This window comes from Arachis stenosperma, chromosome 3 (genome assembly GCF_014773155.1).
Source record: "Arachis stenosperma cultivar V10309 chromosome 3, arast.V10309.gnm1.PFL2, whole genome shotgun sequence".
Lineage (NCBI taxonomy): Eukaryota > Viridiplantae > Streptophyta > Magnoliopsida > Fabales > Fabaceae > Arachis > Arachis stenosperma.
The window spans coordinates 69,458,846-69,530,934 of NC_080379.1; the positions used below are offsets into that span (position 1 = coordinate 69,458,846).

A 72,089-nucleotide genomic window follows, 5' to 3' on the forward strand; every position below is an offset into this window, starting at 1 on the left:
ATTAAACCTGGAGCTCAGAAAAATTATAAGTTGAAATAATAATAAATCCTAAATCCTTTAAGAGGAATCCTAATCCTAAATCCTAAGAGAGAGGAGAGAGCCTTTCTCACTAAAAACTACATCTAAATTATGAAAAGTGAATTATGAATGCATAATTATGAATGGATGCATTCCCCCACTTTATAGCTTTTAATCTGTATTCTCTGGGCCAAAAACTGGGTCAAAAACATCCCAAAAATCACTGATTATGAAATCTGGTCCGTACAGGTCGCGGCAGAGTAACACGGAGGCGTCATCCACGCATTTGCGTGGAATGAGATTCGCAGATGCGATGCATCCGCGTGGAGCGCGCATTCGCGTCGCCTATCTGTACGGCCACTATGACAAATTATATATCAAATCGAAGCCCCGGACGTTAGCTTTCCAACGTAAGTAGAACCGCATCATTTGGACCTCTGTAGCTCAAGTTATGATCATTTTAGTGCGAGAGGGTCAGACTGACAGCTTTTCAGTTCCTTCAACTTCTTGTATTCCTTCCACTTTTGCATGCTTCATTTCCATCCTCTAAGCCATTCCTGCCCTGTAATCTCTGAAATCACTTAACACACATTTCAAGGCATCTAATGGTAATAAGAGAGGATTAAATAAAAGAAAATAAAAGCCAAAGAAGCATGTCTTCAATCATAGCACAGAATCAGGAAGAAAAATATAAAACATGCAAATCATATGAATAAGTGGGTAAAGAGTTGATAAAAACCACTCAATTGAGCACAAGATAAACCATAAAATAGTGGTTTATCACAACTTATATGATGTAAAAGATTGATAATTCTAATTATTGAACTTTAGAATTGGGTTTAAATATGATATTCACAAATAATATGTTCTCAAAGTGTCACCTCTATAATGTCTACACTTGCTTAGTGTTCTTGCTACATTTTATCTCCATAGGCATGAACTGGTCAATGCAAAACTATTGGCCTACTAAATTAGTAAGTATATTGGTATTATATTACTTAGGAAATCTATTTGCATACTTATCTTAATTTTTAAATAGACTATGATTAAGTGAAGTTATAAAATGAAGTGAGGGAATCTAATGTCACATTCACCATTAATGGATAATATGGCTAACACCTGTGTCACTGAAAACACAATGCACTTTTATATACTTTGCTACCATTTAAGTTTCTATATTTTTTTTTTGTTTCAGGAGTTGGGTTCACCTCAGTGTTACTAGGAAGAGTGTCAGGAGGAGTCTCAGGGATCCTCTTACTCAGTTGACCAACTTGTACCTCCAAGTTTCTAATGGAGGACCTTGTTTCATTAATGAAACTTTGAGTGGTCTTAGAGAGGTTGGAAACCATAGTGACTAAGTCAGAGAAGTTCTATTTAGAGGTTTTCATATTCCCTTGAGAAGATAGGAATGGTGGTCTGTTATTGAACCTATTCTGGTTCCTACCATCTTGATTGTTATTGAAACCTTGCCGAGATTTCTATTGATCCTTCCATGAAAGGTTAGGATGATTCCTCCAATAATGGTTGTAGGTGTTTTCATAGGGTTCACCCATGTAATTCACCTCTTCCATGGTGGGTTTATCAGGGTCATAAGCTTCTGTTTTAGAAGAAGCTTCCTGAGTGCTGCCAGCTGCAGCTTGCATCCCAGTCAGATGCTGAGAGATCATGTTGACTTGTTGGGTTAAGATCCTATTCTGAGCCAATATGACCAGAGTATCAACTTTATGAACTTCTTTCCTCTGAGAAATCCCATGGTTTACAGGATTCCTCTCAGAAGTGTACATGAATTGGTTGTTTGCAACCATCTCAATGAGTTCTTTAGCTTCTGCAGGTGTTTTCTTCAAGTTGAGTGATCCACCTGCAGAGCTGTCCAATGAAATTTTGGACAATTCAAATAGACCATCATAGAACACGCCTATGATAGACCATTCTGAGAGCATGCCAGGAAGACATCTCCTGATCAATTGCTTGTATCTTTCCTAAGCTTTATAGAGGGATTCACCTTCTCTTTGTCTGAAGGTTTGAACTTCCACTCTAATTTTACTCATCCTTTGAAGGGGAAAGAACTTAGGCAGAAAAGCATTAACCAGCTTTTTCTAGGATTCTAAGCTCTCTTTTGATTGGCCATCCAACCATAGCTTAGTTTTGTCTCTTGCAGCAAAGGGAAAGAGCATAAGCTTGTAGACTTTAGGATTAACTCCATTAGTCTTTATAGTATCACAGATCTGTAAGAACTTAGCTAAAAACTGATGTGGATCTTCCATTGGAAGTCCATAAAACTTATAGTTCTGCTGAAGAAAAGAGACTAACTGAGGCTTAAACTCAAATTGTTAGCTCCAATGGCAGGTACAGAGATACTTCTGCCATAAAAGTCAGAGGTAGGTATGGTGAAGTCACCAAGAACTTTTCTTGCTTTCTCTTGGGGTTCGGCCATGTCTCCTAGTTCTTGTTCAAAACTTTCTGAAAGGTCTCTTCCGGAGTGTTGTGCTTTAGCTTGTTGTAAACGCCTCCTTAGAGTTTTCTCAGGTTCAAGATTAGGAGTCAAGAGGGGTCTTTATCCCTATTTCTGGTCATAAACAAGAAAAGAATAAAGAGAGAAAAGAAGAAAGCTTTTTATGCTACTTGGACCAAAGAGCTTCGAGTGAGATGTGAAGAAGGAAGAAGAAGATAGAAAAGTGAAGATGGAAGTTGAGAGAAGGAGAGTAATTCGAATAAATAGAAATAAGAAGAGAAGAATTAAAATAGAAAAGATAAATAAGAATTAAAATATCTTTTTATTTTTATTTTATTTATTAATTAGTTTTCGAAAATAAGGTTAATTAATTTAAAAAGATTTAAAATTTAAATGTTAAATTTTCAAAAATAGAAAGAGGAGAGAGAAGAGGAGAGTTTTCGAAAATTAAGAGAGAGAAGAGTTAGTTAGGAAGTTATGAAAAAGAAGAGAGAAAAGAGAAGTAATTAATTAAGAAAATATTTCAATTTAAAATAAGATGAGAGATAATATAAGAAAAGATTTGAAATTAAAATTTGAAATTAGAAAAAGATAAGAAAAGTTAAGATGAAAAAGTTAAAAAGATTTGAAAAATATTTAATTTTAAAATGTGAGATTAGAAAAGATAAGATAAGAAACAAAAAAAGATTTGAAAAAGATTTTAAAAAGATAAGATTTGAAATTTGATTTTGAAAAAGATTAAATTTTGAAATTTGAATTTTGAAAAAAATAAGATTTTTGAAAATTGGTAACTAAGATAAGATAAGATAAAAATTTAAAATTTAAATTTTGAAATCTGAATTTTTAATTTATATTTTTGAAAATTAAGTTAAGAAAAAAATAGAAAAGATATTTTTTATTTTTTGAATTTAATAAAGAGAGAAAAACAAGTAAAAGACACAAAACTTAAAATTTTTAGATCTAGCAACCCTAATTTTCAAAAATTCTGGAGGGAAATACAAAGGGATACTAAACTTAAAAATTTTAAGATTAAAATACAAAAAAGACTCAAGAACACTTTGAAGACTAACAAGAACACAAAGAACAAGACTCAAGAACTTTAAAGAACACACGAACATAAAAGAACACCAAACTTAAAGATTTGACACAAGATTTAACCAAAGAAAAATTATTTTTGAAAAATTTTGAAAAGAAGATACCAAAAAATCAAAAATTGCTATAAGAACAAAGACAAAGACTCAAAGAAATGAAAATTTACCCAAGAACATGAACGAAAAGACTCAAACCAAGAACAAAGATTAAACAAAGAAAAGAAAAATATTTTTAAAAAGCTTTTCGATTTTTTTTTGAAAATTGAAGAAGAAAATAAAAATAAAAGACTCAAATAAAATAAAATAAAATAAATTATCTGATCTAGGGAGCCACACAATCCATCAGTTTGTCCAAACTCAACAATCCCCGGCAACAGCACCAAAAACTTCATGCACGAATCCCCACACTTTCGTATAGTTATACCAGCAAGTGCACTAGGTCGTCCAAGTAATACCTGAGTGAGTCAGGGTCGATCCCACGAGGATTGTGGTTTGAAGCAAGCTATGGTTATCTTGCAGGTCTTAGTCAGGCAGATCAGAAGGTTGTTTGAAGTTGTAAGAGGAATAATGTATAAATTAAAATTAGTAAAAGGAATATGGTTAGGGATTGGAGTTGCTTTGTCTTTCTGAATTAACTCTGGCATTACTGTCTTCTTTGCTTGTGAGCGATCTCTTCAATGGCAGGTTGTAAATGATTAACGCCTTTATTGAGAGGTCGTCAATACTCCTCCGGATCTGAACCCCAGGGTTAGTGTGGATGCATCTCTGCTTGAGTGTGAAGCATGTACAATCCATTCTCCTTAATGATCCTACTCAAAATGCCACAGACAAGGTTGGATCTTCTGGATTAGAGAATGCTGCATCTTTGGGTTCTAGCCTCTACCACAAAGACCCTAATCTCCTCGTAAATCGGCTGAACTGGTATTTCAAGAAGTCCCCAACGAAGTCGTAGATTAGCTGTCTCAGAGATGTATGATTCAAGCTGGCAGTTAGTGCTTTCCACTGAAGTATTCACACGAACCCCAGTAGACACAGGTGTTTGTCAGGAACGTTCGTCTTCGTATGATGAACAGAGTTGATTGTCACTGATCATCCTATTCACCATGTTGGAGTACGAATATACATCTTAGAATTAATCAAACATGGATCGATAAAGAAACAGTAATACTTTTATTAATTTATAGGACTCAGCAGGACTCCTCCCCTCAACCTAAGAGGTTTAGAAACTCATATTGAAGAGAAAATATAATGTAAAACTCGAATATGGTGTGTAGTATGCATTCTGTTCTAATGATTATGTAAAATACACTTTAAATACTAAACAGATGACTATTAAGGGTAAAACAGTCTATTTAGTGCTAAAATTCACTTCTGAGGCCCACTTAGTGAGTGTTTGGGCTGAGCTTTGATGAGATCCACATGCTATGAGGCTCCTAGGGCATTGATTGAGATATATGTGACCGGGTAAGATGCAGTGGTGTTATCCACTTGCTCCGGATATGAGTTGAGACTCTGAGTAAGATGTAGTAGTGTTATCCACTTGCTCCGGGTTAGTGATTGTGACGCATGGGTTGATGAAGGGATGATGAATGAGTTTTGAATGAGATATGATAAGAATGAGTATGATAATGAAAGGCGAGGATGAATGATGATGAATATGTCTATGGTTTCTCTCTAGTTGTAAGGGTGACATGGCACCTATTTTCTCTAATGTTGATAGGACACGTAATCCCTCTAATGGTGACAGGGCACTCTCCCTCTAATGGTCAGCCGATCTGCTGAGATATTTGTGCGAAACAGAGAAACAATGCTTGCGTTAGTTAGCAGACATGTCGGGTTGGCTGTATAACTGACAAATGAGCTCATTAGCCATAGGGCAGACATGCATCATGTGCATTTGTGTGATTTATTTGAGTATGCTTTGTTTTGGCTTGCCTAATTGTTTAACTATAATTAATTACTACTTGTCCTATCTGCAGTAACTGCTACCTATACTTATGTTTTCTTTGATTGTATTGTATGTGTTTGCAACCGCAAAATCCCTCATGCTGATGGTAGTTCTACCGGTGTTTTAGAGGTTTAGGGGAGACGAAAAGTGAAGAATTAGGTTAAAAATAGATTTTGGAACTTGAACACCTTAGGTAACTTACCAAAACAATGGTTTAAAATACTTCCTTAAGTTTAATTCTGAGTGTTGAAGTTCTAAGAATGTCTTTGCCTTTTCCGGGACCTTATACATTATGTACGTGGGCACCTTTATCATACTGAGAATCTCCAGTTCTCATTCCATACATATATTGAATGTAGGACGCGAGGCACCACACTGAGCATTCTGGAGACTCTTGGAAGCGACGAACTATCTTGGGATTCGATGTTTGTATTTTTTTTATGTTTATATATATAAATAGATTCTCCACCTTGTATTTTATATTTTGTCCCTCCTAGAGGTTAACTTGGAGAAACAGGAATTATGTTTATCTTTCGGTTTATTTTTGAGTACCACACTGAGCATTCTGGAGACTCTTGGAAGCGACGAACTATCTTGGGATTCGATGTTTGTATTTTGTTTATATTTATATATATAAATAGATTCTCCACCTTTTATTTTATATGTTGTCCCTCCTATATATATATTCTAACCGACTTTTGCTTCGCAGGTCGAGTTTAGATCTTGCTTATGTATCTATCTTTTGAAACTCTGTTTATATATTTGTCTCTATGATTTTCTGTATAAGCCTTCTATCCAATCGCCTTTCGAGTGTGAGGCGTTTTCAATCTAGTTTTGATCATCCTTTCTTCCAAGGCTCCTAGTTAAAATGTTCTTTATATATATCTATATATGTATTTTCCTTTTTAGAGGTCATAATACTTCACCACCTCTGATTTATGTCCTAGGCGTAAAGCTCTATGTGGTAGGGTGTTACGCAAGTCAGAATCCAAATTGAAAAAAAGAGCTGCCATTTTTATTTGTCCTGCTTTATGTGACCCCTACTTTAAGTTCGCTGAGTGGCATTAACGGAGAAAAATTGTCGGTAAAGATTTTTTTCAATAAAATCGCGTTACAAGTATAGTTCTAAACCGACAATTAAACCACAATCAACATTTAAATTATTTGTCACTTAAGCAAACCAATAAAAATAATCGAAGTATTCATACCCCGGTCATCTCTCAAAGAAATTGCAGAGAAGTGTACTTATTATTGGTTATTGGAAAACAATTTTGGGGTTTTCGAATTAAGAGACAAGAAAGTAAAATGGCAAGAAAATAAAGTAATAACTAAGAAAACTCTTAGCAAGAAAAGAGAATTAGAAGTCCTATCCTTGTTATGGTCGTCAATTGTGATGGTAAATGTAAATTGCCTTCACATAGTTAACCTCTAACCAATGAAGGAAAGTCAAGTGCATACAATCAACTTGAGTTCACAAGTCCTAGTCAACTCATAGGGAGAGACTAGATTTAGTGAAGTTCAAGCTAACTGACAATCTTCAATTACCAATCAACAAAAGAATTTTGATAACTCAAGAGTCTCTAATTAATCAATCCAAGTCAAGAACATAAAAATCTATTTTAAAATCCAACCAAGCATTTTATCAAACACTTGGAAGGCACAAAATAAAATCATAGAAAAGTAATAAGAAATAATAAAATCTAAGATTAACAAATGCAAGGAATCAATAACCAACAATTAAAGAAGAAGCAATAAACATGAAATACCTCAAATTGCACTAAAAGGGAATTGAATCTAACAAGAAGATTCATAAACCAAATTAGAAAAATAAAGAAATCAACAAGAGAAGATAAACTAAGATACTAGAACAATAAAAGGTAGAAGAAAACTAAACTAAAGCAAGATAAAATTCTGAAACTGAGAAGAAATAAGACTAAAAATCCTAAAACTTAGAGAGAGCCTCTCTCTTTAGAATTCTACATCTAAACCCTAACGTGTGAATGAATGAAAAGTGAATGAATTAATCTTTCAGCTCCACTCTGCAGCCTCTTGTCCAAGTTTTCGGGCCTGAAATTGGATCAAAAACAGCCCAGAAATCGCCCCCAGCATTTTCTCGTAACTGAGGCACGTGATGCTTGTCACGCGTACGCGTTGTTGAACTATGTGCAAGGTCATGCATAGGCGTCAGCCACGCGTTCGCGTCATTTGTCTGCTGCACCAGTCACGCATACGCGTGGCGTATGCGTCACCACCAGCTTATCAAATTTTCAATTTCTTATGTTTCTTCCACTTTTGCATGCTTCCTTTCCATCCTCTATACCATTCCAGCCCTATAAACCCTGAAAACACTTAACAAACATATCACGGCATCGAATGGTAATAAGAGATGATTAAAAATTAGTAATTTAAGGCTTAGGAAGCACGTTTTCAATCATAGCACAAAATTAGGAAAGAAACTTAAAAACATGCAAATTATATAAATAAGTGTAAGAATAGTTGATAAAATCTACTCAATTCAATACAAAATAAACTATAAAATAGTGGTTTATTAGGCACCAAGGGAAGTCTCCTCCAGCTACCTCAAAACAGAGCATACCTCGGCCGTCCTTATCCCATCTCGGGCTAAAACTTGAAGGTGGTTTTTTATAGAAGCATCGTCCATGCTAATGAAACTATGGGGAAGGACGTGCTTCTCACAAAAAGCCACAGTATCAAAGCCCTATTCATACACACTTCCTGACTCGGAAGTCTTATGTTTCTTAGACTTCAGCTCGAAAAAAGGGGGGCACGAGGGGAATTGTTTGGTTACCAAAGTCAGTAGGAGGAGTAGGATCAGGAAATGTCTTAACTGATGAAGAAGGATCTGAGTCCGACTTGGAAAGAAAGGGGAGGTCACCCGATTTACCGACCTCTTTCAGTTGAATAACTCGGGCAACAACAATCTTTTTGGCTTGACGGAGAGATTTTAGGGCATCTGACCCATTAGTCATCCTTGTTGCAAATCCAAACATCAAAATTGGATTACATAAACATACAAAATACCAATAAAAAAGTATTTACAAAATGCAAAGAAGTACTACCTAACTTGGTACGGACATAGCTCGATTACCCGGTCCCAACACTCCTGGAAAAGGGCAACTACGCATTCTTCTACCTCATCTAAGTCGTCAATATTGTACAACTATGGGGAACTCCTCCAAGTACAATCTAAAAAGGGCTTCATCCCTCTCATTAAGAAAGAAAGGTCAAACACCCTCAACAGATCGAATTTTAAAGAAATAATTTTTGAAATCATGAAAAGAATCATAAAAAATGGCAAGACCTTCCTTCCTTGAACAACTCGGAAGGAGATCCAGCCTTGTTTCTTAGAACTAAATGGTTTGGTAAGTTGGAAAAGATAAAAAAAGCTTTGGAGGATAAGGGAAGGTCGAGTTCTCGACAGATTAGCTGGTAAATTTTCAGAAAGCCCCAAGAGTTGGGATGGATCTAAGAAAGGTCAACTTTGCAAAGACCAAGAATTTCAGATTCAAAATCAGAAAAAAGAAGGTTCACCCCCAAGCTTGTAAAAAAGAACCCATACATGTATATGAAATGACGTTCCGACTTATCAAGATGGGAAAAATATATTCTCTCCTCAGAATCAGCAACTACCATCTAATATTTATTTTCATCTTTTCGATCTCTACACAACGTATGTTGTCTACAAAAGGTCTCAACATATTTATTATCAATAACAAGAACAACAGAAAGTATAGTAATATCTACTCAATTTAGGTCGGACAGGACTTTAGACGATATGTTGAGAATTACTGAACGAGACATAAAGCTATACCTACAATACAATAAAAGAAAATCATCACAACAAGTCGAAAATGCAGGCACAGCAACACAAGCATTTAGACAAGTCTATAAGAGGTTGGATCATCCCCAACAAGGTAAAAGAACTCCATAGTTCTTAAACCCTCTTGCAAACTAAGCAGGAAAATCACATTGCAAAAGAAGAAAATTGTGCTGTTTTTAAAAAGCAAAACAGCACCATTTTGGGACAACATAGAGCAAAATCCCACATTCAAACACACAAATTTGTAGCAACAAGGAACAATTTTTCAAAACTTAAGAGAAAGAATGCAGAATCACCAAACAACTATGAAGGAACATTGACACGAAACTATTGCCATTTTTTCACACAACCATCAAAATTGACAGTGCCAAAAACACATTATCCAACAAACATACAAGGATACAGAAAATAAAGCGAAAGAGGAAAGACCAACCTTGACTAAATGAGAAAATGACGGTACGCACATAGTGGCAAAACACACGAACATTCCAAGCAACTTCAAAGCACGAACAAAAAATTCTAAATAGAAATTCAAGATAGAAAAATCTTTAAAAAAATGGGGTACGAAGAACTTTGAGAGAGAATGAAAAACGAAAAGACTTAGAAGAAGAAGCAAAAAAGAAAAAAGAAAAAAGGGTTCAGTATTTATAAGACCTAAGGGGCAAAAAGGTAAGTTCACCCACCTTCATTTATGACGTGCACATTTACCAAAGTAATCGTAGAGAAACGTGTAAATGACGAAAAGACGCAATGCTTCAGGTTCATAAAAAACACGTCAAGTACTCGACTTAACCCCTAGAAAAGAGGTGCTCGACGTGATGAACCCACACCATAAAAGGTCAAGTCTAACCTACAAATGCTTAAGTCTGACCTAATGGAGTTCGGTGTCAAGCAGGGGGCACTGTTCATACCCTAATCCAAAAACACAGTTAAGCCCAAAATGAATAAAGCCCAATTAAGATATACCTACCTGACCTCATAGTGGTCGGACATGGTGACATGGGTCTAGCCCTACTTATCTAAATAAGTAACTGACTCCTAAGATATTTCCTAATAACTTAGAAGGGAGATCTCAACAACTCCCCTAACAAAAGGGAACGGTTATATATCATCAAAAGGTGAAACTACTCTAAAAGGTGGTTATTGAATCTACTATAAATACACTGACACCCTCAGATATATTCAGAACCCATTCTACTAAAAAACCTGCTTAAACCCTTGCTAACTTAAGTATCGGAATCCCTTACAGGTCCTACCCACCTCCCCACCTCTTCACGAGGAACTCAGACGGCGGCACATTCGCATCAACAGAAGTCGGATGCTACCTGAAAAGAAGTCTATACCTCACATTCAGGCCCAAAAAACAACCCAATTTCAGGTAACCCTTAGAATAGAAACCTAAATCGAATCCATTCAAGATCTGATTCACCAATTTTTCGGTCGAACCAATTAGTTCGGTCCAAATTTGATAAATATTTTAGGTGTTACGAAATGTGTATTAAGTTATCTGGAAGTCATTGTATTTTAAATATGAAGAAAAATTTAAAAATATATTAATTTCCAATTTTTTTAAATTCAAGACAAACAAATCTTTTCATCAAATTATTCTATTTTTTAAAAGTTACTTTATTTCTTTCCAAAATATATTAGAAATGAATTTATATTTTATTTAACAGAGATGGCTTGCCGTTATTTGGCATTAGAATTTGTAGTTTTGTACACACTTACTTAGACAACATAGTGTAAAAAAAAAATGGGGATGCACTAGTAAGTAATAACTATTATTGCCCATTGAAAACCTTTTTTATTTTTCTTTTAATGTGAGTGTTTATATGTATAAGCTCTTAAATTTTTGTTCATACAAAGTTTCTCTTTTGCCCTTCTAATATACAAGCACTTAATAACCCTTAAAAAATATCGTTTATTGTCTGTCCCTATTCCAGAAGATCAATTTCTTCCTCTATATATATATATATGCCTTGCCTCACAAAATGTAGAGTGCTTGAGAGTGATGCCATAGGTCAAGGAACCAACCTCGCATCAAAAACCATTGAATCATTGATAGTAGACAAAGGATTGAAGCTTTCGTGTTTCATAAACTATGAGTGCTAAGACAGGCTCTCAGTTTTTTTTTTTTTTTTTTCAGTAGGTAGCAGAAGAAATAAACTTCAAATTTAGTTTTATCTTAAAACAATAAAATATGTCTATTTAAATTTATTTACTTCATATTTTAAACTGACAAATAATATTTTATGTTAGAACAAATTACGGAGAATGCATCATGCAGGTGTGTTAAAAATATCATTATTGAGATATTACGTAAGAAAGGGACTACGACTCCTACTTTTCACGATTACTTACATTTAAGGCGATTTATGAATTAATGTATTAAACAACGAGATATGACGTGCGAAGTTTTCAGATATTTATTCCAAAAATAACATTTAACAATCCTGTTACATATTAAAATAAAAATAATATTATATAACTAATAAATATTATTATTTTTAATTAATATTTAATTAATAATAATTTGTATTTATATTTATACAAATTTTATATGCAATAAATATATAATTTATATTTATATTTATCAAAATTTTATATATACATATAAATTAATACAGTTTATATTTATATTTTTTAAAATTTATATACATAAATTAATAAAATTTATTTATTAAAAATAATTTAATATTTATACTAACTAAAAGAATTTTTCTTAAAATAATACAACTGCTCGAATAAAATTGTGAGGCTCATCAAGTTACAATATAAAGACGGGAAAAGATATGGTTTAGTAGGCAGAGAGTAGCGTGATATGCGATTGGAGTTTGGAGATTACTCACCTAAAGCTTAAAAATAAAATAAGAACCACAAATTGATTAAAAAATTAAAATAAAATAAAATTATGAAGCCCAAGGTTATTCCCGGTGCATGAGGTCACTGGTCAATAAAAAAATGGAAAAGTCTAGGGGCCAGCAATTTTATTGCATTTTGGCCAGCATGTAACCAGCAGATAAATGTGAGCCATTGGATGAAATCTCATACCAATCTCATACCATCAAATCATCATTGATGGCTAGTTGATGACTACCAATCACAAATATTGCTGGCCCCCTAGCATTACTCTAAAAAAATATCGAAAGGTTGGGACCAACCAAAATGAAGACGTGTATGGCCAGGATTGTATTATTTTGTCTAACTCAGTCCAATTTCGAGCAACCCGATGAGGCAAATCTACGGCCACTTTCTTCTCAACGGCTATTTTATAAAGACAAAATCTAACGGTTCTCAATGCTTTGGCGGTTGCCGCCCTACAGTTAGTATTTCCACGGTGCCAAAAAATAACATGTATGGTAACCGACCAAAATGGTTGTCGGTAATTTACGAGTAATCGCGACATTATTGTTTTTTTAATAGTAATTACAAATTAAATATTTGCAATCATGACGTTATATTATAGGTAATTCTATCTTCTCCTTTAAAAGGAAAACATATTGAATATTCTCATACATTGTTTAGATGAATTATGTCCTAATCAATAATAATTGAGTGATGTATTTGACAATATGAATATTTTTGTTGAGCGTCTCAGAATGAATTGTTTGTATATGAATAAATAATAATTTTACATATAATATAATAACTGAAGGAAGTATATACCAAATGTTGAGGGAAAAAAACCTACAAAGATAGCCGTTGAGGGCATTGATCTTCATCTTGCTTTATATATAAAAAGGTGTACGAGCATCGACCCTTTGCACGCTAACAAATTAATGAAGGGGAAGAAGACCCATCTCTTTTGAAAAGCAGGGTCACTTTGATCCATTATATTATAGTTCTAACTTATGATCCTTCTTCATCTTGTTACGTTTCATTGATAATTAAGTTAGTTAAAGTCTTGTTCTGCTGATCTGCTTATTTCATAAGATCACAATCAAGCTAATCTATTATATATCATCTTAGAGATTGTATCTTGTTCATTTCTTTAACTTCAATTACACCTTTGTTCATAATATTTGTATAAAATTTTCTTCACAGGCAGGCAGCTACTGAGCTGTTTTATTTTTTGTATTGCACTAATCAACAATCCACATATATATTTTCTTTGTTTAATTTAATGGAAGCTTTCTGCCAACAATCATCATCAATACTTTCTCCAAACAAGAACAAGCAGATGAGAATAATCAAAACCGCCAGCAGCAGCAACAAGAGAATCGGAGGAGGAAGAGTAGGTAATCACGTTACTCCTCTTGACAATACATATGCGTATGCTGCTGCAGCTGCTGGTCTCTTGAATCATCCGTCACGCGCCAACTCTTTAGTTCATTATCAACATCAACAACAACAACCACCGCTCCTTCCTCTGCCAAATGCTTCATCAATTCATAATCAACATCAACATCACCAGCCTTTGCTTTCTAGAAGCCAGAGCCTCATGATCTCATCTCCAATGAAATCCAACAAAGCATCAACGAAGAAGAGATCCTCCTCTGAACATGATAATAGTAGCCACCGCCGGGGACCCGACCCAAAGGACCTTCCCAAACATCTTCCTATCTCAAAAGTGTTTATGATGGGAGGGAATAGTAATAAGGGGAACATGGAAGACATGATTATGTCTCCGCCGCCGAGCAGCTTGCCGCTGCCAAAGTTTTCTCTGAGGACCAAACTCAGTTGCAACGCCGAAGCCGCCGGTGTTGACGACGGAGCAACAAACAATCTCCGCAGACTTCTACGCCTCCGATGAGGTTGTTCATTCCCGTTATCGTTTATGCTTCGTTTGAAGCGCGTTACGTTACTACTATCATTATGGTAGTCTAATGTTAAGATTATAATATAATTATATGTGTGAAAAAAGATCGGCGAGGGTAGATTGCCGATTGTAGAGACCGATGAATGTCTCTTGTTTTCATCTGGTTTTAACTTTTCCTTTTTCTTTTCTGTGGTGGGGTGGTGTTCGCTTTGCTGAATTTTGTGTGTACCACTATGGTTTTTTTGAATGGGGTGCACACATACAAGCGTCGTTGTTCAGTGTTTATGTATAAGCCACCATTTGTTGTGAATGAGAATAGTTATCATGACAAGATGAATTTATATCAGATTTATGGTGGAAAGGAAGACATCGCAAGTTCTTACCCACACCTAAAAAGAGAAAAAAATAAATAAAGAAGAAGAAAATACCGACCTACGAGTAAAAGCTAAAATGTTTCGCGGTGGCCAGGAGAATAGGAAGAAAACTAGGAGGTACTGTTAAAAGAGAGTTAAATTCATCTTATTGTACCATGCAGATAATTTTTTAGGTTAGCATATCTATGGAGAAAACCGAGGCAAAAATCATAGAAACGTGACTTAGAAAATCAGTGTTACGAGAGTTATGACTTCATTACCGTAGAAGAAAATTGAGGTGGTGAGAGAAATTTCCTAAAGCTCGTAATCAGCAACTAATACCACTTTTTGTGAATAATAATCTTGGCTAAAAGAGAACTTTCAGATTGTTTTACTGTCATCAGGCTAAAATCTAGTACAACATAATGTTTTCATATTTTGGGAATCAACAATATGAAAGAGTGAATAGAATCATTATGTATATGTTAAAAAAGAATAATACATAATCCGCTCCCTCGTTAGAGTGCCGTAGTTAAACTTCAAAAACCAAATACCGCACTCCGTGCTTTCAAATTTCTCAACAAGACAACTACCTAACAAAATTTATCTACAAGTTGTGTATTGAGATTCTCAGGCACCAAGACCACCAAACTTTCAGAATTCGAATCAAAACGGAACTGTGTAAGGCAATGCATATATTTCAACCTCTGGTACGTATTGAGCCCGAGGCCACAAAGATGTGCTTGAACACCTCATGGCACCAGAAATAGGTTTTACTCTTTTGGTATCAGACCTTCCATCCTTAAGTTCCGAACCAAACAGCCAGTCTTCATCAGAAGATAATCCATCAACAGTTAATGGAGGAGGAACCCAATTCTGAAATAGGGCATCATAAACAGATAGCACCGGCATATCTGATTTTGGAGCAGCTCCGTTGTGTGAACTCTGCAATTTTCCTTTCAGCGTAAAATAAGAATTTCCAGCACATGTATCTCTCTCTGCACTAGTGAAACATCTTACTTGATGATGGCTTTCATTGGCATTTTGAACAGAAGAATACACAGTTACAGCACTTCTGGAAGTAGAGCCAAATTGATCATCTTGTTTCTGTTCTTCAGGTTTTTTCAGTGCAAGTCTTAATTTTATGCCTGTTGCTGGTTTAACAAACAGTCAAACCAGTTAAACATTGGGGTCAGGACAATATGATTAATAAATATAAGCAACTTTATAGTTTTCTTACTCACCTCCATTTTGACTAGATGGTGATACACTCCTTTTCCTTTTGTTGCCGCTTTGGATACTGTCCGAGCTGCAAGGTTCTAACCAAGAGACGGGTTGGTCATGTTCCACGGTTATGTCACTCTTGTTCTGCTGTTCATTTTCGGAGTCATCTAGCTTTTGCACGCAGACCCCCTTACTTCTCTCTGTCGTGCTTTCCCCTGCTGCTTCAATGTGCTTCTGGTCTTTAGCATCACTGAAATTGGAGGTTTTTCCTTTCCTCTCTCTCCTTTCTTTCCTTTTTTCCTTCTTTTCCTTCTTTTCCCTTCTCCTTTCTTTCTTGAGATCTTTCTTGACCTTAGCATCCTCTCTCTGGATCTTTATATCACCAGAGTAATATTTTCAAATAGATGATATGAAAGACCAAAGAAGCTAACAAGCTAATACAAGCATGTTCACAGTTTGGCCAGCACAAGATTTATGCATCCACATTGTTTTGGAACAATAGCTACAAATGTTGGAACAACTATCCACCAATAGTATAGTACTTCACAAAGAAAGGGTTTAACTAAAATTGATTATAACCAATGTTAAAAGGCAATTTACCCCAAGAATAAACAATTTCCCATTACAAGAAACAAATTCACGTTATAAAAATCTTGAGGGTGACAAAGTATTCGATAATAACTACTAGTGCAAAAGTTTGAGACATCATTGCAGAGTGCAAACCATCTTATATGGTATCATATGCTTGTAAAACGTTTCTTAGCAAAAGGGATACAATGATCTGGAAAGCATGATATAAACTAACCCTGGTTTTAATAACAAGGCATAAAGAACTACCACAATATTAGATATTCAAACAACCATTTTTATATTGATTTAACTAGAACTAGAAAGAATTTGCACTTTCTTGAAAATATTTTTCAAAATGAGAAACCTGAACAACCATGCAGGGTAGAATCTGTGAATAATACTATCCTGGGCATTAATTTACACGGTCATAAAACGCTTATATTTTCAAGCTGAAAAAAACCCATAAGAATTCTTGTTGGATTAACAATTGCAAAGACCTAAAAGTCTAGAATCATTGCACATTAATATTTCAGAACCCGAAGTACCAATTTCAAACCCTAGACGAATTACCAGCAAAGCTCAAAGAACGTGAATTCTTCTGTTATCGGGTGAATCAAAAGGGTTCTCAAACAACTTTTAAACCTATGCTTATCAGGAATTAGCGCGGTTAAGTAATTCCTAGAAATAAACATGAACACAGAAAGATCCAGTTCATCAAGAATCCAACAAGTCATAACACGACAGGGTCTATGCAGAAACAGAGGCCTTGTGCCTATTCACATATTTCAGTTGAGCACAAACGGAAATACAAAACCGCTCAACGAACCTTAATTGATTCGATCAAGGCCTCGCTACATGACCCATTGCTCGTATACCCTGTAGGTCTGAAGGGAAAGCATCGCGACATCTTCGATTAAACGAAAAGTTTCCTCAAATCGCAAACAAAATCAACAGAGAAAGCAAGCGATTCTGATGGATCGACACCAAATAGTAGCAGCTAGTACGATTGGGAAAAGTTTACAAAAAATCGAAGATAAAACCAGAACTAGGGTTTCGCCAGATCTGAAATCCCAAATCTTAAAGCGACTAAATGGATGCGTAACATAATCGTGAGGCCAAGGGTTGTATTTATAGTGGCAGCATACGCGTAACGTAATGACCACGTCGACTTGCTGTTTGTTTCCTATTTTTATTATTTATTAATAGGCCCAGCCCAAATAGCTTATTGTCGCTCATACTGAAGCCCGAAGTAGTTTGGGCCTGGCCCTGTATCATTGTAATAAAAATTTGAAAACCCTAAACCCTGAAGAATCTGTACTGAGGATTTCTTGTGTAGCAAAATTCCAAGAATAGCGACCATGCGACGTGTCGTTAATCGAGCCATATTTCTAGGCAGAGCCTTAAGGAGCAACTCCACCGTCTACGGTGGCTTTACCGGTGGTTCCACTGTTTGCCAGGTGGCTCCCTACGACATGTGCTCGAGTTCCAACTCTAAGTGGCTGTCTCAGAATTTCGTTGATCGCTTGAGCCTCTCAAATCCCTACTTAGCTCACAGTGTTAGGTTCGGTTCTGCAGCTGCCACGTCTCTCGCTCAAGATGTGCAATCGAATGCTTCGCTTCGCTCAGAAGAGGGTTTCAAGTCCAAAGACGTGGTTCTGTTTCAGTATGAGGCCTGTCCTTTCTGCAACAAAGTTAAAGGTGAGTTCCATTTTCATCATCAATAACATCCTCTTTGATCTGCATGTATAATTATATTTTGTTTTAGTCCTTGTTCATTGAATTTGAAATTTCTTGTGTTTGTTTTGTTAGCGTTTCTGGACTACTATGATATTCCATATAAAGTGGTGGAAGTAAATCCAATGAACAAGAAGGAGATCAAATGGTCTGATTACAAGAAGGTGCCTATTTTGACAGTTGATGGTCAACAAATGGTTGATTCTTCAGGTTCATGCCATTCCTGTTTAGTACTTTCATTTGTTTGTGTGTGTAAGTGTATTCATAATTCATATGTTGTAACCAACATTGTGATTGTGAATTCCCAATTTTATGTATGGCAGAGATAATTGATAAGTTGGTGAAACGGATACGTCCCGATTATGATTTAGATGCAGCTGAAGAGAAGAAGTGGCGCGAGTATGTTTGTTATTTATCTAGTCTATTCTTTTGGTTTAGTTCTTGGTTTCTTACTACTGCCTCTACTTGTTTTCCATACCTCTATCGGGTATTGATTGCCCGGCTTTTAGCCTCTGATGCGTAACACTAACATTATATTCCGACTTGTTGTGTAGGTGGGTGGACAATCACTTGGTTCATGTATTGTCACCCAACATATATCGAACTGTTTCCGAGGCTCTTGAATCATTTGAGTATATCACCACTCAAGGTATGATTTCACTTCTAGACTCTGTTGCAGACGGGCACTCTTACGAATCTAGAAGATTATTAATATAGAAGCTTAAATTATGTTCTGTTGTAATGGTTTTAATTGTACTTTGTAGGGGCACAACAATCAAATGAACTAGTAGTTTATCTGTTTTATAATTATCACAATTTTTTACACTAATCTAAATTCAAAATATTGCAACACTTCCAAGCATATTTCATTTCCTTGAAATACTTCCATCAAACCTATTTCCTTTACTACGAACTTCAAATTGCATGGAAATTATATGAGATTGGATATTTTAGTAGATCTAAAAGTTCTTTACATTCAGTTATTATTCTATATTGACCTTGTAATGCACACAGTGGGATGGATATGCATGCAAATAAACCTCTGATTTATATGTAGGTAATTTCAGTTTATCTGAGAGGTTAGTGGCGAAGTATGGCGGTGCTGCTGCTATGTATTTTGTGTCAAAGAAATTAAAGAAGAAACATAATATCACTGATGAGCGAGCAGCACTGTATGGAGCTGCAGAACAATGGGTTGATGCTTTGAAGGGCCGAAAGTTTCTTGGTATGTCCAACCACTACGATTTATAAATGCTAAGAAAAATATTTGCTACTGCCAGACTTATAAGTACCTTTGTATTCTTGATTTTGGCAGGTGGAATGGATCCTAATTTAGCAGATCTTGCTGTCTTTGGTGTTCTACGACCCATCCGTCACCTCAAGTCAGGTAAAGATATGGTAGAGCACACACAGATTGGGAAATGGTACTCTGATATGGATCAGGCTGTAGGACAGTCTTGCAGAGTCAATTCAGATAGTTAAAGTATAGTGAGTCTCAACTTATAAATTGATATCAGACTGCTGTATGGAAATTGAAATAAGTTTGCAGCTACAAAAGTTTTGAACGGCATGCGAATTGCTCTAGCTGCCCCCTTTTGGTTGTAGTAATGATATATGATAACTGATAACAAGATGTTTCATCTGGTTTTGTGAAGACTGACGAGCACAATTATCTTACTACCTTAACTTGTGTGATTATACACTTATGCTGTAATGCAATCAATAAGAGGAGCTTCAGCAAGGTGTTTTGGGGTAATAATATTAGTTTATTCAATATTCCCTATATAATTGGTCAATTACTTCTTGACTTCAGTCAAGCAATGCTATTTTGTGTGAAAGCACAAGTAGCATACAAAGGTGGAACAATAAACAATCAATAGATTTAATTCTTTCTTAGAGCAGTTTTATACGTGGAGGTGGTTGGATCAGATGTCCTTTTATAATGGTTTTCAGTTCAATACTGCCATATTACTTTTAGGAAATAATTTTTGGCTTTGCTTTACCTTGTTCCTTTTATGTGATAAATAAATAGTTTTTTGGTTTTGTCATCATTTGATGTGCAGATGAATCATTCTGAAATTTGCAATTCGACCATTTGATGAGGATTCTTTATCCTCCGGGGTTCTTTCATTGTGTGTATGCATGTTTCTTTAATTCTTGAGTAAAGTAATAAATAAACCCTTTAAGATTTACACTTCGGATACATTTGTACTCAAAGAAAAAAAAAAGTACCAATAAAGTTTTCTAAGATAGCAAATGTGAACACATTACTTTCAAATTAGTCCTTATGATTAGGATAGAAGGTCTTATTTGAACAAATTTATCCACATTTGTTATTCTAGAGGATTTTCTTAGTACTTTTTTTCTTTAGAAACTAATCTGTCCGAAATTTAAATCTTCAAGGATTTATTTGTCACTCTACTCTTAATTCTTTCTTGTTCTTTTTCTTTTTCTGTTTTTGCTATGCTTTTACTGTGTTTAAAGGTGATTATATCTAACAACATAAATTGTTTAAAATATGGCTTATGAACGTCGAGGATAATTCTATTAGATTTTGGATTCAAATTTTAAAATTGATCCAAATAAAATGTTATTATGCAATTTTTTATTGTTAGATTTATATTTTAACTTGCATTTGTATTTATTATTTTAGGGTTAAATAAATTGTAACTTTATGTAAAATCTGTGCTTTTTTTAAGTCTCTATAATTCAAATTGCAAATTTTTAAGAGAATAAAGTAACTATAGCAACCCAAATAGAAACTTCAAATTCTTTTATGAATAAAAAACCGAAAAAAATTAGAAATTACATCAAAAAACATGTATTTTACAAAGTTTCATCTTTAGTTCTTTACATTAATTTTAAATTTGTAATTACATTTTTGTTATTCTAAAAATATTTAATTTTTCAGAATATATTGAGACATATTTGCAACTAGTTTGAAATGGATGAAAATATTTTTATAATTTATTGCTAAAAATAACTTAATTATAAATTTAAAACGAATATAAAAATTTAACAATCCTGCTAGGTAATCAACTAGGATATTAGTTAATTGGAACAACTTTTTATAATAAAAAAATAAAATTTTAAATTTTTAAAAAAATGAATTTTAAATAATTAGTATTAGTACCACCAAATTAGGATTAGCGAAATATAATTATTTTGTCAACGTGAAGCTCATCTCATCTCGTCTTTAATTCCACTACCGTTGTATCTTCTGCCACAACTCTTCAGTGCACGACGACTTATATCGAACAAAAAAACATCCCAAATTTAAGAAAAAGAAACATTCAAAGTTTAACAAAAAAAATCCCAAATTTAATAAAAGAAATATCCTACAATTAGTTTAATAAAAGAAACATCTGAATTTTAATAAAAGAAACATCCTACATTTATTTTATCAGAATATCCGTTTGCAATCAATGACATAGGAGTTTTTTGAAGGTCTGATCACGACACAAAACACGAGCGCACGCAGCGCTGCACGTCGCGGTGATGGTGTTCGTCTGCATGGAAGAATGGCGGCGCAAAGAAGCGCCTACATCGGCGACTTAGGGTGGACAGGACTCGCGGGCAAAGCTCAATGTAGAGGAACCATCTGTGCTGCAGAAGGCATTGCATGCAGATCGTGTGTCGCGGCAAAGAGGATCATCAGCATTGCACATATGACAACTGTGGTGGAGGACGTGACAGGGTCGACACCGTTTGTGGGGGCGGCGCGACAGCGTGAGTGGAGTGGAAGAGAAAAACAACACCATGAACAACATAAATGGGAGTGGAAGAAAAAGGAGGAGTGTGCAATTTTTTTTTTTTACAACGAATAACAATAAGAAATCAAATTAGAGTTAGATTTGAATAATGTTATGGAATTTTTTTTTTGTATTATTGGACCTTTTTATTATAGCCCACATTATAGGGCCGATATTTCGTATCCTAGTTAATTTTTTAGATTTTTTCAAAATTCAATTAGGATGTTTGAAATGTTGAACTTTGTTTTCTTAATATTGGATCAACGGTGGTGTTACCTACCAGAATGAGCTAGCATGCGTGATTAACAGCGTTATGAGAGCCGTCAGTTTTTATGATGAAAACGTCGACGCCGTTACGAAAAAAAATATTATTGACGTATTGAACAGAACGTCACTGACATTTTGCTCTGCATGGACGACACTTGGCAACTCCCTCTCTCTTTCCACACGTTAACCCAAAAGCCAACCCCCTCCTTTCTTCATTCTTTCTTCTTCACTCGAGTTTCCATCCCCATTTCTATTCTGTTTGAAGAACAAAAACGGCAACTAGTAATACATAAAGAAACATTAGTATTTTATACGTTTTATTAGTAGTTAGTTAGAATTAATCCTATTTTTTTAAATTAAATATTCTAAAAACAAACAGTACATAATTTTTTTAAATTAATTTTTTTCTCAAGTAGATAAATAAATTAATTGTTAGTGCTGTTAGGAGTAGTTTAAAAATATATTTTTTTGGTTGTAGTTATAACTTATAAGTTATAATAGTGGTATTAGTTGTTAGTGTTGATAAATTATCGTTAGTGTATAGTATTAATTGGATGTTACTATAATTAAATTTTACCTTTAGTTTAATTAATTTTTTTAAAAAACTGAAATTTTGTTAATTTTAGTTTCATTTTATATAATTTTCTTTTTTGAAAAATAACCCGTTTTAGCAATTTTAGTTTTTTTTTTTTGAAAAACAGACTTTTAAATAATTTTAGTTATATTTTAAATACTTTATTAAAAAAACATAATTATTTAGTAAATTTAGTTTTGCTTAAAATAATTTATTTCAAAACAGAATTATTTATTTAATTAGAAAATAATTTTTTAGCCTTAATTATTATTTAATGAGTATAGGTTATTTTTTGGGATTTTTTTTATATAAAATGTTAGATATTTTAGTTTTTATTAGTTTAAATTTTTAGTTAATTTATATGTGTAGTACGTTTAGTTTTTAATAATAAAACTAGGGCTGCACACGGATCAGATCGGATCGGATATAGCCTAAAACTCTATCCGATCCGCACTGCACTCATTGGATCGGATTGGATACGATATCTGCAATTTTTCAGGCCGAATCCGATCCGATCGGATCCGCAAGTATGCGGATCGGATCGGATCGGATATCGGGTATATCCGCATAATTCAAGAAAAAATGTTTTCAAATTCCATTTGGCTATTTTTACAAAAGAAAAATTATTTTTCATCCGTTTAAGTATATTTAATTCTAAAATATTATTAATAAAAGTACTTTTGAATAACAAAAAAAATAATAACACAAGATTTAAGTTTAATTATTTTAAGTCGAAGTACAATATAAAAAATAAAAAATAAGATATCATAAAATTCATAAAACAACACACTAAAATTCATATCACATTAGGGTTTATTTTCTTAAACTATGCTATTTATATGTGATGTGTGGATATGCGAATTTGCGGATTGGACTGCGGATATCACTGCCAAATCCGCAATCCGATCCTATTATAGTGCGGATCGGATCCGATCCGATCCGATGGCTCTGCGGATCGGATAACATCCGTAAAATTCGGATCGGATACGGATAATTACCACGAATATGCGGATATTATCCGATCCATGTGCAACCCTAAATAAAACTGAATTATTATTAATTATATATATATATATATATATATATATATATATATACACCGTTAGATTTTTTTATTTAAATTATTGATTGAAAAACAGAATTAGATTTTCACCTATGTTTACTAATTTTAGGCTTATTTTAAAATGATGGAAAAAAATTAGATTGGATATTAATACTTAGGATATGTGTTTAGTAAATAGATTAAAAGTTATTATTATTAATGTTTTCACTAAAAAGGAAAAAAGGAAAATATAAGTAACGGTCAGTCGGTTATATATTTTTTAATTGTAGAATTAAAGATAAAGATAAAAAAATGTAACATTACACGTGCTGACGAGCATATATCAGAATATCTTTAACATCCTGTATATGTAAGTACTTTTTGTATTTACTGTTGTGCTTAATAATTAATAATTCAATTAGTGATTATAAATTATTTAGATTTTTAGTAATTATTAATTATATTTGTTACTAAATCGAGTATTAATTTAGTAATAGTAATTATTGACTAGTTCTGGTTATTGACTGTTAGTTATTACTTTTGTTTCCAGGGTTCAAGAAATTTGCACGTGCGACACTTACACCAGATAGACTCATATGATGCAAGGGTAGAAGAACAACTAAGAGAGAGCGGATTCTATCATATATCTCAGATTGGGAGGATCTTGACTCACGGTCCAACTATAGACGCACTGGTTGAAAAGTGGGCGGCTTGAGACGCACACGTTTCATCTTCCACATAGCAAGTGCATGATTACATTGGAGGATGTCGCCATGATTTTTTGACTCCAAACTCATGACTTGCCAGTTACTGGATCAACTGACCACAGCACAAGTGGGTTAGAGAATGAGTGCATGACCCAATTTAGTAGTGCTCTTGGCCCGAACAACCACAAAGGAAGCAGAACCAAGCTAGCATGGTTCTGCACCCTAAAACGGCGTCAACATTTGACTGACCCAGCTAGTAGGAAAATTTATGTAAAATGTCACATAATGTGTCTATTTGGAATGATGTTATTTAGTGATAAGTCTGGAATCACTGTGCACTGGAAGTATTTGCCGTTGCTTCGTGAATTTTCTCATATTCATAAGTTTAATTGCGATTTAGCTTGCCTTGCACAAATGTATCGATCCTTATCTTGGGCATCTAAGTATGATTGCAAGGACATGGATGGTCCTCTGCCATTGTTCCTTGTATGGTCATGGATGCGAATGCTGTCAATAGGACCACGATGGATACAAGCTTTCCACTCGCTTGCAAGTATAATTTAGATAAGATGTGGATTTAGTGATTTTTGCTGTAGTAACTGATATTACGAATAAGTTATGATTTAATTTGATGACATTGTTGTTGATGGTTGAAATGATTTGTGAATTGAGGGAACCCTTAAGGGTGGTTAAGTCTACTTTTAAGGGAGGTTATGTCCGAATTTTTATAAAAATATGGGTTGTTGCAATAATGTCAGGTGGAATAATTATCAATCAGCTATCGAACAGTATAAAAATTGGACAACTGCGGATGTCAGGAGAAGGTTGGACGATCTTTCTCCAGACGGGGTACGCGTTTCCTCATTTATACTTTTCTTATACTAAATTAAATTGATGATTGCGCATTTATAACCTTGAGATTTGATATGATTTTATAGTCTGTGTGGGACACATACAGTCCCAACCGGATTGTGCCGCATGTTATTCCATTGGAGATCAACGATGGTGCAGATCTCTGGAGTGCGACTGTGTCTTTAATATGCTTTGAGATTGTGGAGCGGCATCCCACTGATAGGGTCAGAAGACAGTTTGGCTTTCATCAAGTCCTGCCAGTTGAACCTATGAAACTCGTCACGTCCCATAACATAGTGCTAACGGGTCCAAAAAACAAGAACTAGACGTGGAACACGAAGAATGGATCTTACAATGGTTAAACAGTCCTGCATCCATATTGATCGGTGCACATGTCGACCTCTACCAATCATCTGACCAGTACATGAAATGGTATGTTCATAATTTTGGTGATCACCTGCGTCTCTCCGAGCATGCCAATGAAGACCAACAACCACAGCAAGAGCAATCACATCAACAAGAGCAACTACCTCCGCAACAACACCCACATTAGCAAGAACAACAACCATATTCACAACCATATGCATACCCACCGTATACATGCCTACCACATCCACAACCATATGCATATCCACAACATTTCATACCCACCATATGCACAAGAATATCCACAGCCTTTGTCTCAGCCTGTTATATCATATCTACCATACTCGCAGGAATATGCACAACCTTCCACTCAGCCTACCATACAGCCATACACATAGCCCTCTACCATGCATGAGGAATACATACCGAGTTAGGTACCGCACTTTTTGTTGACACAAATACTAGGGACATCGACATAGAATGAGGATCAATATAGGCACATTATTGATTGGGTTCAGGGTCTTGAGTCATCTCAGTGGGTAAATAATTTATTCTCTACCCAGGACATTGTACAGGTGCCGGTGCCTGAAGTTATTCCTGGTCGATTATCTTTGGATAGGAATCGTCCACCACGGTCATATTCTGAGCACTCTATGTAGAGAACCTCTGTTGATTCTGGTAGGAGTGTCCATAGGGGGATTGGATGTCGCCAGTCTCCAACACGAATTTTTATGCCTGAGGAGGATGAAGAGGAGACTGACGATGTGGTTGACGAGACTTATGCCGGTGAGCATGAGGTCGATCAGCTTCCTTTATGTCCTGATTCGGTTGATGAGGTTGATACAGGTGATGACATGGCTGATGAAGCTGGTGCAAATAATTTGATTTTATGCATTGAATGGGATTGGTATTTAGGTTGATGAGACATTATTTACTGATATAGTAATAGTATTGTGTTAAATTGTTTATGGTTGTTGATTTAGGATTGCTATTCACCCTATTATTTATTGATTAGGGTTGGTATTTATACTATTGATCATGTGTATTGACCAGTGCTAATTTTGTTTAACATTCAGGTGCTCAGGATAAGGGTTATGATCTCAAGATTGACCCGGCTCACAAAAGTGCCTTTAGATGGAGCCCGTCAACCATCAAGAAGAGGGTCAAGAAAGGCTGTTCGAAAATGGCACGAGGCATGAAGAAAACTTTCTCTAAATGAACCATTTGTTGTGTGAATGTAAATTTATATGTATTTGAGTGAGACTTGTTTGATGATAATGCACACTTTTGTAAGCTTGTTGAGAAAAGATTAATGACTTATTGAGATTTAGAGAACCTTTAAGGGTGGTTAAGTCCATTTTTAGGAGAGGTTATGTTCAAATTTTTTTTAAAATGTAAGAGTTTAACGAAATTGAAATGTGTGAAATGTGCCTTGAAAGAACCAAACTTCAACTGAATATCACCCTAAATCTATTAAATGGACACCACTAAAAAAAAGATTACATAAGAGTAAGTGAGTTAAATGAATACAACTGAATACAAGAATAAATGAGATAAATGGACACAACTAATAAAAATAAGCCAAGCTGACAACTATTCATTCAGAGCCGAGCCACTAGCACTAGCTCCCCTACGGTGCGGACATCTACTTCGGCTGTGACCCTCACCACCACAAAGCCTATAACGCCTAGGACCACGCAAATCATGCACATCCATCTCATTCAAGAAGCGTGTTTTTTTAGGACGACCTTTGGCCACTCACTTGAGGTGAGGATTAGGAATTAGTCGTGGTCCTTGATACACAGGCCATGTTGTTGGCTTTTCCAGTGGCCTGAATCGGGTTCTGTACACCTTTCGGATCTCTCCCATGGTATATACCTCATGCACATACTTCTTCCAATCTAGGCGCTAGTTTGCACAATAGGCAAATACATGGCGACAAAGAATTCAATCGACCTGAAACTCACCACAATCACAATGTCGAAGACGCAGATTTACTGCAAACTCTAAACCGCTGGACATCTCATGCACTTCAAAAACTTTGTTCTGCCTGTCAAATAAATTAACTTGGATAATTCCTTATGCCCTTTGATTAGACTGGATTTTCTCAGTTGCATAGTCAAAGAATAGATGACCTGCACTTATACGAGCCTCAGCGTCGGCCCTCTTCCTTGTGAACAAGGCATTAAGCTTGTAAAAAGTTACCTTGACAAGGGCTGTCACGGAAAGATTGCGTGCTCCTTTCAAAACTCTGTTGATGCACTCCACTAGGTTAGTGGTCATATATTCCCAGCGATGTCCTTCATTGTACGCCAAGGCTTATTACAACCGAGGAATATTGTCGAGCCACTGCTTGTAAGTCACACCCGGCTCACAATATCTCTAGTAACGCATGTTGAACTCGTGCATTGTTTTAAAATAGGCTGCCACAAGAGAACAACGCAATCTAGATAATACAATCAGTTTGTTGTTAACTATTCACCATCGTCCATAAAATGCTAAAAAGTTAATGATTTATTTACATATGTTGACATTTGACAATTAGCTTCTGCATATGTTGCACTTTGAACCTTCTCAAGAAGTTAGAAGCTATGTGTTTGATGTAAAACATGTGAATAGCCCTCGGGTTTTTGCCATGCTCCATCACTATGACTTACAGCTGAAATAATGGACTCGTGTCGATCAGAGATAAGACCAACACCATCCCGATTAACTACATGCGTTCGTAGATGGCTAAGAAAAAAGTGTCAAGCATCGGCTGTCTCACCCTTGACTATGGCAAATGCAAGAGGCACGATATTTCCATTTCCATCTTATGATACTGCAACTAAGAGAGTCCCTTTATATTTTCCATACAAGTGTGTGACGTCTACCTGTACCAGCGGCTTGCAGCTTTTGAATGCTTTAATACAAGGATAGAAAGCCCAAAAGGCTTGTGTCAAAATCCTGAGATCTTCAACCACCTCATCTCCTATGTAAGCATATACAGTTTTGTACTCAACAGCTACTGATGGTTCTTTTGCAACCATTGCTTCAAACCATATCAGCAAAGCTTCATAAGAAGCTTCCCACCACCAAATCTTTTCTCAATTACTTTTTGCTTGGCCAACCATACTTTGCGATAACTTATCGTATAGTTGAACTTCAACTGCACTTCAGCAATTACAGATTTCACCTTTATGGATGGTAGATCTGATGCACGTGTGACTACCGTTATACCTCTTTATCACCCAACAATACTGTCTTTTTATAAGACTAACTCTGATAAGCCAATCACAACTTGTTTCATATTGTATGTGTTTAGCATAGAATGTCATCGATTCTGATTCATACACCCTATAATGGACGCCCTTCTGAATAGTACACTCTGTAACTACTGCAATAACAGTCTCTCTAGAGTTAAACTCCATTTCAACGATGAATTTACTGTCTGCGACAACAACAGGCACTGCACAAATGATAAAACAAAATAACAACAACAACAACAACAACAACAACAATAATAATAATAATAATATTTTTTATAGTCACCATTGCATAACAAGACTAATAATAATATATATAATAATTAGTAATAATACTAATAACGTAACAATTCAAATAATCTTAACAACAACAACAACAACAATAATAATAATAATAATTTCTATAACCATCATTGCCAAGACTAATAATAATATATATAATAGTTAGTAATAATAATAATAACGTAACAATGTTAATAATAATTCAATTAGTCCTAATAATAATAATAATAATAATAATAATAATAATAATAATAATAATAATAATATATAAATTTACCTGTATCGATATATTCAGAAAATTCTGGTACATACATAGTATCAAGATTTAAAGCATGCATAAATGATAGCTCTCTAGATAGATGTTGATCTATCATTGCGTTAGCAATATCTATCACATCTCATTCAATTGATATATCATTTTCATCTACATCTTTAGCTAGACCAACAACTTGATAATTACTTTCAAACTCTTCATCACTTTCGGTATTATAACCCATTCACTCTGTATTGGGTTCTGAAAAATCATCTTCAATTTCTTCGAACTCAACGTATAACTCGATAAGTGAGGTTCGTACTCTAGTTTGATGGTATGTTGAAAACATTCCTTGTATCCCAACTTCATCAACCATATGCATTATTTAAAATTGAACGAAACCACTAAATACTAATACAGCCTGCTTGCACAAAATATTTATCACTTTTTTCAGGCCTTGATGATTTACACTCTGACAAAGTACACTTTTAAGTCCTTCATATGTTATTGAAAGAGGAACAACAATAACATATGGATTCTCACACAAAAAACTCACACCCTCATGTGTATCATATAAAATCTGACCATTGAAATATATTCTTAAACTAACATAACTCTCCATTTTATATACTTACTACATTTACCTACAACTTTTTTTTTGAAAGAAAGAGCTCAACACTCAAAGTAGAGCGTACAATGTCACAAGCTGAGATAAAGTAGCAGACTAACCAACTCCTATGTCATCTCTGGCATAGCCATCAACAACATGAGCTAGTTACCACACCATTCCGTAGCACAAAGAAACGTTTGAGTCGCACATTCTGCAATGCCTGCTGTCTTGTTCTGGAAGATTACGTCATTCTGCCGTAGCCAAACGTTCCATATAACTAAGAAGAACCCAGCTAACCAGTACTTGCGTACCTCCTTTCTCATAGGCATGGATCTCCAACTGTCAAAGTGATCTTTCAAAGTGCCGGGAGCTGTCCACACTTGACCGAATTTCGTGATCCATACACACCACACTTGCCAAGAGAACTCACAAGCAACCAACAGGTGATGAACACTTTCAACTGCCTTTTTACACAACAGGCACAAATTGTCATTTGGTTCCAGAATTCCCAACCTACTGAGCCGTTCCTTTGTGTTAACCCGGCCAATAAGAGCAAACCAAGTGAACAACTCAACTCTAGATGGGGCTAATCCTCTCCAAATTTCATTTATGAACCTGTAGCTTAGAATCTCCTCGTCCAGAGTCGCTTCTTGCAAAACCTACATAAATGAGTTAGTAGTATAAACACCTTCTTTTCCAAACTTCCACACCACTCTATCTTGCACTTCTGCTATCAGTCTAACAGATTGCAAGACATGGAGCAACTGATCCAAGGTTTCTGTTTCCCACTGGCGGAGCTCCCGCCTCCACTGAAAATGCCAGACCCACTCTATCCCATCCCAAAACCCACAATCCCCAATTGGTGATCCTTTTGTCTTGAAATCGAGAAGAGTCTCGGATAAGAGTCTTTCAACTTTCCTATTTGGAGCCACGTATCCTTCCAAAATCTGGTATTCCTTCCTTCCCCTACCTCAATAGCAAGGCCATCAATCATGTTCTGCCTGACTCGTTGGTCTTTTATCTGTAGTTGACATATGTCTCTCCATGACCACCTCTCACTGGTAGAGTATGAGTAGACAGCAGCTGGTTTGGGGTCAATCTATTGCAAGAACACACAATCTTCTTCTACAAGGGACAGTCTTCCTTTGCGAACCGCTACCACCATTTAAACAACAAAGCAGTATTACGAACCACAACATCACCCACTCCCAGCCCTCCTAATTTCTTTGGTGCCTGAATCATCTCCCACTTCACAAGAGCCATTCCAGGTCGTCCATCCTCCTTCCCCCCAAAAAAACCTCCTCTGTAGAGAAATGATTCTTCGTGCAACCGTATTCGGCATCTTATACAGACTCAGGTAATAAACTGGGAGACTGTTTATGACTGACTTTATGAGTACCAGCTTCCCAACCTTGCTTAGGACCTTCGCTTTCTATAAGCTGAACTTCTCTTCCACCTTATCTATTACTGGCTTCCAGGTTTTAACTAGCCGCGGATTTGCTCCTAGGCTAATACCAAGATACCGCACCGGTAGAGTTGCCTCTTGGAAGCCAAGCAACTGACACATCCGACTAGTCCACTCCCGACTGCAATTCACTGGTATCAAACTAGACTTCTCAAAGTTAATGCTCAATCCCGACATGATCTCAAAGCACCTCAGTAGTCTCTTATAGTTTTTCACTATCCCCTCCTCGGGGGGGGGGGGGCAGAATAATATTGTGTCATCCGCAAATTGTAAGTGTGATAACTCAATATCATCCATACCAACCAACAGTGGGGATATTCTACCGTTCCTCACTGCCTTGCCTATCATTCTGTTGAACACATCCACCACCAAGACAAACAAAAACAGCGATAACGGGTCGCCTTGCCGAAGTCCTCTCTCCATTTTGAAGGCTTTTGAAGGGGATCCGTTAAACAGAATAAAGATTGATGCCGACCTTATACACTTCTTCACCCATGTCCTCTATGTGCTGCCAAAGCCCATCTTCTCAAACACAGTATCAATAAAGCACCATTTAACTCTATCATAGGCTTTGTGGAAATCCAGTTTGATAATCGTTGATGCCTTCCTTTTTAGTTTTAGCCAATTCACAGTTTCGCATGCAATTAATGCTCCATCATATATCTTCCTTCCTTTCACAAAAGCACTCTAGGATTCACCAACTAAACCTGGTATGACACTCTTCATTCTTCGTGTCAACAATTTAGAGATCACTTTATAAACACAACCAACCATGCTGATTGGTCTTAGGTTTTTTTATCTCTTTTGCCCCAACAAATTTCGGTGCCAACGCTACCCATGTAACATTGGAGTCTGCTGGTAGTCTTGCATGCTCAAGGAAGCTCATCATAGCTGTAGTGAATTCCGATCTAATCTCCCCCAACACTTTTTTATAAAATTCATGTTGTATCCATCATTCCCTAGTGCTTTTGAAGATTCACAGTCCCATACTGCCTCTTTCACTTCCTCAACTGATGGCATCACCTCTAAGGCTTCAGCTTCCTCCCTCTCCAGTCGGTTTACTAATCCATCCCTAAAGCTCACCGTTGGGGAGGCTTCCTGGTGGTACAGCCGTTTATAAAAATCTCGAATGGCCACCTTAATTCTTGCTTGATTCTTTATTAGTCTCCCCTTAATCACCAATGACTCTATCCTGTTGCTCCTTCTTCTTGCCGAAGCGATATTGTGAAAGTATTTAGTATTCCTATCCATCTCTTCAGCATGCTGGGCCCTCGACATTTGCTTCCAATGGACATCCTGTCTTACATACCACTTCTCACAGTATCTCACTAACGTCATTCTCCTTGGCTCCATTGTACCATCATACAAACCACTACTCACCATATCATCCACCTTCTTGATCTCTTTTTCAAACTTCCTTATCTTCTCAGCTATATTCCCAAAATGCTGCTTATGCCATCTCTGAATTGGAGCTGTCAGCCCTTTCATCTTGTCTAGGAATTGTACATCACCTAATTCCCTCCACTCGTCCTTCACCATTCTTAGAAAGTCTTCATGCGTGAACCACAAGTCCAGGCTCCGAAAAGGTCTTGGGCCGTCAAACTTTTTACTCTCTTCCATAATCAATGGGCAGTGATATGATAAACCTCTTGGACCTCCCGTCAGTTGTGTCCCCGGATACCTCTCTAGCCACCCCAAGGTAACAAGGGTCCTATCAATTCTACTGTACGAACTCCCCCTAAACCATGTATATCTCTGATCATTTAACAGCAAGTCAACCAGCTCCATATCATTTATCCATGCTCTAAAATCCTCCGCCGATGCTGATAAGGAAGTCGCGTCTTTTCTTTCTTCTAAGTGTATAATTTCATTAAAATCACCCAGAAAACAGAATGGTACCTGGCACAACCCTACAATATAGCTCAACTCTTCTCATAGTACTGTCTTCTCAGATCTCACATGTGGTCCATACACTAGACAAACAGCACACCAAAAATTATCTTTTATCACAACCCCTTTTACACATAACCATCTATGTCCCTTGTAACAATTAGTTAGATTGAATACTGTTTCATCCCATATTAACAATAATCCTACAGACGCCCCAGCCAAACTTACATACTCCCAACTAGCTCCATCTCTACCCCAAAGACTCATAACATCAAACTTAGTCACCAACTCCTTTTTGTCTCTACCAACCCCAACATTTTCAATCTAAACTTATTTGTAAAATTCTTTAACATACTAAATTTTCCAGCACCATCCAATCTCCTAATATTCTAGGAACTTATAATCATTTAACATTATTAGAACACACCTGGTTGTGAGATTTTGGCCGACTTCTCCGTATTTTTTCCTTTTTCTTTGCCTGCCTCCGCTTCAGGGCCATTGTCTCATTTTGCTCCTGTAGAATTGCCATGATATCCTCCTCGTCACTACACTAAGCACCGAAATCTACAGCTAATTTCCAAGCTTCTTTATTCTCAGCCATCTCTTCTTCCCAGCTCCGCCTTCGTTCCTCACTGCGGGGTTCATTTTCCTCCTCCAATTCAGCCTCAGCTTTTGATCCTTCTTCTGTACGACTCTCATATGCCTCCTCTTGGCCTCTGTCATGATCCCCTGTTCGTCCCTTCATCGATCCATTCCTTTCATGCATTCTCCATCCTGTCCTAAACTGGCGTTGCCCATCGTTGTTCGGTGTATAGCGGTTGTTGTCAGCGGCGTCCCCCTCTCCATAATCTGCACCCACTGTAGCTGTCCCAAGCTCCATCTCCGCAGTTTGCGCCCCCTCATCCGCCTTGTTGAGGGTTGTTTCCCTTCTCCGATAGGAAGGTCCAGTTCCTCGAGTCATTGCGCCAGCGCCCCCGGTCTTCACTCTGACAGAACCGTCCACCATCGCCTCCCGTGTTGCCTCCTCAGACACGAGAACCAGTCCGCCCTTATCCTTTGAATTGTTCAGCTTCTCAACTTCTGGGCCACCAACCCGGTCAGACCCATCACGCATATTATCGTCAGATGAGTGCCGCCCCCCAGTCGAGATGCTTCAGCCGTCGCTTCCTTGCAGTCTTGAGCACTGCCTTCCCTACCAACCCGCATTGCATCCCCTGCCCTGCTCTTTCGTGAGGACTCCCCCCGTGAACCGTGCGCAGCCCCAGCCTGATGTCCTTGATGGGTCGTGGACACGGGCTCAAGCCCAACCTGGCTGGAAAGCCAACTTGGCCCACCTTTCTTAAGGCCTGTACCAGTCCCTCTAGGCTGGAGCTCCTGATCATCCATATTGGGCTTTGTTGCTCCCAGCCTATAATTCTTGCTTGTAACCTCCTTATGCGTGTAACCATGATGCTCCCCATCCTTGTTGGGCTTTGTTACTCTCAGCCCATTATGCTTACTTGTAACTTCATTAAGCTTGTACCCATGATTCTCCCCAAACACATGTTACCGTTTTGTTCGAGTCTATCTCCTCATTCATCTCTAAAGATCCTTGAGAATCCTCGTTCCCATTGAATGCTGGACAATTAGCCACCCTATAATGTGAATTCACATTCTGATGATTCCATTCATTCAGATCCACAAATGAATTGACAAAATTATCCTTATCATATTCATTGTTCCTGTAGCTCACCAGCATAATATCGGCCGCCTGATCCCGAGCGACAACCCGCCTTCTGCCGCCATGAATCATCCCTTTACCAGTTCCTTCATGTTCCGTTACTTCAGCATGTAAAGTTTTTCTGTCTTCTGACTCCTTGTATCGCTCCCGATTACACTCCTCGCGATATACCTCTCCTCCCACTTCTCTTACGAGGACGTCAAATCCGCTTGTGCCTATTATAATGTGAATCCACTCGTTAATCATATCAAAGATACACGTATCAATTAGAACTTGACCCATGCTGAAGGAATTACATGACTCCGTTAATTTATCAAGCTTAACCACCTCACCCCATTGCTCCCCTATCCTGCGAAAGGAGTCTACTCACCATGCATGCAAGAGAACTCCATAGCATTCCAACCAAACTCTTCTTGACTCACTATTCTCTGTCTCATCCCATTTCCATACCATATGAAACAGCCTTAATAAATCATTCATTTGAAAGGTGTACGCTTTTTCCGCACTCAGCACAGTGTCAAAAGTTATCATAGCTTTATAGGCTCCCAGCTCCCTTACTTGTGTTAAATTTGGCCATTCCTTATGAACTATTTCCTGTAGGCGTTGAAATTGATAGCCTTCTTCGTGCTTCTGATGATACTTCTTTGCAACCAGACAACATTCGCATCAGATATCGGCACCTCTACTTTCTTCAGCCGTCTGTTGTTTTGTGGATCCTTGTGTAGTGCACCATTCGGCTCCATCGTCTCTCTCTCTACAATTGTTTTTACACTTGCATTCGTCGGATCTCTTCTTCCTATGCCCTGCCTTGCAGTTTCAGTCACTTCGTTGGCGTTCTTATTCTTGCCATTCCTATTTTACATTACACCTCCCCTTCTATATTTCGCTTCTCCTACAAACAGCATTCTGCCTCTTAGGACCCACCTGTTCATGTCCGCAACAGCCTTTAGTGCTCCTCCTTTCGTTGTATACTGTATGAAAGCAAAAAGGTATATTTGGCCATGTTTAGTCTTCCACGACAGATATATATCGATGATTCTGCCTGTCCATTTAAACATGTTAAAGAGCTCTCGCTTTGATATATCTTCCGGTAGGTTGTTGACGAAGACAGAGAAGGAATCATGTTCTAACTGTTGAAACTCTTCTTTATTCCAAACCATAGGATCTTTCTCATGTTTGCTCTGTAGTGTTTTTCCCCAACCGATGTTTCCCCCCTCACCAGCTCTCTCTCTCTCTCTCTCTCTCTCTCTCTCTCATTTTTTTATTCAAAACTTATTTCACTCAACAAATGAAGAACAACTTCAACTGCTAAAGAACTAAAAATTCTGAGCTCTCTCAAAATTTAAAGATGAAGAACTTTGTGTTGCTCACTTTCTACTTTGTTCAAAGTGGTTTCAACATAACACCAACTTACTTTTTATAGTTAATTTTATGATTTTTTATTCATACTAGTACTAAACGTTGACGACGTTTTTACTTTTCTGCAAGACGACAACACCATTTTAACTAGTTTCAACGGTAAAAATTCGATCTAATACAAAACGGCACTACTGTTTTCAATTTTTTAAATTAAAAAAATTATTTCATTACAGAACGGCAGTGTCGTATTCTATTTTCATCTCTTTTTAATTATATATTTTTACACAATTCGACAGTACCGTTTTGGTTTAGGCCATTAAAAAATTTTTAAATATATACAAAATGGTAAATTTACCGTTTTATGTGTTCCAAAATTTTTTTTTTGTAACTGTGTCAAACTCACTTATACACAAATATCAAAGAAAATCACACATACCCTTACAATATTAAAAAAATTCAGCCTTAAAATATTAGTATATTAATGATTAAATTAAAAGTTGACTTAAATATTAGATTAAAATAATATTTTAATCTAATTATATATGAAAAATAATATTCATCCCATAGTCATTCCATCTTTAAATATTCTTTAAATCTAATAACCACTCTATTGTATTAGTTTTTAATTAGTTACATTTCCTATTTTTAAATAATCATTTCAAATTTTATTTAACTTAAATTAAAATAAATATAATAGTTACCAATAATCTAACCACCTCTCCCTTCAATATTTTTTTAAGGAGGATACAAAATAATTTATCTTTTTTACTCATTTTTCTTTAGTAACTAAACAAAACAAGAAAGAGGAAAACAAGCCAAACTAAATGGCAGATGTCATGTTTAAGTTAATCCAAAATTAAAAATTTTAACAAAGTTGAAGCCACTCTAAATAAGATTTTGCGGTAGAAATAACTGCTTTAGCTATCCAGTTTACTGCATTGTAAGGATAGTTTACCTCCATTCTTTTAATCCACACCCTCCAGAGTTAAATTCAAGAAGGTTCAACAAATTAAGAAAACACTTCCTAAACTAACCAGTTTACAAATTAATTAATTCTCTTATATTAGGCATCAAAATACTATTTGAGAAGTCTCTTTTAATAATTTTACTAATTATTTATCATGTAAAGTTATATTGTGTTTGAATATTATTTTATTTCTTTTTTTACATTGTTTTATTAGTATTTTTTATTATTTTACATATATTAATAATGCATTTAAGAGTAAAGTATCGTTTTTTCTCCCAACGTCTGCGGTAAGTCCCAAAATTGTCTCTGACATTTCAATCGTCCTATTTAAGTCCCTAACGTTTCAAAATTGACTCGATGTTGTCATGCTGTTAGGGATCCATTAACAGAATTGACGGCGGGACAAAATTGAGACGATTTTGAAACGTTAGGTACCTAAATAGGACGAAAATATTGGAGACAAAAACTATACATAAAAATAAATTTTAATTTAATTTTATCTTTCAATAATATCAATTTTTTACTGTACATGGTATTCAATTATTTTTTAATTACATCTAAATAAATTACACTTAATCACATTACTTTCATTTTAAATAATTTTTTTTTTTATAATTTTAAAAAATTTTGATATATTAGACACAAAAAGTATAAAGTTGAGTAACCCCTAATAGATTATGCTCTATAGTGTTATAATTTCAGGTAGTATCCTTGCTGTATATCCCTATTTTCGTATGTGATTGCAGAAACTTTTTTCGATCGATATCACGCACGGATGGTTCCTCACCATGTGCGTGATGTCGATGGAGAAAAATTTCTGCAAAAAAATTTCTGCAATTACATACGCCATTTCTCTCCGAGTAAAGCCACTCAAGTTAGAGGAGCTATTTTCCACTCCGTTGCACACGAAAGAGGATCGGAGGCCCCCTCAACCTCTTAATCAAGGGCTCTAATCTCCAATGGCAAAAAGAAAGAAAAGATAGGCCAGCCGGGAAGCAGGAAAGAAGTTATATATATATATATATTATTTTTTTTTTTTTGCAAGTTTATATACTAGTTATTCTATAAATATTTCATGATAACTAAAAATTTTTAAGAGTAAAATTATAAAAAAAGTTAATTTATTTAGAATGAAGTAATATGATTAAATGTAATTTACTTAAATGTGATTAAAAAATAATTGAATACTATGTATAGTAAAAAATTGATATTATTAAAAAATAAAATTAAAATTTATTTATATGTATTGTTTTTGTCTCCAACTTTTTCGTCCTATTTAAGTCCCTAACGTTTCAAAATTATCTTAATTTTGTTCTGCCGTCTATTCTGTTAATGGATCCTTAACGGCAAGACAACATTGAGTCAATTTTGAAACATTAGGAATTTAAATAGGACGATTGAAATGTTAGGAACAACTTTGAGACTTACCCTAAACTAGGGATAAAAACGATATTGTACTCTACATTTAAAATGAAAAGATAACACATAATGATTTTGGTACATATTCAAAATTATTTAAATTTGTATTTATATTTTATTTTTAGCACATCTAAATAAGATAATACACAAAATATTTTTGGTATACATCTAAAATTCGTTAAACTTCATGCTTGTATATTTTTTAACTTAAATAATTTTTTAACACATCTAAAATTATGAATTACTCACTAAATAATTTCTTTATATATCTGAAATTCATCTAAAACTAATTGTGTTTATTATTCTTGTTAACTAATTATATACCAGACTTAGAATAAAACAAAATTGATTTTAATAGTATTATTTTAATTTTAATTTGTTATTTTTATTTTATTAAGTTTATATTTAAATTTAAATATTTTAATTTTAAGAAGATATAATTTTAAATTTTAAATATATAAAAAAATCTAAGACATAATATTTTAAATTAATTATTAATTATTATAGTAATTTTATTAAATTTTTATAAATAAAATCTGATTAAGTGTTTGTTGGAGTATCATTATTTTGATAAATAAAAAAGATTTTTTTTTTTATTTTTTAGTGTGTTTAATAAATTTTTTGTAGTCAAAGTAAAAGTACTAAAAAAATAAAAAAATATTTTTTTGAGAAGCTGTAATTTATATTTTTTTAAAAGATCTTTTTAAAAAAAAATATTTTTTATGTAATAAATAAACAAAAAAATATTTTTATATTATTATACTCAAACATAATTGATAAATAAAAATTTTTTTTTTATAAGATATCCAAATATAAAATTACTTTTATTTTTTTGTAAAATTTTTTTAAAAAAAATAACCCAAATTTTTTTTTTTTTTTAAACCCACTCAAACAACCCCTAAAAGATAAATTATAATAGATATCTAATTCCACTCAACAGAATAATTTACCCGTAACTTTTTTATTATATATTTGACGCTCAACAATCATACTGACAAGTTAATGCTCCCCTCAATAATATTTGGCACCTTGGTAATGCTCAAGAAGTTTCGCGTAATCGTAACCATTCTTCCACTCTGCTGTTCTTCGTTGTCTCTTTCCTAACGATATTGCACAGCGACGTATAGTGGTTTTCTTAGAGAGACCAACTTCTAGAAACTTGCTTTCCCATTTGCATGTCCTCTGATTCTGAATTCACAATTCACAATTCCCAATCCAACAATATTCCTTACTCCAATTCTGCATCATATCATCAAAACTGCAACCCTAGGGTGATCTCTTCTTCGCCGTGCTGCATACAATCAGAATCAGCAATGCATCAAGGAGATTACACCTCCGCTCCATATTATCAATTCCCACACCTCCAAAACCCTAATCCCAACCCCTCCAATCTATACGCTTCCGCACCCCCCGTCACACCCGATTACACCCAATACGCCACCGCCGCCACCACCACCACCACCACCACCACGTATTCCCCGTACCCCCCAAACCCCGAGCCTCTTCCACCACCCTCCACCGCCGCTCCCACCGCTCCTTCCTACCCTCCAACCTCCGTTAACCTCCCCTCATTCAATTCCACCTTCAATTCTCACCCTTCGTACCATCAACCACCTTCGCAGAACCAGCCCTATTTCCCGCCCTATGATCAGCATCAAACCACTCCGAATTACGCCCCTCCTCCAACCTCCTCAATTCCCTCCGAGTCCAATCCCAGTTCCTCGTACTCCTCTTTGTACAATTCGGCACCGTACACTCACGCCGGAGCTTCCGTTCCTCCGGTTCCCTCATACGATAGCCCCTACCAGAATCCAGTGAAAGCCGATCACGGCAGTGCATATTTTGACGATTTCGGAGGCCTTAATCGGAGCCGTTCAGAATTGGGATCAGTTTCGAGCTACGATGAAGGCTATGGTGATGGTGTGTATGCTTATGAAGGGGGCAAGGTGGAGCCCTACGGTGCGCGTGGCACAGCTCCTAAATCTTCGACGTGGTCCTCAACCACGTTCGATGATTATGGAAGGTCCATCAGTTTTCCCTCTCAGAATGAATCTTCTTCTGTCTCAAGTAAGATCGTGAAAGCGGTGCCAACAGCTGATGCCCAAGAAGATGGAAAAACTGGGGTGCAAAAGTTCAGGGTCAAGTTGCTGGCAGAAAGTGGTGGCCAGAGCGCTACAGATGTTCTATGCCAGGTGAACAATTCTTCGTGATAGTGTGTAACTCAGCTAGTTTATTTAATTTGTTTATGTATAACTGCATTGTTTATAGCCTTTTATTCTGGATGTATTTATGATCATCAACCTGAATTTGAAGTAATTTTGGTTTAGCTAGCTAGGTCCACTGATAAATATTTGTATAGTATATATGTTGTGTGTTTGTAAAAGATCAAATCTTTTTAATCCCCATGTTCATTTATTTTTCCAGTTTCAATTTTTACTTTTTATCTAGCTAACTACAATGTACACTTTGAATAAATTATTTTTCCCTTGATACTGTCAACCTTAGAATGTTCAGCATGTTGTATTTTATGCATTCATGACTCCCTTTCTGTTTTTTGTCCGTAACTGATTCATGATCTGAATTGATAGCTTAATTAATTATTATCCTTTCAGATTGGTTTGGATGGAATCCGCATGCTAGATCCAAATACAAGTCGGACATTGAGAATATATCCACTTGAGAACATAACAGGATGTGATGTAAGCTTGTTCATTTCCTTGATGAAACTATACTATATATACAGAATTGAATTTCCGAGACTATGGCAGCATAATATTTTGCTAACTGGATTGTGCAGAGACTTGACTCATCTACCTTTGCATTTTGGTCAAAGAGCCCAGTGGACATTGAACCAAGACGAATCAGATTGCAATCCAATAGCTACACTATAAACACACTTTTGGATACAGTGATTGCTGCAACCATACAGGTATTTTAGGAAAATGATATCTTGCTGATGAATTAGGTTGGAGGTGGCTTTTTTTTTTAATTAAATATATCTGTTAGAAGATAGTCGGTACCTTGAATAATTGCATGATTGCATTTTTTTAGAATTATGTTTATGTGATGCAAAATTTTAGTCTCATTGAAATTTACGTTATTGTACTAATCTTGATTTCTAAGAATTGAAGTCAAAAGTTACTTCAGATATGGTGAAAATTATAATCCCATTAGTTTATACTCCTTAAAAGCTTTCAGATATTTTCTATATGTATGTTGAACTGAGATAAGATCTCTTCTGTTGATGTTATCTGTGACCAGTTACTAATCTTTAAGGTCCTGCTCAATTGTTTTTCCAATCTTAAGTATTTTCTATGTCTTGTTTCTCCCTCGATGTTATAATGTAGTTCAAGGAAATGAATGGAAGCAGCAGGAGGCCTCCTGAGGCATTGAAAGCAAATGAACAGCCTACAGAAAGAAAGAAAGGCTTTGGCGATTGGATGAATCTGATAAAGCCTGCCAATGAAGAGAAGGATCACTGGGTAATGTTAGATTGTTAGATGCAACTTGGGAATTTTTCTTGCACTTTTTCATTCCTTTAAACCTCGTGTTTTTACTGGGTTGAGATGCTGACTATGATTGTTTAAAAATGTATTTGTTGCCGCAATTAACTTTGTCATTTAGTTTCTGAAATTTTATTGCGCTGTTCCCATGATTAACACTGGGAAAATATTTTAAGTGCTAGTTGATTTTAATGAAAATGTTGTTGATAGATCAACTATATTAACCTACATCATCAGTATATATCTCTAATAAATAGGATTGGTTCTTCGTTGTATGCAACTGGAGTTCTTATAGGTTCTTTATATATAGGTCCCAGATGAAGCAGTTTCAAAATGCAAAGATTGTCAGACTGATTTTGGGGCTTTTAATCGCAAGGTTGATCTTCCTGTTTCCTTTCTTAATCTATGATATTTCTGTTTTGTGTTCCCAATTGTTAATTTCATGATCCTCTTCTTCCAACAGCATCATTGTAGGAACTGTGGTGATATTTTCTGTGACAAATGTACACAAGGTAGAATTGCTTTAACTGCCGATGCGAATGCTCAGCCAGTACGAGTTTGTGATAGATGCATGGTATGTGTACCATCTTTTGGCTTTTCTCTGCATTAGTTGGAGCATAATGATAATTAATTGTATTTATTTTGGAATGCATTTGCATTTGTAATTCCTTCAGGGTTTAATGCTTTTAAATAGGAAGATCCTTGTAAACTATGGAAGCAATGTAATTATGATTCTTAATATTCCTGTTGTTGTTCAGGCGGAAGTGACCCAAAGGCTGAGTAGTGCTAAAGAGTCATCAAGTAAACCCGTGTTACAGAGTCATGAGGATCTTGCCAGGAAGCTTCAGGTAAATAATTGGAGTATTTTATACCGTCTGTTTGTATTGTTTCAATTGCCCATGTAATTCTTGTTTGTTTGTTGGTTTATGGTTAAGCACGCTTCAGAAGCTTATTTGTGTTTTTGAATATCTTGGCAGGAGGAGCTGCAGAGAAACCAAAAGACATCAGGTAATGATGAGTTCAATTTTAGGAGTTTCACTTGTAAAATTGCTTTTGTGGCAGGCTTCATTCACTTTGTTCTGAGTTTATTTAGCTTAAATAATTTTATCCAACTCAATTATGTGTTGCCCCATTGCAGGTTCGACCTCTGGAGGATCTGGAAGACGGACAAGGGAAGTTGCATGTCCCATTTGCACTGTCCATCTGCAGGTTAAATTCTAGTAATTTTGGCCCCACTTCTCACTCAATACACGTCATAGTTGATTATGGCTTGTTTATTCTTTTTGTGGGATTATTTCAGGTTCAGGTGCCAAGCTCAGGTTCAGAAACCATTGAATGTGGAGTTTGCCAACACCCATTTCTTGTGAGTGCGCATTGAGTCTGATGACATGGATGCAACAGAAGCCAAGAATATACCAAAATCATAAATTAATGATTCGGATTGTCTCGCGAATATCGTCCTCTTGCCTTTTCTATTTTCTGTTATTTATTCGTCCTCCCGTAGCTTGGTTTATAATTTATATGTTCATTAGCTCAGTAATTTTTTTCTGAAAGGACAAATAAATCATTAGCTCTGTGAATATTATCTATGATTGTGATTTGGTTCGTTGAATATATTTAGCATCAACAAGCACTTCTAAAAATTTAGGGCAATTTATTGATTTAAATAAACTGGCCATCAATATTATCAGAATATACATTTTGCAAAGTGGATACCGATATGCATTTTTTCCATAAACTATATAAACCGCGACAGGGGTATCGCGGTTTACAAATGTACGTTGGAAAAAAAAACATTACATAATCTGCGGTAGGAGTGTTGCGGTTAATGCTTTAGTGTGGACTTAGTTCATTTTTCATAGAGGATGACTATTTGGATGAAAGTTTAACTTGCAATTTTTATGTATGGTGCAATATAGGTTCTTGCTTTGATTTAATTGAAATTAGTCTGTTGTATTCATAGAATTACGAACAAAATTAGAACAAGTTAACTCTAGAGAATTGTAATTACATAGAGAATCACTAACAATAACGTCACCGTAAAATTACAACTTTACTTAACAGTAAGTACAACTAAAACAAAACAAGAACACAAAAGGAAAGAAAAATGTAAGATAATCATGATGACCTAATGAAACTTATGCCTCGGCACTAGGGGCGGATCTTTGCTGCGGGCAAGTCCTGCGAGTGTGTCCTGTCTGTCTGCATAGCCCACATCGCTTCGGCCGACTAGTATCGGCCTCATCCATGGTGTTACGGATTCTTGTTGACTTCGGTCGTCCTTCTCTAGCACGTCTCATGTTAGGATCAGGGACGATAGAAGGATCGGCATACGGTGGCCACAGACCCTCTGGAATACGGAGCAAAAACCGCATCCGGTATACGCTGAACACCTTACTCATGGTATAAATCTCATGGACGTATGTTGCCCAGTCTAACTGGGACTGAGCACAGCATGCAATCGCATGGCAGCAAGGATAATGGAGAGTTTGAAAGTACCCGCAGTCACAAGTGCTATCTCTGAAGGAAACCCGATACGTCCCAAGCGAGAAGTTACCGGTAGGAGTCGTCTCAGCCATGGTATACTCAGACTAATGTCTGTCGAACAGAGTAACCGTGAAGCACCTCGGATCTTTCAGGTTGCGCTCTATCGCCTTCACCAGTGCCTGGCAAAACCATTGGCCTGATCCCAACTACGCCTCTGCTGTTTGCCCTCGAAATGCAAAAAGCTCTGCTAACCTCCCATATGTGGATTTGACAAGTGCAGTAACCAGCAGATTCCGTGTCCCCTTCAGTACAGAGTTAACACATTCGGATATGTTCGCCGTCATGTGGCCGAACCATCTGCCTCCATCCTGGTGTTGGGTCCACTTATCGTACTCCAGTCGGTTGGCCCTATCACACAAGGCCGGATTCTCAGTCCTCAAAATAGCAAACCAGTAGTCAAACTCGGCCTTAGTCTTGGCATATGCCGCATTCACGAGCATCCGCTTTACATCCTGACCCTTAAAATTGAGAGCAAAATTAGCTGCAACATGTCGAATGCAATACACTCGATATGCATGAGGCGGTTTCCAACCACTGTCTGGTGCCTCCAGTGCAGCCTTAATGCCGTTGTGTTTGTCAGAGATCACCAGAATCCCTTCCTGTGGGGTCACATATTGACGCAAGTGGGATAAGAAAAAATCTCACGACTCAGCATTCTCCCCCTCAACAAGTGCAAACGCAACTGGTAATATGTTTGAGTTTCCATCTTGCACAATAGCCAGAAGCAAAGTCTCGCCATACTTCCCATACAGATGCGTTCCGCTAATGCTGATTAGTGGCTTGCAATGTTTAAAAGCCTCAATGCATGGAGGGAATGTCTAGAAAAGTCGATGAAAGTACTCTGTAGACTCATCAACCTCACCACCTACATGCACTGGAGAAGTCTTCAACAAAGCTACGGTTCCATCCATCGTTGGTTGCATCCCAAGGATCCACCGGGGCAACTTCGCATATGACTCTTTTCAATCCCCATAAATCTGGGAGACTGCCTTCTGCTTTGCCTTCTACACCTTCCTGTAACTAGGCCTGAATCCATAGGTTGACTCAGTAGCTTCTTGCAACACCTTTATGGTAATCATTGCATCCGCCCTAACCAACGAATAGATCCTTGCACAGATTATGTGGTAATCGAGCTGTCGGTGGTCGCTCGAAATCGATGTGGCCAGGCAAGTGTGGGCTCCGTTGTACCTTCTAACTTCCCAGTTACCCTTGCGCTGCCGAAGTGCCACGCGGATCATCCAAGTACAGCCATTTCCAAATTCCTTGCATCTCCCAACATACTTCAGATGATCAGATTTCATAACCTGATACTGAACCACGACGAATGCTATAATCCTTAACACTCATCACAGCTTCCTCCTTAGTCTGGAAAGATTGGCTAACCTGAAATTTCCCAAAAGCATTGCTCTCGTGTAATCCTTGGTATCCGAAGGTGTGTGCATCATCCAGTTGTTGACTCACTGCTTCCAGGTTAAGCGCTGAGAAATGCGGAGGTTGTTGGTGTGACCCAGAACTGGATGGCCCCTGAGGTGCAGGTGGGGGCACTGGAGTCTCCTCATCACTATCCCCTGATATGTGATCAGGCTCATCGTCCGAATCATAGTCCCGCATCACATCCTTAACGTGATCTGGCTCACCACCACCAACAAGACCAGTAATCAAACCAGGTGTCCTATCTGCCGGTGCTAGAACAAGTGAAGGTGCAGGTAGGAGACAACCGGGTGTAACGACAGGCATTGAAGTAGAAGTACCCCCCACCGTCGTTGACTGAGGATTTGGCGCTGAAGCCCCGAAACTGTCCACACGGTCTTCCAACTTGGCAAACAACTCGTGTATTCTCACCTTCGGAAAACTCCGCCGACAATGAAACAAGAGCCCTATGTCTTCATTCAAACCTATGACAAATGTTTCATACTGCACACCACTTGATACAACTGCCATTAGAATCTTGTAGAACACCTTCTTCACCAACTTGACCCCACACAACCCTGCCTTCTGCAATATATTCCTCTTCAGATCCGACAAAGTATCAGTCGAACTGATAAAAATGCTCGGCGGTTCTTTATCCGTGAACTTAACACCATGCCTATTACTTTTTTTTTTATTTTACCAGAGTAGTGGACTAGAACCAACAAACTCTCCTCACTATCCATTTGTGAAAGTGTGAAAATGACTCTCCTCAAATGACCCACTCCCTATCTTGCTTGGTTTTTATAGGCAAAGTTGACAAAGCATAAACCGCGACACCCCTGTAGCGGTTTATGCACGTCTGCAAAACACACATAAACCGTGACACTCCTACCGCGGATTATGTGATGTTTTTTACCAACGTAATCCACGACACCCCTGTAGCAGATTACGTGGATTTGTAAACTGCGATACCCCTGTCGAGGTTTACATAGTTTATAGAAAAAATGTATTTCGGTATCCACTTTGTAAAATGTGTATTCTGGTAATATTGATGGTCAGCTTATTTAAATCAGTAAATTGCCCAAAAAATTATTCAGTTTTACTGAGCGAAAATCCACCCCTCTCTATCCAAGCGAAATGATAATCCTCTTGTAAAATTAAAGCTCATCCAACGTGTCAAATTTAAAACGAAATCCCAATATGCATTATTTCACTGAAATCCTTCATTTCAAATGAGTTAGATCGATTAGGTGATATAAAACGGAATTTAGGATAAGATGAAAATCAAAGGTTTATTTACTTTAATTTGATTTTTTAATGCAATAGTTAAAAAATTATTTTACTTCTTCTATATACATTTTATTTCTATATACATTCAAGTTTTTTAAGAAACTCAAATTTTATTTATCAAAATAAAAAAAAAACTACAAGATTTAGAGATTTTTATACCTCTTAGTTTCAAAATTCTAATTCATAAATTCACTAAAACAAAAATAGGCCAAATTATAATTGGGCCTAAAACAATAAAAATAAAATAAGTAAGCTAAACATAAAATAAGTCCTAAATTAAATCCTAATAAGATGATGCATATTTGATTCAACTTGATTAATTAGACTATTTAATACAACTTGAAAATAGTAAGATATTTAGTTTTCTATAATTGTTAACCATTGTCTTGGCTAATTTTTGATACATATATTGAACAAATGATTTAGCCATATTTGCAAAATCTTCTTTATTCTCTTAGCTGTTACTTTTGTAATTGGACCAATTGGCATATGACAATTTTTAGTTTGTTCCATAGAACTCATATCATTCCCTCCCTCCTGAAAAAGATTCGTCTTCGAATTTGCATCAATCTACGCCTGTGTGATTCCTGTTGAAGCATATCTCGGGGGAGGGGGGTGCAGGCAGACGATTTCAAAACGGACTCCCCATTCATTAGATAGAGAAGATCACCAAGATTTCATGATGCGCTGCCGAACCTATTCCAATTCAATAAGAGATCTCAATATTAAGCCTTGAAGAGGACTCGAACCTCCACGCTCTTTAGCACGAGATTTTGAGTCTCGCGTGTCTATCATTTCACCACCAAGACATCTTGAAAGTGAATCGTATTCCATGAATATGATATCTAGCTAGTGTTATGTATGGAATATATGACAAAGGTGGAGTGTTAGAGAATTTTTATTAATCGGTCATGTCATATAGACCCGAGTCGGATATCTAATTGGTTCGATTTGAATTATCCGTAAGATATCGTATATATATTCTATCAAAAAGATGGGTCGCAGTAACCAGGCTCGGGCGACTGTTTACCAAAAACACATGTCTCTGCAAAGTCGTAAGACCATGTATGGGAGCTGACACCTGCCCAGTGCCGGAAGGTCAAGGAAGTTAGTAACCTGATGACAGGGGAGCCGGTGACCGAAGCCCCGGTGAACGGCGACCATAACTATAACGGTCTTAAGGTAGCTGATAAGCGGATAATTTATACGCTTTTTGGCATTGTTTTTACATAGTTTTTAGTATGATTTAGTTATTTTTTAGTATATTTTTATTAGTTTTTAAGCAAAATTCACATTTCTGGACTTTACTATGAGTTTGTGTATTTTTCTGTGATTTCAGGTATTTTCTAGCTGAAATTGAGGGACCTGAGTAATAATCTGATTCAGAGGCTGACAAAGGACTACTGATGCTGTTGGATTCTGACCTCCCTGAACTCGAAATGGAATTTTTAGAGCTATAGAAGTCCAAATGGCACGCTCTTAATTGCGTTGGAAAGTAGACATTCAGGGCTTTCCAGCAATATATAATAGTCCATACTTTGCCCGAGTTTAGATGACGCAAACTGGCGTTTAACGCCAGCTTTCTGCCCTATTCTGGCGTTAAACACCGGAAACAAGTTGCAAAGTAGAGTTAAACGCCAGAAACAAGTTACAAACTGGCGTTCAACTCCAAGGAAGATCTCTACACATGAAAACTTCAATACTCAACCCAAGCACACACCAAGTGGGCCCGGAAGTGAATTTCTGCATTATTTACTTATTTCTGTAACTCTAGTAACTAGTTTAGTATAAATAGAACTTTTTACTATTGTACTAGGGGTCTTTTTCCCTATTTACGAATTCATATGTCATTTGGGGAGGCTGCCCATTCGGCCACGCCTAGACCTTTCACTTATGTATTTTCAACGGTGGAGTTTCTACACACCATAAATTAAGGTGTGGAGCTCTGCTGTTCCTCGAGTATTAATGCAATTACTACTATTTTCTATTCAATTCATGCTTATTCTTATTCTAAGATATTCATTCGTACTTCAACTTGATGAATGTGATGATCCTTGACACTCATCACCATTCTCACTTATGAACGCGTGTCTGACAAACACTTCTGTTCTACCTGCGAAAGCTAGAGTGTGTATCTCTTGGATTCCTGGTCCACGACGCATGGTTGCCTCTCCTGACAATAGAGCCTTCCATTCCGTGAGATCAGAGTCTTCGTGGTATAAGCTAGAATCCATTGGCAGCATTCTTGAGATCCGAAAAGTCTAAACCTTGTCTGTGGTATTCCGAGTAGGATCTGGAATGGGATGACTCTGACGAGTTTCAAACTCGCGACTGTAGGGCGTAGTGACAGATGCAAAAGGATAGTAAATCCTATTCCTACACGATCGAGAACCCACAGCTGATTAGCCATACGGGGAACCGTAGAGGACCTTTTTCACTGAGAGGATGGGAAGTAGCCATTGACAACGGTGACGCCCTACATACAGCTTGCCATAGAAAGGAGTATGAAGGATTGGATGAAGGTAGTAGGAAAGCAGAGATTCAAGAGGGATGAAGCATCTCCATACACTTATCTGAAATTCCCACCAATGATTTACATAAGTATCTCTATCTTTATTTTACGTTTTATTTATCTTTTAATTATCAAAACTTCATAACCATTTGAATCCGCCTGACTGATATTTACAAGGTGACCATAGCTTGCTTCAAGCCGACAATCTCCGTGGGATCGACCCTTACTCACGTAAGGTTTATTACTTGGACGACCCAGTGCACTTGCTGGTTAGTTGTGCGAAGTTGTGAAGAAAGTGCTGAGATTATAAACGCGCATACCAAGTTGAGCGCCATTGTTAAAGATCACAATTTCGTGCACCAAGTTTTTGGCGCCGTTGCTGGGGATTGTTCGAGTTTGGACAACTGATGGTTTATCTTGTTGCTCAGATATTTTCTTTGTTTCAACCATTATTTTATTTTCAAAAAAGTTTTCAAAAATTTTCTTTTCTTTTTCGTTTTTCCAAGAAAAAAATTTCGAAAAAAAATACAAAAAAATTATAAAATCATAAAATCAAAAAAATATTTTGTGTTTCTTGTTTGAGTCTAGTGTCAATTTTTAAGTTTGGTGTCAATTGCATGTTTTAAAAATTTGTGCATTTTTCGAAAATTTCATGCATTGCATTCTTCATGATTTTCAAGTTGTTCTTGACAAGTCTTCTTGTTTGATCTTTACATTTTATTGTTTTGTGTCTTTTCTTGTTTTTCATATGCATTTTTAGTTTGTTAGTGCCTAAGCATTAAAAATTTCTAAGTTTGATGTCTTGCATGTTTTTCTTTTCTTGAAAATTTTTCAAAAATAAGTTCTTGATGTTCATCATGATCTTCAAAGTATTCTTGGTGTTCATCTTGACATTCATAGTGTTCTTGCATGCATCATTAGTTTTGATCCAAAATCTTCATGTTCTGAGTCATTTTTGTGTTTTTCTCTTTCCTCATTAAATTCAAAAAAATAAAAAATATCTTTTCCTTATTTTACTCCTAATTTTCGAAATCTTTGGGTTGACTTAGTCAAAAGTTTTTAAAATAAGTTGTTTCTTTTTAGTCAAGTCAAGATTTCAATTTTAAAAATCATATCTTTTCAAAACTTTTTCAAAAAAATAAAATCTTTTTCATTTTTTCTATTATATTCGAAATTTTTTAAATTGATTTTCAAAATCTTTTCCTTATCTTTATTTCATGATTTTCGAAAACTTTACTAACAATTAATGTGATTGATTAAAAAATTTGAAGTTTGTTACTTTCTTGTTAAGAAAGGTTCAATCTTTAAATTCTAGAATCATATCCTTTAGTTTCTTGTTAGTCAAGTAATCAATTTTAATTTTAAAAATCAAATCTTTTTCAAAATATCTTTTCAATCAAATCTTTTTCAACCATATCTTTTCAATCATATCTTTTTCAAATCATATCTTTTTCAAAAATTTGATTTCAAAAATCTTTTTCTAACTTCTTATCTTTTCGAAATTTATTTTCAAATCTTTTTTAACAAACTAATTGATTTTTTTTGTTTTACTATTTGTTATATTTTTCAAAACCACCTAACTACTTTTTTCTCTCTAATTTTCGAAAATTCCTCACTCTTTTTCAAAATTCTTTTTATTTAACTAATTGTTTTAAATTTAAATTTAAATTTTATTTATTCTCTTAATTTTTGAAATTCTCTCCCTATCTCTCTTTCTATTTATTTTATTTATCTGCTAACACTTATCTTCTACTCATAATTCGAACCTTCTCTTTTCTCTGTGTTCGGATTTTTCTTCTTCTCTCTTCTCATCCTTCTATTCTTCTTCTCTTCTACTCACATAAAGGAATATCTATACTGTGACATAGAGAATTCCTCTTTCTTTTCTGTTCTCTTCTTTTTCATATGAGCAGGAGCAAGGACACGGACATTCTTGTTGAAGCAGATCATGAACCTGAAAGGACTCTGAAGAAGAAGCTAAGAGAAGCTAAAGCACAACAATCCAGAGAAAACCTCACAGAGAATCTCAAAAAAGAAGACATGGCCGAAACCAATAACAATGGTGGAGGTGCAAGGAAGATGCTTGGTGACTTTACTACACCAAATTCCCACTTCCATGGAAGAAGCATCTCAATCCCTGCCATTGGAGCAAACAACTTTGAGCTAAAGCCTCAATTAGTTTATCTGATGCAACAGAATTGCAAGTTTCATGGACTTTCATCAGAAGATCCTTTTCAGTTCTTAATTGAATTCTTACAGATCTGTGATACTGTTAAGACCAATGGGGTTGATCCCGATGTCTACAGGCTTATGCTTTTTCCTTTTGCTGTAAGAGACAGAGCTAGAGTATGGTTGGACTCTCAACCTAAAAATAGCCTGAACTCTTGGGATAAGCTGGTCCCGGCTTTCTTAGCCAAGTTCTTTCCTCCTCAAAAGCTGAGCAAGCTTAGAGTGGATGTTCAAACCTTCAGACAGAAAGAAGGTGAATCCCTCTATGAAGCTTGGAAAAGATACAAGCAACTGACCAAAAAGTGTTCTTCTGACATGCTTTCAGAATGGACCATCCTGGATATATTCTATGATGGTTTGCCTGAATTGTCTAAGATGTCATTAGACCATTCTGCAGGTGAATCTATTCACCTGAAGAAAACGCCTACAGAAGCTCAGGAACTCATTGAAATGGTTGCAAATAACCAGTACATGTACACTTCTGAAAGGAACCCTGTGAGTAATGGGACGCCTCAGAGGAAGGGAGTTCTTGAAATTGATGCTCTGAATGCCATATTGGCTCAGAACAAAATGTTGACTCAACAAGTCAATCTGATTTCTCAGAGTCTGAATGGATTGCAAAATGCATCCAACAGTACTAAAGAGGCATCTTCTGAAGAAGAAGCCTATGATCCTGAGAACCCTGCAATGGCAGAGGTGAATTACATGGGTGAAGCCTATGGAAACACCTATAATCCCTCATGGAGAAATCATCCAAATTTCTCATGGAAAAATCAACAAAAGCCTCAACAAGGCTTTAATAATGGTGGAAGAAACAGGTTTAGCAATAGCAAGCCTTTTCCATAATCTTCTCAGCAACAGACAGAGAATTCTGAGCAGAGCTCCTCTAGCTTAGCAAACATAGTCTCTGATCTATCTAAGGCCACTTTAAGTTTCATGAATAAAACAAGGTCCTCCATTAGAAATTCGGAGGCACAAGTGGGCCAGCTGAGTAAAAGAGTCACTGAAACTCCTCCTAGTACTCTCCCAAGCAATACAGAAGAGAACCCAAAAGGAGAGTGTAAGGCCATAACCTTACATAGTGTGGCCGAATGCACAGAGGAGGAGAAGGACGTGAATCCCAGTGAGAAAGACCTCCTGGGACATTCACTGACCAATAAGAAGTTTCCAATTGAGGAATCTAAGGAATCTGAGGCTCATCTAGAGACCATAAAGATTCCATTGAACCTCCTTTTACGATTTATGAGCTCTGATGACTATTCATCTTCTGAAGAAGATGAAGACATTGTTGAAGGGCAAGTTGCCCAATATTTAGGAGTAATCATGAAGCTGAATGCCAAGTTATTTAGTAATGAGACTTGGGAGGATGAGCCTCCATTGCTCATTAATGAACTAAATACATGGGTTCAGCACACTTTACCTCAAAAGAAACAGGATCCTGGTAAATTCCTAATTCCCTGTACCATAGGCACTATGACCTTTGAGAAGGCTTTGTGTGACCTGGGTTCAGGCATAAACTTAATGCCACTCTCTGTAATGGAGAAACTGGGAATCTTTAAGGTACAGGCTACCACATTCTCATTAGAGATGGCAGACAAATCCATGAAAAAGGCTTATGGAGAGGTAGAGGACGTGCTAGTAAAGGTCAAAGGCCTTTACATCCCTGCTGATGTCATAATCCTAGACATTGGGAAGGATGAGGATGATTCCATCATCCTTGGAAGACCCTTCTTAGCCACAGCAAAGGCTGTGATTGATGTGGACCGAGGAGAGTTGGTCCTTCAATTGAATAAGGACTACTTTGTGTTTAAGACTCAAGGTTCTCTCTCTGTAACCATGGCAGTGGAGTGAACTTAGAAGAAATGGAGGAGGCACGAATTAGGGTTTAATTATTGAGATAAAATGTAATAGGTGAATTGGGATGAAACGAGGGAGGGGTGCTAACGAGGTAACTCACATAATTTTCTTTTTTTTTTTTTTTAATTAGCGACTGATTTTGCGACCCTTAGTTTATAAAATTGGTGCACGATCGCTAACCGGTTTAGTGATCATAATTTTAGTGACTGAATTAGTAACCAGCTAATTTTTATTTATTTACTTATTGATCAGTTGCAAAATCGGTTGTTAAATTTAAAAATAGGGACTGATTTTGTGACCAAGAGTTTCAAGGATATCCCTTCCTTTGTTTTGGTTGCTAATTCGGTCTCTAAATTAAAAAATAGCGACCAATTTTATTTTGGTTGTATAAAACTAATCGGTCGCTAATTCGGTGGCTATTAGTGACTGCTTTTGTGAGTCACTAAAATTAGTTGCTAACTTAACAATTAGCAACCGATTTAGCGACTAGTTATTTAGCAATCGAATTAGCGACAAAATAGTTATTCACGCTATTTCACTATCAGTTGCAAAATCGGTCGCTAAAATAAAATATAGCAACAGATTTTATGACCAACAGTTCCAAAGATGTTACTTTCTGTTTTGGTTGCTAATTCTGTCGCTAAATTAAAAAATAGCGACCGATTTTAGTGACCAGCTTTATTCTGGTTGTATTAAACTTTATCGGTCGTTAATTCAGTTGCTATTAGTGACCGATTTCGTCGGTCGCTAAAATCGGTCGCTAAATGTAATTTAGCGACCAATATTTTTTTTGTCCTAGAAGTTCTATATCAGTTGCTAAATCAATCACTATTAGCAACTAATTTTTTCGGTCACTAAAATCGGTCGCTATTCTAATACTTTCTTGTAGTGACGTTCAGGTCCAAATCAGTGTTTCAGGTAACCATCGAGCACTGAATACCAATTTTTGTTTTTGTGCCATATCTCAGTTATATCTGGAATACATTTAGATTTTTTTGTGTCATATTTTGAATTATTAGTCACCGAGATATATATTTAATGAATTTTGTGTCACAGCACCTGTGATATATTGCATATATCAATAAATACTCTCTACTTTATGGAGTTTTGATAAATAATATATTTAATTAATTTAAATAAAAAAAATCCTCAAGTTAAAGTTATGCAAATATGCATAAAAACCATGTAAATTACTTAGTGACAAATTATTCACCCCTCCCCGTGTATCATGATGTATATACAATTTCCTTTGTAATTTATTGTATAATTGAAGGGAGTTATATCAACTTGGAGCATGGATACAAGTACAACGAAGGGTGAAAGTTGTTATTTCACTTATTCTACAACAAATTGCCTAAGGAGTTTTCCCTATATAACCAGAAACTTGCCTGGTAGCAGGATCGGATACATTGATAGATGCTTACCATGCTCTGTTTACTTCCAAAGTATGGTAATCTTGGACCTGTATTTAACTTAAGAGATCAGCGCACTAATTCCCTATTCTTGATTGTAAAATACTTGGTAAACGATGCTGTAAGTTCGTTTTTTTTTTTCAAATTTAAACTTTTTTATTTCAAATAATTGTTTAGGCAGCAATTATGCATTCAAATAAACATATAGTATTGAAAGAGTTTTTGGTATGACAAATCCTTTATTCGAATTCCAATCTTTTATATATGGACCGGTGACAGATTTACTTTTTGTTTTTAGTGAGCAGTAAAATTACTAAATTGTATGTCTACTGTTACGATAAGTATGAAATGAATGACTATGAATGGCTCATATTTTCCATGCTGAAATGCTATGTTACCAAAGCTCTTGCATTTAATGATAAGTGGAAAAGTAAAACCTCCTTGCATGTATAAATAGAGGTTAAACCTCAGTGAATAAGACATAAGCAAGTAATAAAAAATTAATTCTCTCTTTATGTTGCAATCAAATACTCTTCTCTTTATATTACTACTACAATTCTTTTTCTTCTTTTATTTTATAAGTATTTTAAATACTCTTTTCTATTACTCTTTACATATAATATTAATATCAATATTAATCATCTTTATTATATTGAGATAGTAATTGTAGTACTAGAGTCTTCTATTTATACTTCTTTATTTGATATTTATTTTACAACACGTTATCAGCACGAGACTCTGATCAAATTTTTAAGAAGACTCAGGTAACAATTTTTCATTATGTCGAAACTCTCTCATCTTGAATTCAATGCTCTTGATATATCTGGAAACAATTATTTATTATGGATATTAGATGCTGAAATCCATCTTGATTTAATGGATCTTGGAGATACCATTAAGGCTGAAAATAATGCATCCCAGAAGGATAAAGCCAAAGCCATGATTTTTCTTCGTCGTCATCTTGACGAATGATTGAAAAATGAATATCTCACATTAAAAGATCCTACAGATCTTTGGAAAGACCTTGAAGAAGGGTATAATCATCAGAAAACGGTGATACTTCCTCAAGCCCGAGATGAATGGACGCATTTGCGTTTACAAGATTTTAAATCTATAAATGAATATAATTCTGCAATGTTTCGAATCACCTCACGAATGAAATTGTGTGGGAAAAAAATAACTGATCATGATATGTTGGAGAAAACTTTCTCAACCTTTCATGCCTCGAATGTGCTCCAGCAGTATCGAGAGAAAGGGTTTTAAAAATATTCTGAGTTAATTTCTTACCTTCTTGTTGCTGAACGCAACAATGAGTTGTTATTGAAAAATCATGAAGCGCTTCCAACTGGCGCTGCCCCATTTCCTGAAGTAAATGTGGCAAATTACCCCAGAAGAGGTAAATGGTAAGGTTTTAATAATAAGAAAAATTATGGAAGGAAAAAGAATTATGTTCAAAAGAGAGGATCTTACCAGAAGTGGGATAAAGAAAGAAGTATCGGGCAGAATAAATCAACAGAGGATAAGTGTTTCCGTTGTGGTGGAAAGGGCCATTGGTCACGTACCTGTCGTACCCCAAGGCACCTAGTCGATCTTTACCAAGCATATTTGAAAAAGGATGACAAAGGAAAGGAAACCAATTTTGTTTCAAATGATGCTGAGAACTCCACCACTCATTATGATGTATCTGATTTCTTTGAGGATCTTGAAGGAAATATTGGTCATTTGATCAATGATGGAATAGTTTAATATGTGGGATTGTGAAGTATCTATGTAAATAAATAATGTAAAGAACTTATTGTTAAGCTTTATTTTCTATGTATTTAAGTTTCAAATGTGATGTACATAAATAATGAAATATTAATGTTTATGAATTTTGAAATTATTAAATGTGTCAAATTTTAAAATAAAATTTTAGTATATGACATTATTTTGAACAGTGTTTCTTAGAAAAATAATTTCAATCAAGAATTCAATTTATTTGTGCATCCTACTCATTTTATTATTATTTGTCTTCGAAAAGAATGGCAAGGATATGTAATGAAGATGTATGCCTTGCGGATAGTGCAAGTTCGCACACTATTCTCAAAAGTGATATATATTTTACCCATCTTGTGCCAAAAGAGGAATATGTTAATACTATTATTGGCTCAGGCAATGTGATAGAAGGCTTCGGAAGAGCTATAATTTTGTTTCCTGGAGGAACAAAATTTATAATAAATAATGCACTATTATCTACCAAGTCTCTGAGGAACTTGTTAAGTTTCAAAGATATTCGCCGAAATGGATATCATGTTGAGACGATGAATGAGGGAAATCATGAATATTTATGTATCACAACTCATGATTCAAATAAGAAAGTTATATTAGAAAAATTACCCTCATTTTCATCTGGGTTATATTATATGAAGATTAGTGCAATTGAATCACATGCCATTGTAAACCAAAAGTTTACTAGCCCAAATAAGTTCATAACTTGGCACGACCGATTGGGTCATCCGGGAACAACCATGATGAGGAGAATTATTGAAAACTCTCATGGACATTCACTAAAGAACCAGAAGATTCTTAAAACTAGTGAATTTTGTTGTGCTGCATGTTCTCAGGGAAAGTTAATTTTAAGGCCATCACCAGTAAAGATTGGATTTGAGTCCCCTGAATTCCTAGAAAGGAATCAAGGTGATATATGTGGACATATTCATCCACCATGTGGATCTTTTAGATATTTTATGGTCCTAATAGACGCATCTTCGAGATGGTCACATGTGTGCTTATTATCTTCTCACAACCTGGCGTTTGCGAGATTAATGGCTCAAATTATTCGATTAAAAGCACAATTTCTAGAAAATCCAATCAAAGCAATTCGTCTTGATAATGCTGGTGAATTTACTTCCCAAGCTTTTGATGCTTATTGTATGACTAATGGAATAAGTGTTGAACATCCAGTAGCTTATGTTCACACACAAAATGAGTTAGCAGAATCACTTATTAAACGCCTCCAATTAATTGCTAGACCCTTACTTATGAGAACAAATCTTCCAACTTCGGTTTGGGGGCATGCTATTTTACATGCCGCAGCACTTATTCGTTTGAGGCCAACAAGTTACCATCAGTTCTCTCCCATGCAATTAGCTTTTGGCCAGCAGCCAAATATTTCCCATTTAAGAATATTTGGGTGTGCGATATATGTTCCCATTGCACCACCTAATCGCACCAAAATGGGACCCCAAAGAAAATTAGAGATATATGTTGGATATGATTCTCCCTCTATAGTGAGGTATCTTGAGATACAAACTGGAGATGTATTTAAAGCCCGATTTGCGGATTGTCATTTTGATGAATCAAAATTTCCAACATTAGGGGGAGAGAATAAGCTTCCTGAAAAGGAACTTAACTGGAATGCATCATCGTTGATGCATTTAGATCCTCGATCAGGGCAATGTGAACTGGAAGTTCAAAAGATTATACATTTGCAAAGAATAGCAAATGAATTGCCTGATGCATTTTCCGATACAAAAAGGATAACTAAATCTTATATACCAGCGAAAAATGCCCCAATTCGAATTGATGTCCCAGTAGGACAAGTAGCCACTGAAGCAAATTCACGCCAGAAACATGGCAGGCCTGTCGGTTCCAAAGACAAAAATCCTCGAAAGAGAAAAGAGGTAAATAATATTCCTGTTGAAAAAGACATAGTAGAGACACCTGCAGTTGTCCAAAATTCTGATATAACGCCAGAAGACGTTCAAGTACCTGAAAATTGTGAAAATGACAAGATCTCGATAAATTATGTCTTTACAGGAGAGAAATGGGACCGAAATAAGACAATTGTCAATGAAATATTTGCATATAATGTGGCATTAAATATCATGCATGAAAGTAAGGATCTTGAGCCAAGATCAGTCAAAGAATGTCGACAAAGGAATGATTGGCCAAAATGGAAAGAAGCCATGAAGGCTGAATTAGACTCACTTGTAAAACGTGAAGTCTTTGGACCTGTAGTCCGTACACCTGAAGATGTAAAACCTGTTGGATATAAGTGGGTATTTGTGAGAAAACGAAATGAGAAAAATGAAGTTGTGCGCTACAAAGCCCGACTTGTGGCACAAGGTTTTTCACAAAGGCCCGATATAGATTATGAAGAAACGTATTCCCCTATAGTGAATGCTGTAACATTGTGTTATTTGGTCAGTTTATCTGTATATCATAAACTGCATATGCATTTAATGGATGTGGTAACAGTCTATTTATACGGCTCATTAGATCGGGATATCTATATGAAAGTCCCTGAAGGACTAAAGATATCTAAACCATCCAATGAATATTCGCAAGGTTTATACTCAGTCAAATTGCAAAGATCTTTATATGGTCTAAAGCAATCTGGACGAATGTGGTATAATCGTCTTACTGAGTATCTGGCCAAAAACGGTTTCAAGAATGATGATATATGCCCGTGTGTTTTCATAAAGAAAACTGCTTCTGGATTCATTATAATTGCCGTGTACGTTGATGATTTAAATATCATTGGGACTCCTGAAGAGATTCCAACAATTATAAAAACTCTAAAAGAAGAGTTTGAGATGAAAGATCTTAGAAGAACTAAATTTTGTCTCGGCCTGCAGATCGAGCATATAAAAAGTGGGATCTTTATTCATCAAACAACATATACAGAAAAGATCTTGAAAAGATTTTATATGGATAAGTCACATCCATTAAGTACCCCAATGATCGTAAGATCTTTGGATGTGGAAAAGGATCAATTCCGTCCTAAAGAAGAGAATGAAGATATCCTTGGTCCTGAAGTACCATATCTTAGTGCCATTGGAGCGCTAATGTATCTTGCTAATAATACGCGACCTGACATATCATTTGCTGTGAATTTACTAGCAAGATATAGTTCCTCTCCAACCAGAAGACATTGGAGTGGAATCAAACAAATCTTTCGATATCTTCATGGGACGGTTAATATGGGATTGTTTTATCCCTATGGATCCAAGTCACAACTAGTTGGCTATGCAGATGCCGGATACTTGTCTGATCCACATAAAGAGAGATCTCAAACAGGATACCTGTTTACATATCGTGGAACAGCTATATCATGGAGGTCCACGAAACAGACGATTGCTGCAACATCCTCTAATCATGCCGAAATACTGGCAATTCATAAAGCTAGTCGCGAGTGTTTTTGGCTGAGGAGTCTGATTCAATATATTCTGTCATTATGTGGACTGATTGATCATAAGATAGCTCCAACTGTCCTGTTTGAAGATAATACAGCATGTATTGCTCAACTTAAAGGCAGATACATCAAAGGCGATAGAACAAAGCATATTTCTCCCAAATTCTTCTTCACTCATGATCTTCAAAATCAAGGGATAATTGATGTGCAACAGATCCGCTCAAGTGACAATCTGGCAGATTTATTTACAAAGTCACTCTCAAAATCCTCCTTTGAAAGATTGGTACACGAGATTGGGATGCGCCGATTTCAAGACATTATATGATGTCGGCAAGAGGGAGAGACTGTACTCTTTTTTCCTTGATCAAGTTTTTTTTGCCATTGGGTTTTTCTTGACAAGGTTTTTAATGAGGTAGCCCCATCATTAAAGGATATTGTACTCTTTTTCCTTCACTAAGGTTTTTTCCCACTGGGTTTTTCTTTAGTAAGGTTTTAACGAGGTAATAATCCTAAATGGTCATTCAAGGGAGAGTGTTACGATAAGTATGAAATGAATGACCATGGATGGCTCATATTTTCCATGCTGAAATGCTATGTTACCAAAGCTCTTGCATTTAATGATAAGTGGAAAAGTAAAACCTCCTTGCATGTATAAATAGAGGTTAAACCTCAGTGAATAAGACATAAGCAAGTATAAGAAATCAATTCTCTCTTTATGTTACAATCAAATACTCTTCTTTATATATTACTACTACAATTCTTTCTTTTCTTTTATTTTATAAGTATTTTAAATACTCTTTTCTATTATTCTTTACATATAATATTAATATCAATATTAATCATCTTTATTATATTGAGATAGTAATTATAGTACTAGAGTCTTCTATTTATACTTCTTTATTTGATATTTATTTTACAACATCTACTAGGTTTAGAAAGACGTAAAAAGGCAACCAATATCACGTGGTGGTTGCTGACTTTAGTTGCAACATGAGTAGATTGAATCATAAAATAGTTTGGGTGGCTTCATAGGTAGTCGTGGTAAGAATAGTGAATGGGCCTTACAGTTTTGACTTTTGACTTTTGACTTTATAATGTTTAGGTGTAGGAATGGGGTCATCCTATAGGTTGATTTGTTTATTGTAAGAGTTTAATCATGATAAAACCCAATAACAAATAAAAATACTATGATAAAAGCCAAAAAAAATAATAAAAAAACAGAAATTATGATAATTAGTAAAAATTTATAACACAGACAAAATAATAAATTACTCCATAATTCATTTATTTTGTATTTAAGATGTTATTCAAACAATATAGATTATATATAATATCTGAGTACGAAATTTTTTTTCTTTGATTATATAAAATTGTGATGTGTATTCATAACTAAACTAAAATATAATTTTTATTTTTAAAAAATAACTTATAAAAATTATTCTTTTTAAAATGATAATATTTATATTTGATAAATTAAATTAAAAATTTTTTTAATAGGTACAAATAATATTAATTATACTGATAAAATAGCTTTTAAAATATAAAAATATTATAATAGATATAAATTTAAAAGTTAAATTTAAAAATTAATTAATATATAATGTTATATTAGATTTTTTAATTTTGATAAGTACAAACTAATTTTAAAAGGTTCTACCATATATGTTTTCAAAAGTACTCTTATTTTTTAAAAGTTGTAAGTACAAAAACATAACTTTTTTTATTTACTAAATACGAAATTAGGAGCTTATCATTTTGAAGAGTAAAAATACTTTTTTAAAAATATTTATTGAAACAAACTAAAATTTCATGTAAATTGAGAATTTTTTTTACAATTTCTTGCACCAAAAAAATTATTTTCTAAGTAAAGGAATAAAGTTGTGTGACGTTTTTTTACTAGTGTTCATACCCTGTCCCAAAATGTAAGCCGGGCCCAAATCAAGACAAGAGGCCCAATCCAAAAAGATGGTCTTCACTTACTATCCGACCTTTACTAAGAGGTCGGAGTCAACACCAACAAAGCAATCAACACTTATTCAAGTGAGTAACTGCCTGCTTAAATCTCTCACCCACTTCTAGAAGAGAGATCCCAACAACCCTAATATAAAGGGACGGTTATCCACCATCAGAAGTGGAACTACTTCAACGGTGGTTATTGGATCCTAGCCCTTTGCTGACTTAGGCATCAGAGTGTCTTGCAGGTACCACCCCCACCTCTTGGAACACACAACTCAGACGGCGGCTCCCTAACGTAGGACAAAGTCGGAGACTACCTTCTTTTAGTGCTTGGGCCTTCCATTCAAGCCCAACCATCCGATTCTAGGTAAGCCCCGGAATATTGACGTCGTTGTCGGGGCTATTAACTCATATTTGGGTTCGTCAGGATTAGGGGCTATCAATTCATATTTGGGTTCGTCACCATCAAGGCTACATACCCTATGGTGCTTCCTGAGTTTAGTTATGAAGACGTTATCCATTAAAGGGTTATCAAAAAGGACGAAAGTATATACCCATCTCAAGAGAACCTCAGAAATTTGGGAAAACATTTTGTAAAAAGGAAAAGAATGTATGCGACCATAACGAAGAAGTTCTTTTGAAACAGAAGGCAAAAGCAAATAACGGTCATAGCAAAAGAGATCATTACAAAAAGAAAAATACAAAATTCTAAAAATGTTCCTACTACGAACAGTAAAAACACCACACCAAAAAATCTTGCTCTCAAACATGCTGCATATCAAATATAAAAGCAAAAAGAAGATACAAAGAACTAACCTTTTGTGAAGAAGAAGATAAAAAGACAAACATTGCAATAGAAGAGAAAAAGCCTGAGGATCTTATGAGCGAGGAAAAGAACGAAGGAGCGAAACAGTTCTCAGAAAGCAAACGAAAGAAAAGAAAGAAAGAAGAGGGAAAGGCATTTATAATGCACTAGGGACATAATCGTAAAAACGGTTCAGTCATTAAAAGAACGCGTCGTTACCAATGTAACCGTCCACTCATGTGTAAATGCAAAAGCCAAACGGACGCAACGTTTGATTAGACACGACATTTGAAAATTCAAAATCACGTCGATTTCAAAAACTAAAAATCACGTCGGTTTCCCGACTTGAAAGAAAAAATCGACTTAAGCATCCCTGAGTTCAATTAATACTCCAATCCAACTTATAGTTCAGAGACAGACTTGAGTAGGGGCACTGTTCATACCCTAGCCCAGAATGTAAGTCAGTCCCAAATCAAGACAAGAGGCCCAATCCAAAAGGATGGCCTTCACTTACTATCCGACCTCCACTAAGAGATCGGAGTCAACACCAACAAAGCAGTCAGCACTTATCCAAGTGAGTAACTGCCTACTTAAATCTCTCACCCACTTCTAGAAGAGAGATCCCAACAATCCTAAGATAAAGGGACGATTATCCACCATCAGAAGTGGAACTATTTCAATGGTGGTTATTGGATCCTCTCTATAAATACACTGTCTCACTCAAGTAAACTTAAGTTTCAATACACTTAAACATGCTTAGCCCCTTGCTGACTTAGGTATCGAAGTGTCTTGTAGATAGTACCCCCCACCTCTTGGAACCACAACTCGGACGGCAGCTCCCTGACGTAGGACAAAGTCAAAGTCCACCTTCCTTTAGTGCTTGGGCCTCCCATTCAAGCCCAACCATCCGGTTCTAGATAAGTCTCGGAACAACTAATATCATAATTAATTAACATATATATAATGATATTTTTTATGATTTTAAATTTGAGTATTTTTTTAATTTTAAATTTTATTTTATTTTAAATTTAAATTTTATTTTTTTCAAATTGAAATCTTATGAATTATATAATAACTCAATTAAAACAAACTTATCCAAACTAAAAATTTAAAATTTAAAACGGTAAAATAACTAATTATTCTTAATGGTTATTTAACATTCTAAATTATCATAAAATTATTATATTATTGGTTCTAGCAAAAAAATAATAATAATTAAATAATTCTTTAACAAAGATCGTAATATTTATTAATGTGTGACTCTATAAGTCCAATACTAAGCGTATGAAGTAAAATTTTGTATCTAGTAACATTTCGCAGTATCTAATAATATTTTTTTACTAATTAGAACAAAAGATCTAATTTAATACCATTATCATAATGAACTAATAAATGACTCCAGAAACTCATTTCTTTATTTTTAATTAGCTTGGATAAGATTTATTTAATTCAATCATTATAATCATATAACTCAAAATTTATCAAAAGTTGACAGATTTATTATTGACTAATAATTAATTTTACAAATATTTAAATCATATCCAATATGTATTCAGCTAGTACTCTAAGATATTATATATCTAAAATCAAAGTATAATAAATAATTAAATATTTTGTTAATTATCATGATAGTCTCAAATTAAAGAAAATTTTTATACTATATTTATCATAAGAATATTCTATTGATAAATGTATGATAAAGAAAAATTCTCAAAATGAATTAATTCAATAGCTCTCTCTCTCTCTCTCTCTCTCTCTCAAAATGAATTAATTCAATAGCTCTCTCTTTCTCTCTCTAAATTATTAATATCATTTTAATAATCATAAAACCAAAAACAATTTAAAATAAATTATAAAAAATTTATGTCTTAATATTATAATTTAATTTTTATCATAATATCAAATCTCTAAATTTAATCAAAAATTTTATTATATTAATTATTTAGTTTAATAATACATATAATAATAAATTAAATAATACATATAATAATAACACATCATCTTACATAATAATAAATTAAATTGTATTCATACTATTTATTCTCAATAACATCGTCTTCTAAGATGCATATATATTACAACACCTTTATTTTCATTCTTCACAATTTTTTTTCTTATACGATCTTACTCACTCACAAGTTACACGTAAAGAAAAACTTTATAAATGTTTAAATAGTTCACTCATTTAAATTTTTTCTAATGCTGATAACTGCCTATGTATTTTGTTATTATTTTTAATTGAATGATCCATTAATTCAACTGACAAAAAATTATAAATGAATTAATTTTTTTTTTATTGGAGATTCGGAATAGATGGACTCTCTATAGGACCCATTTTATTGACGGAATTTATTATCACTATAGCTACTTTAGCGGCTCAACCGGTTACTCGAAAATTCTGATTATTCTATTTTCTGATGCTAGCAATGTACGCAGTCAAATAGAACATTTTTTTTTGTCAAGACATTTTACTATTTTTATCATGTGAAAATTAGAATTAATTTCAGTTTATATACTTTTATCCATGTGGAATTGAGAAAGAAACGTTTGTATTCAGCTATAAAATTTATTTTATACACTGCAAAAAACTCTATTTTTTTATTAATAAAAATTCTAAGTATCAGTTACTTAAGTAAAAAAAAAAAATTGAATATTAGATGGTTTTAGATTTGAATATATATATATGTTAGAAAGTGTCTTATATTTTATTTTTCATTTCATCATTATAGTCAGATTTAAAACCATCCAATATTCATTTTTTTTTGAGTTAAGTAACATTAATTGTACCAATAATCATGTATATTTACTTACAAGTAATTTTCTACCATTTTTTTATAAAATTATGACTATGCATCTAGTTAGACCATATATGTCTATAAATAAACTTTGATAAATTTTTTTCATATTATGCAAAACTAATAAATTTTAAAAATTTTTTATCATTGTATTAATCGTAACATGTTCATAACAACATCGTCAATGTCTTTTTTATCTTTATAAGCTACCGTCATGTAAAAATATTTACAATTTTTTTTTTTGCTAAATATTTATAATTCAATTTTTTATCTACAATTTTTTTTTTATTTTGTTCACCAACTTATCTTCGAATCATTAATCAACATTTCCCAATATTATTTACATCTATTTTATTAAAAGCATACAAACCTAGATCCAAAAATGCTATGCCTGCATATATTAGAGTAGCTCGCCACATTAGTTGACGAGCCTGATTGAGCTCCAGGTGCGACAAGCTACACATGGCCTGTAATTAATAAACCATCATATTAGTATAACAGTACTATAGGTTAAAGTCTTTGCAACACTACAAAATTAAAGACTCCACCACAGTTTCACTCAAAACAATCAGAGTCATTAACATTTTTTTTATCTTATATCTTAATGGACATAACAGTCAGAATTTCAGTCTTCCAATAAAGTGATTGACATACCTGAAACTTTTCCTATTAATACATAAGATAAGAAAAGAAACGAAACGTGGATGCATTATTATATTTGCTGGATTTGCTTCTCTTTAATTTGTGTGACTGTATGTAACCTATCAATCTAGTTGGAAATATAATGATAACTGCAGCGGAGGCCACTAAATGAACACCTGTCCTCACACGCGCCACTCTGAGTCCACTGAATAACTTAACAAGTTGACGGATTTTGTCATCTACTATTAATTATGCCACACCTCATCATCCAATCAAAGTGTATTATTGCAACAGTTTGCATGGCTGAGTATATATTTACAACTACAAAAATATTATTTATACATTAAAATTAATTACTAAAATATACTTATATATAAATATATATATAATTTAATTTATTTTTAATATATATATATATTTTAATATATATTTTATACTAATAATTAATTTTAGGAAAAGTCTAGGAGACCAGCAATTTTGTTGAATTTTAGCCAGCATGTAATCAACAGAGAAATGTGAGTCATTAGATAAAATCTCATATCAATCTCACACCATTAAATTATTATTGATGGTTATTTGCTGACTACCAATTACAAAAGTTGCTAACCCCCTAACATTGCTCTTTATTTTTAATAACTAATTTTAGTGTATATACAACAGAGTACTTCAAACTAAGGGTATCCTTATCCTTAATAAAATGAGAACTTACTCGTTTCGAATTGGAAAAGTTTGTGCTAGTCGTGTCCCTTTCCCTTGGTCACTTTTAAATCGGCATCGCACAGAAGAGCTCCAAGTGTGTGTAGTAGAAATTAAGCAACGTGATCCATTCCTTTAGGACACTGATGTCTAAATTTGAACTAACTCTTAAGACATTATTATTATATTCAGTTATTAATTAATATGATGGTTACAGATATCCCCAGACTGAAGTTAAAGATGGAAAAAGAAGAAAGATAAATAAAGGTCGTTGAGCAAATTATGCAAATGTGATACCATATTCAACTAATTATTATTTCCAACCAATTAACAGTGTTAATTGTCGATTAGAATTTATGGAAGAAGTGTATCAAAAAATAATTCATACAAATTGTTCTATAGCATGCCAGAACTTCAGCTTGAAGTATTATTCTGTCGCTCAAGTTAATATCTATTCGTTTTAACTATGCAACTTTATGTCATAATAACTCGGCTTTAATAGGCGGCGTATAATGTATTGTTTGTAACCGACTTTTAAAGAAAAGTAACTTTAGGCTTAGTATATGGCCATTATGTATGCTAGACCGAATTATAAGGGATGGATCAGATATAATAACCCGTCTCTTGAGAATCTGAGTTTTCTCCGTTATTATTTTTCTCTTTTTCTTATACATAAGATTGAAATTCTCTATAAAACACACTATATATATATATATATATATATCAATGTATTTGACTGTTATAACCTTGTATACAACATGAAAAGACTAATATATATGAGATCCATAATTTTTTCATTAAACAAAATCTAAATAGTGATTGATAATAATGTTGTTACTGTTTCTTATTGCTATGTTGTTGAGGAGTTCAATTAGTATGTATTATATTAAAAATAATATTTTCGACAAGATATTATTAAATTTTTTTGATAACTTAGCGTTGAATAAGTATAAATTTCGATCATTGTTTAGTATAAAAAATATTACATTGTCGATCAATTTTTATATTTTTTAATTTTATTTTATTATTTTTATATTTTCTTTTTATACAATTTACCTTCTTTGTAATATTATCTTTTTTTTTAAATTCAGCAATTTTTATTTTTTTTTTGGATTTTACATTTTAATTTCTTTTATTTTTTTAAACATTTTTACTATCTGTAATTTAATTTCATTTTTATTCAAGTCATTTAAGTTTTACTGTTCATTTCGAGTTTATGCAAAAGTTATTTTTTCTTTGTCATTGTCAAAGATACATAAATTTTGATGCAAATAAAATTGGTACTTACAAAGAGAAGTAGGTTTAACTCTCAAAATCTAGATATCGAACCAATCCAAATATTTTATTTTGGTCATGTTCTTGCCTAGTTGTTAAGTCGATATATGACTCGTCCTCCAATAGGTGTCAGCAAACTTTTTGACTGGATCACGATATACTTCGGCAACAGATGGAACAAGAGGGTGAGTACCTGTAAAAGGCACCCCGACACTCAAGTCAGCAAAGGAGAATACTAGTAAAAGTTATTATTTGAAAAAGATCACGTACCTTCAAAAACTTTTATAATTTCCTTTTGTACTCGGGATATAAGTGTAGCTGTTTTCTCTTGAGTAATGGCGCTCAGAAGGGAGATTAATTACATATCCGACGTTACCGAATAAAGGTCATTTATAATCATAAATCGGTGGAGTAGTTAATGTGTCAGTTACGATCAGGTATGAGTTACGTTGCTAAGCTATAACTTGTGAATGACATATAACGATCATATCACAGCCCCCAAGCTTAGCATGATTTTAATGGGGTAGGTTGAGCTTTTGAGTTGCTTGACCATGTTATAGCTCGACATGGAAAGTTCCCAGATCACCGTGTCTCATTTATACTAATTAAACTTTTTTCTATCTCTTTTCTTTTTTTTTTTGAATATTCAAAAAGGCATGCTAATTGAAAATTAATTTTAATTATTTTTTTAAAATTGGGTGCAAGTTCCCAAACGGTTCTGTAACCGTTGGAAGTGGGCTTTATTGAATGGTTGTGATTTATGGTGGAGTTGAAGGGTTTATTAAATGAATGGTGTAAAATTTATTTCGAGTTCCACTTACATTAGCACAAGTCTGTTACTTTAATTGGTGTTGCTTCCAAAATTCGAAGAGGATGAATAAAAGAGGTTAGTAAAAATGTTCCTTACTCCTTGCTTTATTCACTGTTTGTATTCTGAAAAATGAGTGTGAAAAAGGCGAAGACTTTGCCGAAGGTTGGGGATGATGAGTCTTATGATTGGGTTGATGGGGATGTGAAGATAAGGGCATCTCTGTTTATTGACAAAGAGAGTGTTAATGAGGTTAATTTGTCGAGGATAGTGAGGCCTGGGTTTCTCATAGAATTGTTGCCGTGCAATCGCTCTGATCGCATTTTTCATAGAAAGAAAGATTTTGAAAGCTTTTTCATGTACATCTGTGTGCTTGAGAAACTTTTTGTGAAATTGCCTTTCACAAATTTTGAGTGTGACATGTTAAAACAGATGAACTGCGCACCTTCTCAAGTCCATCCTAATGGATGGACATTTTTAAAATGCTTTCAGATTTTGATGCAATTTCTTGAAATTGAACCAGAACTAGAACTTTTCTTTTCTCTATTTCAAGCAAAAGGAGTCTAGAAAGGCCTTTGGGTGATCTTGAATAGTACTTTTGGGTTCTCTGTTTTTAAGTTGTAGAAATTCTCTTTCAAAGATTTTAAAGAAATATTTCTTAAGGCGAAGTCGGTAGATGAGGTTTTTCTGTTTTATTTAGATGAGCACCTGGGTGAGAAGTTAACAATCTATTGGTGCTGTTAGCCTCAACATATACTAGGTCCTGAGCTTATAACTCCTCGGAACAAGGGCATAATCGCCTTTCTTATTGAAATGGTTGACAAGAGTGGTTTAATATCTGTTTCCGAGTTGCTTCCATGGGACGAAGATAGGTCGTCAATTATAAACTATTTTGGTGAGGGGATTACAAGCTGCTTCTGTCTAGCTTGATAGCTTACTGATTCGACCTTGCTGACTTCTTTTTCCATGTTTTGCAGCTGGCAAGTATCCAGGAGTATTGGCATCGAGTCTGAGGACCCGTTTCAAAGCTAAGAACTTTAAAGGTTCTTCTTCAAACCCAGAGAAAATATAGGGGGGCTGAAGTTAACCAACTGCCACTGAGGAAGAAAGGGATTGTTTTCAAAAAGAGAAAATCGGACGTAATTGATTTGGAAGAAGGAGAAAAAGAGAAAGTGATTTAGCTCGGTGAACTGTTGAGCATTACTGTTAAGCAAGAAAGACTTCATGCATTTGAGGATGAGGATGATGGGTCGTTAGTGTGGGACAGAAAGTTTCCTTTCAACATTGTGGCGGACGAAGTTGTTTAGTCCACTTTGGATGTGTCTCGTATTGATGAGGTTGGGGATGTAGGAGTCGATCAATTCATGCAGGTGAATTCTGTATTTTGATTTTATGTTTTTTCTTGTTTTTAGAAGTATCATAGAGAGCTATGATACTGATTGCTACTGGCATCATCGCTTTACGTGCTAGGATTTCGGCTAGCCAGCATAGACCAAAGTCAAGAGAAAAAGCATAGAAAGATGTTACAGAATACTGCAGAAAGTGCCGGCCTGAAAGGGCAATTGGAATTAAAAGAGACTGCATTATCTGAGCTAAAGAAGAAGTTGTTGGGTCTTGAAGAGAAGTTAAGATTGAAAAAAAAAGTCATGAAAAAGATGTCGAAATGTTGAGAAAAAAGGGGAATGACCTTTCCAATATGAGTGACCAGATAGTTGAGGTCATATTGAAGATGAAAAAGATGGAGACCAGTCGAGAAGCTGAGATCCTTCATGCTTTTGCCGAGGGTTTTGAGCGTGCTGTAACTCAGGCTAAATTTCTTGCCCTGATGGGGACTACACTGCTATGGACCTGAGCAAAGTAGTTCGAGATGGACAGTTAGTGGATGATAAAGAAGTCGCGGAGGAAGGGGATGATAATTTGGCTGATTAGAAAAAATCTATTTGTTAATGCTGGTGCCAAATGTTTTCTTTGGCTTATTTTTGAAATATTTATACTTTGTGTTGAATAGAGAATATGAGAGCTCTGTAGGAACTGTTATTTTGAGCATTTGCTGTATTTAATTGTTACAGTTTGCTTTTGGAATTTATATTTGTCAAATTAGGCTTTGTTTGTTCCTAATGGATTGGCTGGTCCCCTGAAAAAAGAGGGTCTGATTACTGTATTGAATTTGCTTAAGCAATGCTTAGCGTAGTTTTGCGCATTCGACTGTAACGCGACTTTTAGTCTGGGCAATAATCCTTTGTTAATAAGGATGTTATTGTCGTCGGATAGCAATAGGCTTAGTCGGTTAATCCTGTAAGTCAAATAACTTGCATGAAAGATTCGGTAAAGTAAGAAGTTCGTTAAAAAAAAGGATAAAGAATATTTATTCAACGCAGTACCTTTACAAATGGGTCTAGATAAGCTAGCCTCATTA

The 72,089-nt window shown here is 35.2% G+C and overlaps 5 protein-coding genes across 6 annotated transcripts; 3 read left to right on the forward strand and 2 right to left on the reverse strand.

The window, feature by feature from the left end:
* The first annotated feature begins 13,013 nt into the window (after positions 1-13,013).
* Positions 13,014-14,455, forward strand: LOC130970750 (uncharacterized). Its single transcript, XM_057896926.1, has one exon. It carries the CDS (start codon positions 13,474-13,476, stop codon positions 14,101-14,103), a length of 630 nt encoding a protein of 209 aa, XP_057752909.1. The 5' UTR covers positions 13,014-13,473; the 3' UTR covers positions 14,104-14,455.
* Positions 14,456-14,875: 420 nt separating this feature from the next.
* Positions 14,876-17,350, reverse strand: LOC130970749 (DEAD-box ATP-dependent RNA helicase 42). 2 transcript variants are annotated; one of them, XM_057896925.1, is made up of 3 exons: positions 17,083-17,350; positions 15,707-16,058; positions 14,876-15,610 (listed from the first exon to the last, which is right to left on the reverse strand). In XM_057896925.1, exons 1-3 carry the CDS (start codon positions 17,161-17,163, stop codon positions 15,129-15,131), a joined length of 915 nt encoding a protein of 304 aa, XP_057752908.1. In that variant the 5' UTR covers positions 17,164-17,350; the 3' UTR covers positions 14,876-15,128. The 2 variants fall into 2 exon arrangements, with proteins under 2 accessions (XP_057752908.1, XP_057752907.1); XM_057896924.1 differs by having other exon boundaries at positions 14,876-15,616.
* Positions 17,351-17,580: 230 nt separating this feature from the next.
* LOC130969291 (uncharacterized) lies at positions 17,581-19,749 on the forward strand. The gene is made up of 6 exons (XM_057894950.1): positions 17,581-17,954; positions 18,066-18,200; positions 18,314-18,389; positions 18,545-18,639; positions 19,048-19,215; positions 19,306-19,749. Exons 1-6 carry the CDS (start codon positions 17,615-17,617, stop codon positions 19,470-19,472), a joined length of 981 nt encoding a protein of 326 aa, XP_057750933.1. The 5' UTR covers positions 17,581-17,614; the 3' UTR covers positions 19,473-19,749.
* Positions 19,750-32,290: 12,541 nt separating this feature from the next.
* On the reverse strand, positions 32,291-33,824 carry LOC130966235 (uncharacterized). The gene is made up of 3 exons (XM_057891020.1): positions 33,723-33,824; positions 33,524-33,619; positions 32,291-33,160 (listed from the first exon to the last, which is right to left on the reverse strand). Exons 1-3 carry the CDS (start codon positions 33,822-33,824, stop codon positions 32,291-32,293), a joined length of 1,068 nt encoding a protein of 355 aa, XP_057747003.1.
* Positions 33,825-39,780: 5,956 nt separating this feature from the next.
* LOC130970414 (protein FREE1) lies at positions 39,781-43,875 on the forward strand. Its single transcript, XM_057896497.1, has 10 exons — positions 39,781-40,952; positions 41,373-41,459; positions 41,558-41,689; positions 42,108-42,242; positions 42,574-42,639; positions 42,727-42,837; positions 43,022-43,111; positions 43,241-43,271; positions 43,402-43,472; positions 43,564-43,875. The coding sequence occupies exons 1-10, from the start codon at positions 39,936-39,938 to the stop codon at positions 43,639-43,641; spliced, it is 1,818 nt and encodes a 605-aa protein (XP_057752480.1). The 5' UTR covers positions 39,781-39,935; the 3' UTR covers positions 43,642-43,875.
* The last annotated feature ends 28,214 nt before the right edge of the window (positions 43,876-72,089 follow it).

Excerpts from the sequence above, each read along its gene's own strand:
- LOC130970749 (XM_057896924.1), bottom strand. The coding sequence starts at position 17,163 with ATGTCGCGATGCTTTCCCTTCAGACCTACAGGGTATACGAGCAATGGG. Across the intron at positions 16,059-17,082 it reads CCTTGATCGAATCAATTAAG|ATCCAGAGAGAGGATGCTAA; the intron begins GTTCGTTGAGCG and ends GGTGATATAAAG. Across the intron at positions 15,617-15,706 it reads ACCATCTAGTCAAAATGGAG|CAACAGGCATAAAATTAAGA; the intron begins GTGAGTAAGAAA and ends TTGTTAAACCAG.
- LOC130970750 (XM_057896926.1), top strand. The coding sequence starts at position 13,474 with ATGGAAGCTTTCTGCCAACAATCATCATCAATACTTTCTCCAAACAAG.
- LOC130970414 (XM_057896497.1), top strand. The coding sequence starts at position 39,936 with ATGTCCTCTGATTCTGAATTCACAATTCACAATTCCCAATCCAACAAT. Across the intron at positions 42,243-42,573 it reads ATGAAGAGAAGGATCACTGG|GTCCCAGATGAAGCAGTTTC; the intron begins GTAATGTTAGAT and ends CTTTATATATAG. Across the intron at positions 42,640-42,726 it reads TTGGGGCTTTTAATCGCAAG|CATCATTGTAGGAACTGTGG; the intron begins GTTGATCTTCCT and ends TTCTTCCAACAG.
- LOC130966235 (XM_057891020.1), bottom strand. The coding sequence starts at position 33,824 with ATGGCAATTCTACAGGAGCAAAATGAGACAATGGCCCTGAAGCGGAGG. Across the intron at positions 33,620-33,722 it reads GGCCAAAATCTCACAACCAG|ATTGAAAATGTTGGGGTTGG; the intron begins GTGTGTTCTAAT and ends AAATAAGTTTAG. Across the intron at positions 33,161-33,523 it reads ATGGAGCTAGTTGGGAGTAT|AGATATACATGGTTTAGGGG; the intron begins GTAAGTTTGGCT and ends TTAAATGATCAG.
- LOC130969291 (XM_057894950.1), top strand. The coding sequence starts at position 17,615 with ATGCGACGTGTCGTTAATCGAGCCATATTTCTAGGCAGAGCCTTAAGG. Across the intron at positions 18,201-18,313 it reads ACAAATGGTTGATTCTTCAG|AGATAATTGATAAGTTGGTG; the intron begins GTTCATGCCATT and ends TATGTATGGCAG. Across the intron at positions 18,640-19,047 it reads TGAGTATATCACCACTCAAG|GTAATTTCAGTTTATCTGAG; the intron begins GTATGATTTCAC and ends ATTTATATGTAG.